The 57,157-nt window shown below is 49.4% G+C and overlaps 2 protein-coding genes across 9 annotated transcripts; both read right to left on the bottom strand.

Moving 5' to 3' along the window:
• Window positions 1-1,698: 1,698 nt before the first annotated feature.
• Window positions 1,699-22,674, bottom strand: DEF6 (DEF6 guanine nucleotide exchange factor). Its single transcript, XM_081140582.1, has 11 exons — window positions 22,435-22,674; window positions 10,764-10,904; window positions 9,950-10,135; window positions 8,096-8,332; window positions 7,864-8,010; window positions 5,879-5,987; window positions 5,379-5,677; window positions 4,203-4,369; window positions 3,893-4,091; window positions 2,491-2,581; window positions 1,699-2,291 (listed from the first exon to the last, which is right to left on the bottom strand). The coding sequence occupies exons 1-11, from the start codon at window positions 22,528-22,530 to the stop codon at window positions 2,068-2,070; spliced, it is 1,896 nt and encodes a 631-aa protein (XP_080996708.1). The 5' UTR covers window positions 22,531-22,674; the 3' UTR covers window positions 1,699-2,067.
• Window positions 22,675-24,000: 1,326 nt separating this feature from the next.
• Window positions 24,001-56,530, bottom strand: ZNF76 (zinc finger protein 76). 8 transcript variants are annotated; one of them, XM_081139972.1, is made up of 15 exons: window positions 56,210-56,313; window positions 55,715-55,882; window positions 37,749-37,916; window positions 33,939-34,019; window positions 33,748-33,825; window positions 32,178-32,377; window positions 29,821-29,937; window positions 29,410-29,485; window positions 28,689-28,814; window positions 28,384-28,563; window positions 27,382-27,615; window positions 27,115-27,287; window positions 26,275-26,439; window positions 25,636-25,749; window positions 24,009-24,867 (listed from the first exon to the last, which is right to left on the bottom strand). In XM_081139972.1, the coding sequence occupies exons 3-15, from the start codon at window positions 37,819-37,821 to the stop codon at window positions 24,763-24,765; spliced, it is 1,722 nt and encodes a 573-aa protein (XP_080996098.1). In that variant the 5' UTR covers window positions 37,822-37,916; window positions 55,715-55,882; window positions 56,210-56,313; the 3' UTR covers window positions 24,009-24,762. The 8 variants fall into 8 exon arrangements, with proteins under 8 accessions (XP_080996096.1, XP_080996102.1, XP_080996098.1 ...); XM_081139970.1 differs by lacking the exon at window positions 55,715-55,882 and having other exon boundaries at window positions 24,001-24,867; window positions 56,210-56,524; XM_081139974.1 differs by lacking the exons at window positions 55,715-55,882; window positions 56,210-56,313 and adding an exon at window positions 56,324-56,530 and having other exon boundaries at window positions 27,418-27,615.
• Between the last annotated feature and the right edge of the window lie 627 nt (window positions 56,531-57,157).

The following is a 57,157-nucleotide window of genomic DNA, read 5'->3' as shown; positions in this document are numbered from 1 at the left end:
AGAGTTTGAACCCCACTTCTCACCCCTAAAACATGCATCGTGTTATACTGGCAGCTTTGTTTCATGATACTTTAGATTATAATCTTTGTAATAGACTTTGGTGTACTGGCAAAAGACATGAACTGTGATATCAGATAGCACACAAGTCCCAGGAGGGCAGGGGCTCTATCTGTTTTGTTCTGTGCAGATAGCCAGCATCTAGCACAGTATCTGGCATATGATAAGAGCTTAATTGTTAAATAAATGAATGGACTTGAGTTTGAATCTTACTTCATCCCTTTTAAGCTGTGTGATACCCAGTCATTACTTTTAGATTGAATTTATTCATGAATTCATTTAAAAAACATCTGTTGCATGCTTCCTAAGAGCCAAGCAGCAAGCTAGGCACCAGGGGCCTACGGGGAAGAAGATTCATCCCTGCCCTCAGGGAAGTCAAGCATCTAGTTATGGGGGCTGTTATGTGAAGGTGGAAAGAACAGCCCATGGGCCAGCCCAGAGGGAGAAAAACAGGGAGCTGCTAGTAGGTCTATAAAGCAGAGGCATAGGATGTCCTCCTGGGCCAGGTGTTCACAGGCCCCAAATGCCCATGGAATATGTGGGAATGTGAACTTGACTGTCCAGGTTACCACCGAGACTGGAAAGTGGGGCAAGTCGAGGAGAGATGTGCATTTTAGAGACCCCTTCAGGCAGCCATGGGGAGAAAAGAAGACCCAGTGACTGCTCTTACCCACTTGAGAGGTGATGAGGGGCAGAGTAAGGCAGTGGCCATGAGACAGGGCCCCAAAAGGGTGGATTTGAGAGTGACCAAGAAAATCCAATCAAGTGGACTTGGGCACCAATTCGATATGGGCAAGATGGAGGAGCCAAAGGTGAGCATGCGGGCAGGAGATACAAAGGCCTTAGCCATGGCAGCAGCCATGGGGATAGAGGAGGGATAGATACGAGAGTATGAAGGAGAGAGAATTTACTGGGTTTGACCATGGCTTTTGCATGAGGTGGGTGACAGCGAGGCAGCAAGTCATCCTAGATTCCCAAATCTCTGTCAGGGTCACTGAATCAAATATGGGAAGACCCTGGGGGGTAGCTAAGGTGGTTAGAGCATCACCCTGATACACCAAGGTTGCGGGTTCCACCCCTGGTCAGGGCACATACAAGAATCAACCAGTGATGCAGAAATAAGTGGAACAACAAATCCATGTTTCTCTCTTTCTCTTTCTTGCTAAAAAATCAATCAATCAATCAATCAATCAATCAGTAAACATAATATGAGAAGAGAAGCTAGTTTGGAAGGCTTTGGACAAGTTCCCTGACCTTTCTGAGCCTGAATGTCTTCCCATGGAAAACAAGAATATTAATATCTGCCTCTCAGAGTTGACATGAGAATTAAATAACCTGGGAAACTGCAGGGCATAGAATAGATGGATGCTCAATAAACACTTCTGGGTGATACTAGCAACAGTGCTGGCTTATGTACCAAGCACTTAATCCTCACAACCACCCGATAAGGTAGGTACTATTATTACTCGTTTTACTAACGTGGGAACTGAAGTGCAGAGTGGTAAGAAACTTGAGCATAGTCACCCGTCAGCAAGTGGCAGGGTGTACTCTCCTAGCCCTGTCCTTTAGTCTTTCTTGGACCTGTAACTGGACTTGAGGGAGGAGAAAGGAAATGGCAGGAAAAATAGACAGCAGACCTGATCAATAATGCACTCCAAGAACAGTTTTTATTTGGAAATGGGCCTCCACAACGTGGGTGGCCATCTAGGGGCAGATGGCCCCTGGCTTGCTTGTTTACTCTTTTCCGGCCCAGGGCATAGGATCCTTGGGGTTAAGGCACAGGATCAAGTTCTCAAGGATCAACATCCCAGACAGCCTTAGTGGTCTGGGGCCTGAGGCTGATGCAAAAAATAAACTAGGTTCCATTCTGGACCGTTTCATGGTTGGAGGGCCTCGGCCCCTGACACCAGGTCCTCAGCTCCCTCGTTCGCAGGGGCCAGTGTCACCCACAGGCCAGCTGTGGCCAGGTCCTGGTGGGCATAAGGTTGGGGGGAAAGAGGCTAGCAGAGGCTAATTTTCTGGTTCTGGGTCCAGTTTATCTTCCTGAGGGGTGGAAGCCGAGATGGGAGCCTCATCCCCGCCATTGAGGGACTTCTGCTGCTCACTGGTGCTGGGGGAGAGGGTCCGGTTACCCTGGGATCCCCAGCGGGTCAGGCGCTTTAGGGAGGAGTCGCGGCGGGCAAGCAGAGGGGGCTGGAAGCCTGTGAAGGAGCTGCTGGTGGCAGGACGCTTGTCTGGCAGAGAAAAGGCAGGCATGAGTAGGAGAAAGGTACGTGCAGGGGGAGAGGTTGACGGGCCTTGCCTCAGCCCTGAGGGAGGAGGAGAGCCTTCTGACCTTCATCCTGCAGGCGGTACAGATCTGGAGGGATCCCTTTTGCCCTCCCTTCTCCCTCCTCACTCCAGGGAGAGCTCCAGGGCCAACCCTTCTCTCACCTCCAGGCTCAATGGGATGCATGAGCCTGTTCATCTGGACATTCCAGTGTTTCACGTTGGTGCTGGCCTGACGCAACTTCCGCTGGGCAGCCTGTGGGGCAGAGCCAGTGGGGAGTGGGTCAGGGCCACTATCTAAGACAGGGTGAATGTGACAAAGGCTACTGATCACCTCCTCAGAAAGACTCATGTGTATTCACGGAGTTACGTATATGTACAGTTGGTACCCAATTTCAGGGGACTCATAAGACCTCCCCTCCCAAAGGGTCGAAAATAATCATAATTATAGTTTCCATTTATTAAGCAGCTAAGATGTGCTAAGTACACTTATGATTTTATTCAACCTCCAGAGCAGAAGTTAACAACAAACAAGGGCAAAAGAGGTTAAACGATTTGCCTGGGGACACACACTGACTTCTACACCACGGCACACACCACCTCTCCAGGAACCAACGCAAAACCTCTGCTCCGGTGTCCACCCAGCCGTTCGCAGCGGGTGGTGGGGTCATAGAGGACCTTTCCCTTTCTATGTTACATATTTTGTGTTTGAATTTTTTACAATGACTGTGTAAGCCAATAAAGCAAAATAAAATAAACAATATTGCCCTGGCCAGTGTAGCTCAGTGGTTAGAACATCGGACCACGCACCGAAGGGTTGTGGGTTTGATTCCCAGCCACGGGCATGTACCCTTGGTTGCAGGTTTGACCCTCAGCCCCAGTCGGGGGCGCGTGCGGGAAGCAACCAATCCACGTGTCTCTCTCCCATCGATGCCCCCCCCTTCCTTCGTCCCTCCTTTCCACTATCTTTAAAAATCAATGGAAAAACATCCTTGAAGATTAAAAATAACAACAAAAACAAAACAAACCAAGCAAACAAAACTCCCAGTATTAATAAAAAGAAAACATCAAAATAGAAAACCCCTCTTCTATGGAGATTTGGGCTCCGAGGAGTGGATGTAAAAAAACAGGGAGAGCAAAACATCGTCTTGGAAGAGTAGGAGGAAAAATTTTGCCCAGATTAATAATGATAAAAATAGCAGCTAATGGTGGCCCTGGCTGGTTTGGCTCAGTGGTTAAAGCGTCAGCCCACGGACTGAAGGGTTCCGGGTTCAATCCTGACCAAGGGCATGTACCTCTGTTGCAGGCTCGATCCCTGGCCTGGTCAGGGTGCATGTGGGAGGCAACCAATCTGTGCGTCTCACACATTGATGTTCTCATTTATCTCGTTCAGTCTTCAAAACAATGCTATTAGCAGTCCCCCTTCCCCAGTAAGGGACTTGCACCCAGAGAGGTCAGGAAATTCACGGAGGTCACACAGCCAGAGGAGGGTGCATCCCAGGCTTGAGGAAAGGCCCAGCACCTGATCGTTAGCGCTCTCGCCCCGCCAGGCTCAGCCCCGGCTCACCTCCACGTCCTCATCGGCCCTCTGCCGGTTCTGCCGCACCTCCTCCAGCTGCTGCTGGGCCTGCTGCAGGGAGCGGCTCTGCAGTGCCATCTCCTGCTGCAGCTCCTGCTTCTCCTGCTGCGCCCGCTCGATGTAGCGCTCCTGGTCCTCCTTCAGCTGCATCAGCTGCTTCAGCTTCTCCTCCTCCTCCTCCAGCAGCCTGCCAGGCATGCACTGTGTTGTCTCCAGAGCCAAGGCACCTGGCAGGTGCTCAGCGAGTGGGGCGGCGGGGGAGTCACCGAGGTGAACCCGAGCGGCCCCTCCGTCCTACCTGGTCTGGGCGAGGCGCACGGCCTCTTCGTCCTGCCGAGCTTTCACCTCCAGCTGCAGAGCCTCCTGAAGCCTCTGCTGCATCTCCTCCAGCTCCTCGATGCGCTGCCGCTGCCGGGCAGCCTCCTCCTCCTTCAGCTCCATCTCAGCCTGCATGGATGCCCGGGCCTGCAGGGACGCAGGGCCAGGTCAACGGGGGCACAGGGAGGGGCGCAGCAAGTGTGCTGCCCTTTCCCCAGGGTTCTGCTAGGCTGGCCCAACTAGTTATCTCCAGGTTAGAGTCTGGGGAGTTCCTCCATGTCAGGGTTTCCTGATCTGATTCCTTTATGAGAGCTTGACTAGTCAGATAATGATCGGCGAACAGATGCTACACGGGGGGAAAGGGTCTCAAGTCACCCCCTTCCTAGCACCAGCCTTAATAATAATAATTATCTATGATAACATAATGTGTTATCATTATAATTAAGGCTGGTGCTAGGAAGGGAGTGACTATAATTATAATAATTGTTAGAACAACTGTTTCCTCATTTGTTCCTCACTGTACCTCTACAAGCAAAATTCTACTGGCATCGACATGTCACTGATAAGTAACAGGTACAGAGAGGCTGAGTGACGTGCCTGAGATCACAGGGCTCCTAAAGGGCAGAGCTGGCAATGAACCCACGTGTTCCTGGCTCCAGCTCTAGATCTCTTAAATCTTAAACCTCGCGGCCTCTACATGCCCAGCGCGCCTCCACTTTCGGGCCGCCTCCTCCCATCCCGCATTCCCCAAACTGGTGTCACTGTAAACTACGAGCAAGTCTAGTCCAACCGATTCCCACCTTAATCCAAATTCATCGGGAATGACGTGGTCTTCAGGGCCCCCGCAGCCCAAGCCCCGCCCCCAGACGGGCCCCGCCCCCACCGAGCGCTCAGCCCCGCCCCTTCCCTCGGGCCCGCCCTCCGCCGGTTTCCCGCACCCTCCACCCTTCCTCCTCCCGCGGGTCTCCCCCAGGCACAGGCCCCGCCCCACGCCCATCTTTCAAGCCTACCGGCTCGTCCCAACAACCCCTCCTTTCGAATCCGCCACCATGCGTCGTCCCCGGGGCTCCGCCCTCGGCCCGGCCCGCCCCGCGTCCTCAGCTCCCGGCCCGGCCCCGCCGCGCCCCTCCCCGAGCCCCGGGCCCCGGCGCCCCACCTGCTCCGCCTCGCGCAGCTGGCCCTCGAGCGCCTGCTGCAGCTCGCGGTGCTGGCTGCGGCGCCGCTCCTCCTCCTCCTGCAGCAGGCGCTCCGCCTGCCGCTGCGCCTCCTGCAGCAGCTCCAGCTCCTGCAGCTTCCTCTCCTTCTCCTCCTGCAGCTGCTGCAACCGCAGCAGCTCCTCCTCCTTGGCTGCCCGGCGCCGCTCCCGCTGCTCCCGCTGCTCGCGCCGCTTCTGCTTCAGGTCCTTGTGCAGCGACGTCTTCCCCTCGGCCTGCAGCCGGATCGCCATCTGAATGGCTGCGGAGGGGGCGAGAGGGGGTCAGCGGGGGGCTAGCCCGGGGCGGGGCGGCTCGAGGTGCCCCCTCCCCCGCAGGAAGGGGGCCTTAGGAGTCGCTCCAGGCGTCTCCAGCCTCCCACTGGGCAAAGCGTCATCGCCCCCTTTACACCGAGGAGGCGACTGAGGCCCAGCCACAGCCAGGCCACCGCCGAGCGACTCACCAGCGGTCCACTCCTGGCGCTGGCGCGTGTCCGAGGCGCTCATCTCGTACGTGCGGGAGGCCGTCTTCACACAGAACATGCAGCGCTTTCCCTCGCGGTCCGGCAGCACCTGGGAGGGGGCAGGGGGCCCAGACAGCCTGGCTTCGCTGGGGTCATGGGCACAACGGTCCTGCCCCAGGGTGCTCCAGCTCCAGCCCCTACCCCTCCTGGCTGACCATCTTCCCTGAGCACCCCCCCACTCTGTCTGCCAGGAGCCCCAGTTAAGGGGGGGCTTTGCTCTTTGAAGGTGGGGTGGGCTGTTTTCATCTTGGTATCTCCCCATGGGGCCTAGCATCTAGTTGCCGGCCACTGGGTGTTTATGCAGATCATGCTTGAACACCTCCAGTGACAGGGTCCTCACTACCCAGACCATTCATTTTCACATGACCCTTGCCTGTTGAGAACGTTCCCCATTCATTCATTTCACAGATGTTTTGGAGTGCCCACTGAGTGCCACTCATTGCTCTAGGCATTTGGGACACTGAGGTGTGCCTAACAGACCTAATCCCTGCTTTCCCTAAGCTACATTCTAGTGGAAACCATGTTTTGAGCTTCTTATGTTCTAGGGTCTGTACTAGTGTTTCGTATGCATCATTTTGTTCACTCCTCCCAGACAACCTTGCCAGGCAGGCATCATTATCTCCACTCTACAGAGAAAGAAACTGAGGCTCTAAGAGGTCCAGGAACTTGCCCAATTCACACAGCTTCTTACTAGTGGAGTTGGGATCTCTGCCTGCCTAGATCTGTGTTCTTTCTACAGTGACACCTATTTCCTCATTTGACAAAAAATGGACAGAGCCTAGGGTGGCTATAATAATTTTTAAAAATGTAAAATGACAAGTGTCGGTGAGGATGTGGAGAAATAGGAACCCTCATATACTGCTGGTAAGAATGTAAGATGGTGCAGCCAATATAGAAAACAGTTTGGCTGTTCCTCTAAAAGTTAAACAGAGTAACCCTGTGATCCAGCAATTCTACTCCTAGGTATGCACCCAGATAAATGAAAACACATCTCCACCCAGAAATCTGTACGTGGCTATTCACAACAGCATTATTCACAAGAGGAAACAGATGGCAACAAGCCAGTGTCTATCAGGGAATAAGTGGATGAGCAAAATGGCATATATCTGCAATGGAATATTATTCAGCCATGAAAAGGCATGAAGTCCTGATCCATGCCACAACTTGGATGAACCTTGAAAACATTATATTAAAAGAAATAAGCAAGACACAGAAAACACACAAATATTGTATGATTTCACTTATATGAGGTACTTAGATACTCAAATTCATGGAGACAGAAAGTGGGGCTGGGTGAGGATGAGTTATTACCCAATGGGTACAGAGTTTCTATTTGGGACAATGGAAAAGTTTTGGAAACAGGCTATGGTGATGGTTCTACAACACCGTAAATGTATTTAATGCTTGAGAATTGTACACTTAAAGTGGCAAATTTCATGTTATACATATATTTTTACTACAATTTAAAAAATTTTGTTTTAAGCCTCAAAAATAATAATAGAGCCAAGGGAGAAAAGGGGAGGGGAAGGGGGAAAAGGAGAGGAGTGTATAGCATTGTCAAAGGGAATGGCCTTTGGGTGAAGGGGAAGGACCTTTAAAGAGGATTTTGAGGAAGTTTTGCTGTGTAGCGTGAGATGTAAGCCATCTCCTCTAAAATCTTTAACGAAATCCACATTACTCAACAATGATTTTAGTATTTCATTTGCAGTTTGCTTTAAAAAACAAACACACACACACACACACAAAAACCTCACCCTGACATGAATGAGAATGGCCTTGAGATACTCAGGTATATTTAGGTTCCACTCATCTAAGCAGAAATTTGTCACCGGCTTTTCTCCACTGACCCTCCTCCTGAGCGCCTGCCCTCATGCCACACTGAGGCCCTGGGCCCTGAGCGTGCCCACCCTCGCCTGCCCCCTTACCTCCACGCAGCACTGCGCATCCAGGGGGATAGTTCCCCTTTTCTCTTTGCACTCCTCGCTTGTAAAATAGCAGAGGCAGCTGGGCTGCAGCTGGAACCAGCGTTCTGCCCAGTTCCTCCTCAGGTGCCCTCGCTTCCACAGGTAGCCCTGCCAGCCAGAGCAAAGTCAGAGGCTTCACTGGCCCCCTTCGCTCCTCCTCGGGGTCCTCCCCTAGTTCCCAGCTTGGCCTGACCTGCTTCAGGACATCTTTGATGAGCTCCTGGTAGACCTCGTTGATGGCCATGCTGAGGGTGTCCCGCCCCACGCCTCGCAGACAGCGGCCAGAGTTGAAGAGCTCCAGGAACTGCCAGACGCTGAGCCCCCCGGTGGTCTGGGCTGCCTGGGCCTCCTGGGCCAGCAGCTCCTCCAGCTCTGCCAAGCCCACCTCCAAGCCCATGCTGCTGAGCACCTTCTTGAGCAGGTACTCCACCTGCAGGGGGAGAAGGAAGGCCTGGTGACTGCAGCAGGCTGTGTTGTTGGTACCAACACTAGGGGGCGCTCCCATCTGGCTCCCAGAGCCTGAGCAGAGGTGACCAGGAACAGGGGGTTTGGGATGGGGGCGGAGAGCTAAACTGGTGGACCGGGGTAGAGATTTGGGAGGGGATCCTGGAGCCCCAACCCCAGCTCAGGCATCTTCTCCCTTTCCCCAGTCTATGGTCCCACTCCTTCCTGCCTTAAGCTGAGGGCAGGTGAAGGTAGGAGCTGCAGGCTAGGGGCCAGGCAGACGCAGCACATCACAGAAAATATCAGAGGGGGTGCAAGAGCCCTCTCATCCAACACTCTCACTTAGCGGATGACAAAACTGGGGCCCAAAGGGGGAAGTGACTTATTCTAAATCACACAGCAAGTTGCTGGCAGCCAGAATTTGATTCGGATCTCCTGAATCCCACGTGGGTCCTATTCCAAGCCCCAACCCTGTGGATCCTCCCTATGGGAGGTCGAGGGGACTGGGTGTGGGGGTAAGCAAGGCAGGGACAGGAAACCTGCTGCAGAGGAACAGGAAGTGGTGGTTGGGGTACATCCTGCTGCAGTTAGTTCACACTGCACGCTGATCACAGCAGCAAGCGGCCTTCTGAGAGGCCGCCTTACCCTGGCTGGCAGGGGTCTGGCAAGGGTGCCAACTAGGTGCCTGTGTAGATGGACATGCGTCCCTCTCCCGCCCCAGCAGCTTCTTGGGAAACCCTCTCCAGGACTTTTACTCTGGGGGCGACTGGGTCTCAGCTGGGAGTGGGGTGCGCCAGTTGAGGGCTGTGGCTCCCCTCAATCTTCCCACAAGCAGAAGCGAGGATACAAATCTGAGTGAAGTTAGACATGCACATACTTCTGTGAACACAGTGGACCCCTCCCTGTACACCCTAATCTAAAGGCCTAAATTCACCCAGAGGGCTAGGGTCGGGAGAAGGCTGTGCGGATGGGAGGGGGGTGGAGAACAGAGGGAGGGGGCAGGTTGACTGGAAAAGGGGGCACATGCCCTGGCTTCACTGACGAGTTGAGGAAGGGGTGGGACTCCAGGCCTCTGCTCCCAGGAAACCTCTCTGGGGTCTGCGCTGAGTCTGCCCTGGCTCCCTTATACTGCAGAAGACAGGATGGCAAAATCTAGAGCCAGGGTCAGACTCAGTTGTCCACCTGGAGTAACTGGAGAGATGTCCCAGAGAGGTCTCCCTTTCCCTCATAGAGCACCCTTCTCCCACTGCCACAGAGCCTAAAATCCTGCCATTTGATCTTAAATGTTTTTGTTCTTAAATGCGCAGTAATGCATCAGGCATTTACACCTCTCTATAAACAGAACTGGCAGGTCACTTTCCTACTGTGAGGGCCAGCAGAGCCCGAGGAGAGTGTAGCTTTGGCTCTCCTGGGAGAGGGCACAGGTGCCCTGATGGGGGCAGTTCTAGGCACCTGGAGATGGCTGGGCGCAGACAGGTATCAACATGGGAAGAGAAAGCAGAAAGGGGGTGTGGGAAAGCACAAAGGTGATTTGGCTGCCTTCGCGGTTCTGCTGAGGCCTGGCCCCAAGTGGTTCGGTCCCCGGGGCTGCCATCACCCTCACCTCATCGGGAACCATGATCAGAGGGTACTTGTCCTCAGACAGGAAGTTGAAGAGGCACCAGAGGCGGAAGGCATCCTGGTTGGAGAGCATGCTGTTCCCGTTGCTATCCACCCGGTAGTTCTTCTTGGCCGTCAGGGTCCAGCACAGCTCATCAAAGTGCTCCTTAACAAAAGCCCCCTCCTCCACCTGCCACCAGGCCTGCAGGTCAGCCAGGAAGGCTGTCCCGGCCCGGCTCTACCCCACACCAGGCTCCAGCTGGTTTCTCGGATCATCTACTCTCCTGCTGTCCACCCAGCCAAGTCCAGCTCTAACTGAGCTGATTACCAGGTAACCAGCTGGTTCCAACCACCCTGCGCCCCCTCACCCCTGACACACACATCCATACCCACCCAAGTTCCCTGCCAACAGAGAAACTCTAGTCCCTTAGCCCCAAGGAGAAAGAAGGGGAGGCCCGGGGGGAATGGACAGTCAAGAAGAACCTGAGAAGACAGTGACAGCTGGCAGGAGCGGGGGGACAGCACTAGGGGGAAGCTGGAGAACTCTTTTTACAGGTTACAGCTGGAAGCTGGAGGTGGGCGTAGGGAAGGATGGATGGGAAGTTACGGGCAGGGTGGAGGCTAGGAGAGATGAGGGAGACTGAAGGGAGTTAAGGGGGGCAAGGAAGGGGCGAGTGGCTGGGAAGTGAAGGGTGGAAATGGGAGAGCAGTTGTACAGAGGGGACCGAAGTGGGAGTTTATAGGGGAAGGAAATGTATTGGGATGCTGGCTGGGAGATGGGGAGAGGTTAGAGGTGCTTCCCCCAGGCTGGGCCCCACCTTGTCCAGGATGTACTTGTTGAGGTAGGGCATGTATCCCTGGCTGGAAACGGGACCATCGTCATCATCTCGGAAGTGCTCCTCCAGAGCCACAGGGTCATGGGGGATGTGCAGGACCGTGTACAGGTTATGGGACAGCACCTGAGACAGAGTGGCAGTTAGCTTTCCTGCACCCCAACCAAAACTGGGCCAAGAGACAGCTCCCACCTCTCTGCCCCATCCCCATCCTGGCCAGGTCCTCTGCACACATTACTCAGTTCAATCCTAACTAAGGCATATATATATATGGATTATTATTCAGCCATAAAAAAGAATGATCTTATACAGATCTTGTAACATAGAAACACACACCTGAAACCTATATGTTCCTATTAACCATTGTCACCCCAATAAATTTAATAAAAAAAGAAAAAAAATGATCTTGTCATTTGCATCAATGGGGACGGAACTTGAAGACAGTACGCTAAGTGAAAAATGTCAGACAGAGAAAGACAAATATGTATAATCTTGCTTATATGTGGAATCTAAAAAACAAAGCAAAACAAAAAACCCTCCCAGATTTAGAGAATAGACTGGTGGTTGCCAGAGGTAGGGGGTGGGGGTGGGGGAAATGAGAGAAGCGGGTCAACGTTATAAACTTCCAGGTATAAAACAAGTCATGGGGATGTCCACCATGACGATTATGGTTACTAGTATTGCATTGCATATTTGGAAGTTGCCGAGAGTCCATTTCTCCATCAGGAAGGACAGTGTTGAGGAGAAAAAACTACCATGCCTTCCAGGGCTTTGCCGAAACCTCAGATGCGTGGCCTTCTGGCCGAGCGTCTGCGGTTTCACATTGTTGGAGCGATCCCTGTATCCCTGGGGGTTGCAGCTTTCTGTGTTTGCTGTGGCTGACCCGAGAAAGAAGGCACATGCAGATTTCTACTGTAATTCCATGAAAGATTTGGGGGGGATGAAGAAGGCTGGCATCTTTCGAGGGCAAAGCGATCTTGGAATGTAAAGAATTTCTTTGGGTTGAATTCCGTGGAAGTTAGTCACTGACCTGTGTTCCTGAATTATGAAACATGAACATTTGAGCAAAGGAATAGTTCTCTTTATAAATAAACAATTAAAAAATAAAAAAGAGAGTAAATCTTTTTTTATATATTAATCCTCACCTGAGGATATTTTTTCCATTAATTTTTAGAGAGAGTGGAAGGGAGGAAGGGAGGGGGGATAGAGAGAGAGAGAAACATTGATGTGAAAGACACATCCATGGGTTGCCTCTCACATGCCCCCCGACCGGGGCCGGGGATCGAACTTGCAACCCAGGTATGTGCCCTTGACCGACAATAGAACCCGGGACTCTTCTGTGCCGGGGGTGGGAGGGCAACACTCCAACCACTGAGCAACAATGTGGGGTTAGGAGCACCAATACCCCCACCCCCGCAAAGTCCAAAATCCAAGTATAACTTTTGACTCCTCATAAACTTAACTACAGCCCTGGCTGGTGTGGCTCAGGTGGCTGGAGTGTCTTCCCGTACACTGAAGGGTCCTGGGTTCAATTTTCAGTCAGGGCACATACCCAGGTTGTGGGTTGGATCCCTGATTGTGGGGGTGCCTATGGGAGGCAACCGATCAATGTTTCTCTCTCACAACAGTGTTTGTCTCTTTCTCTTTCTCCCTCTCCCTTCTGTTCTCTAAAAGCAATAAAAAACATTAAAAAACATTTTTTTTAACTTAACTACAGTTGTCCCTCAGAATCTGTGGGGGATTGGTTCCAGGATCCCCGTGGATACCAAAATCCACAGATGCTAAAGTCCCTTACATAAAATGGCGCAGAGCAATGCATACAGTTGGCCCTCCGCATCCATGGATTCCCAGCCATAGACGGAAAATACTATTTTTGATCCATGATTGGTTGAATCTGCAGATGTAAAACCAGCAGATAGGGAGGGCTGAATGTGTATTTATTGAAAAATATCTGCATATAAATGGACTCATGCAGTTCAAACCCATGGTCAAGGGTCTACTGTATGTACAAATATTGAATCATATTGTACACCTGAAATAATATGTTAAATGTTGATTATACCTCAAAAAAAAACCTCACAAGAAAATGAAAACACTTACTATGCACCAAGAACTGAGCTAAGCACTTTACATATAATTCACTGAGTCCCCATAATAACTGTTAATATCCCCATTTTAGAGATAAAAAACCAAACAACCCTAGGTCCTGAGACATTAAGTAACTCGCCCAAGGTCAGAGAGCTGGCAGAGCTGGCATCAAACCCAGGCAGCCATGCTCTTAGCCACTTTATTAGGTAGGGGGATGGGTCCTCTTTCTGCAGACAAGGACCCTGAGGCTCAAGGATCCACCGCGAGAGCCTGGGATTCAAATGCAGCTCCGCAGATCCCAGATCCCAAGAGCTTCCTGAGACGCCGGGCCGTCCACAGGGAGGCTGCGGACATCCCAGGGCCGACCCCCGGGCTGATCGCTTCCCACCAGACTCCCGCTCGGGCTGCTGGGTGCCCAGCACGCAGGTGTGTCCACTGCCCACGGCCCTGTGCCATCCCAGTCACTGGCCTTCCGAAGATGGAAGGGGCTGGAGAGGGCTCAGGACAGGGCCCTGAATATGGTCTGTAGGGGACAGATGTGGGGGACAAGGCCTCGAAGGGATGGAGGCCGCGGCGGAACGCAGGGGAAGCACGGGTTGGTTAACAAACCCATGATATTAGGAGCAACAGGATGAAGTTTGAACAAAGAAATCAGGAAAAACCCACCTTGGGTGATTCTATTATAGTACTTATTGCAGACAGTGCCAACCGTTAGCCACTGTTGCACACACATTATGTGCCAGCTGCTGCACGGGGTGCTTTCTACACCCCGTGTGGACCCCCACAACTGTCATACACAGACATTAATGGCCCTGTTTTCTAGATAAAGATCCCGAGACTTGGAGAGGTTAAGAGTAATAAGTGGCAGGACTGAGGTGGAACTAGGCGTGCCTGGCTCTGAAGGCTGCCTCCCTATTAGAATATCGATCCCGGGCCTCTTTTCAGCTAGACTGTGAACTCTAGAGACTGCTCATTTTTATGTCCCACTGCGCCTATGTCACCTCCTGCATACCAAAGGCCATCAGTAAATGCCGATCTCGCTGATTCCACCAGCATCAGTAACCTTGGAATCAGCTCCTCTGAGGCAGGAGCTGGCAACACCTAGGGAGGGCCTATGTGCCAAGCCTTCATTTTTCTATTCCCTTCTGGGGCAGGAGGGGGAGGGATGATTGAGACTTCTCCCCAGTGTTCTCGGGCCTCAGGTTCAACTTGGCAAAGTGGGCTGTTGGGGGGCTCAGCAGAGCGTCAGTGTTTTTCTTTTCCCTAACTTCCCTCCAGGCAGCCATCCCTGATCCCCACCCCACGCTCCCTCTTTCCCACGCTCTTCGCGTAATCTCATATGCGATCTTTGGTCTTGCCTTCTCTTGTTCTAGAGAACGGCTGAAGTTTCTTCCTCATGAACTCTGCCCCCCTCCCTTATTTTGGTAGCAGAGACGGGATTTCCCTTTGAGAAGTACCTTCTCTCCATTCTCAGTATCTGTGGTATTGACCATTTGCACCCCAACCCCACCTGTCTGCAAGGGTGGGCACATCAAAGTCATAGTGATTGGGTCAAGGAAGGGCACATGACCAAGTCTGGGCCAATGAGAAGTAGCCCTATGATTTTTGCTTCCTCTAGTGAAAAACAGGTATGCTCTATGGAATTGTTAAGTTGCTGGAAGAGAGATGCAGCTGACATCTTTGTCCCATTGTCAGAAGTGCCTGCTTAAGAATAAAGTCATCAGAGAAAAAAGCAGAGTCAAGGGATAAAGAGAGTCATCTTTTGAGAAACTGGATCCAGCCATGCCTGAAGACAATGCTATGTTTAGCTTTGGTTATGTGAGCAAATAAAAAACATCTCCCTTTAGTTATTTTGAGTTGGGTTTCCATCATTTTTATCCAGAAAAGACCTGACTAATACATCTGTGATCACAGGATACCAATCCCCATCTAAGAGGTGCCACTGGCCCCATGCCACTTACTGTCCATGGCGACTAACACAAGAGAACTTCTGAAGGGACAAGTATTATTCTGAGTTTTACAGAGTTCCACCTGTTGCCTCCTGGCCTCTTTTCAATTTATCCAGGTCCTTATCTCCCTTTGTCTCTAAAAGCACCTCTTTAAGAAGCTTCCTGCATAGCCTGGCCAAAGTGCTACACTCCAGTGGTGGGGACGGAAGTCCAGGGACCTTCCCTTTCCAGTTGTGGGGCCTTGGACAAACTCCTTCACCCTTTGGGCCTCAGTTTTATTGTCAGTAAAGCAAGATAATACCTGCCATGGGCTGTGAGGTTGGAGTGCCAGACTTAGGTCTGCACAGAGCAAAGGTAGTCCCTTCCTGTGTCAAAAGTGTGATTTTTCACCTAACAAATGGACACAGATGCAGAGACTATTTGTATCAAGTCCTGAGGAGGTTGTGGAGAAAAGGAGACTTGAGTGTCCTGCTGGTGGGGTGTGAATTGGTAGTCTCTCTGGGGGCAAGAATTTATCAAACTTGAAAAGGAGCATGAGTCCAGTATTTGTAGTCATCCAACCCACAGATGCTCAAGGGGACATAGCTACATGTACAGGAGTACTCACTGAAGCCTTGTTTATAGTAGGAAGAATTGGAGACGGTGCGAGGCTTCTTCGGTAGGGGCAGGTATGGCGTGTTTTAGACCTGTGTGTGTCGGAAAGATTTTACTTCTGCCACATGTGTGCTCTTGGGCCAGTAATTTAACTTCTCCAAGACCTTAGTCTTCTCTGTGAGGATGCTAAGGGGGTCTGCTCCACAGAGATTTTTATTTCTATTTTTATTTATTTATTTTTTAATCCTCACACGAGGATATTTTTTTCCCTTGCTTTTCAGAGAGAGTGGAAGGAAGAGAGAGTGAGAGAAACATCGATGTGAGAGAGACACATTGATTGGTTGCCTCCCCCATGCACCCTGATTGGGGCCAGGGAATAAGCCTGCAACCAAGGTACATGCCCTTGGCTGGAATCAAACCCTGGACCCTTCAGTCCATGGCTGACACTCTAACCACTGAGCCAAACTGGCCAGGGCACCATCCACAGGGAGTTTCAGAACAAAGAGCCTAGCACAGTGCCTGGTGCATATTCCTGAACTGGAGTTGTTCTTAATCCCTCCACCACCACCCCCGGAATTTGCATAGTGCAGTGCTTAACAAAAGTTGTGAGCTATTATTATTATATTTGTATAAACAGACATGGAAAGCTATGCATAATATACTGGCAGGTGAAAAAAGTACGCTGTAGATAAAATGTTTGTAAAACAAATGTGTGTGCAAAGATTAGGTTGAACCATATCAAACTGCTATTTTAGAAGGTCAAAACAGATGTCAGCAGTTTCATATGGTTCAGCCTAGTATGTTTATTTGTACATAGAAATAAAAATCTAGCCAGGCCGGGCGTGGCTCAGCGGTTGAGCGTCAACCTAGGATCCAGGCAGTTGGGTTCGATTCCCGGTCAGGGCTCATGCCCGGGTTGCGGGCTCGATCTCCAGTCTGGGGCGTGCAGGAGGCAGCCGATCAAAGACTCTCATCATTGATGTTTCTCTCTCCCTCTCTCCCTCTCCTCTCCTCTCTCTGAAACCAATAAAGACATATTTAAAAAAAATAAAAACCTAGCCCTGGTTGGTGTGGCTCCGTGGTTAGAGTGTGGCCTGTGCACTGAAGGGCCTTGGGTTCAAATCCTGGTCAAGGGCGCGTACCTCAGTTCCAAGTTCTATTCTAGCCCTGGTCAGGGTGAGTGCGGGAGGCAACCAATTGATCTCTCGCTCTCTCTCCCTCCTCCCTCCTTCTCTTCCAGTCTCTCTAAAACTGTTAATGGAAAAAATATATTCTGGGGAGGATTAACAAACAAAAAAACTTAGCGGACTCAGTAAACTATTAACAGCTCTCACCTCACCACACCGCAGGGAGGCAAGGAGCTTTCATCTTCTTTAACATGACATTTGTCTTTATCAACCAGTAACATGCTTTACTTTTATAATAAATTTCATCTTTTAAAAAATTATATTCTTCTGCACTGATTTTTTTTAAACCAGGAGCATATATTGTTTTTATGACAAAAATTTAATACTACAGATAAAAAACAAAGGGTGCCATTAACCAGTTACTAATATACCGTGTTATAAAGTTGCCCTGTAATAACATTCTGCTGCTGCGCCCTGTTGGTGCGCGCCCTGCCGGGGGTTCTACATTCCTTGAGGGTAACAAGGACTCTAGTCTCAGCCCGACTCCAAGCTCAGTACAACGACCCCCACAAGCTGAGTGTTTTTGACTGATCCCAAAGTCTAACTTAAATGCTCCAATGGTTCTCCATTGTTTTCCGAGGAAAGTCTCGAGTCCTTCCAGAGGCCTCAGGCCCCATGTGACCTGGCCTGCTGCACTTTCTCTGACTCGATCCCTCTTGCTCACTTCTCTGCAGACACTCTGGCTCCCTTGGCATTTATTAGACAAGCCAGGCACTCTTGCCTCAGGGTCTTTGCTCAGGTGCTCCTTTTGGCCTGAAACCTTCTTCTCCCAGGTCACGGGGTGGCTCACACTGTCTCCTCCTTCCAGGCTTTCCTTAGATGTCAACTTCTCAGGTAGGGCCTCTCTGATCACCTTATTTGAATCTCTAAGCCCATCCTCTCTACCTCCCCCCCCCCCCCCACTCCTATCCCTATTTCTGCTCTAGTTTCCTCCATGTCATGTACCAGCTTCTATCACGATACCTTTTTACTTATTTTATCATATGTGTTCTCTGCCTGCAATGTTAGACTGCAAGGGCCAGATTTAGTTCTGTCTGTCTTACTCTCTGCAGTGCCACTGGTCTGTCACATAATGGATACAATAAATCTGTTGAACGAACTGAAATGCTTCATGGGGAGGAGTAGGAAAAATACAAAACTCAGACAGATATGGACTGAATCTCTCTGAGCAAGTTAACCTCACTGGGCCTATTTTCATCTCTCTAAAAGGGCGCTCAATGAAATAACAGACAAAGACTTCCCAGCCCAGGAGAGAACCTGCCACACGGCAGCACGCACTTCTCTCCTTGGTTTCGTCACCCACAGGGCCCTCATCTGAGACCTACCTTCCTGAGGGGGGGTAGGTCTCAGATGGAATCTGAGGGGCCCAGGGCTGAGGAGCCCGTCCCTATGAGCTGTCAGGTGTCACGACAAGGAGGAAATAAAGGCTCCAGACGCTCAGAGCCTCTCAGAGTTTAGCAGACCTCAGGCTGCCAGGCTTCCGGTGCCTGGGTGCGGTGGGGGCTGGGGGGGGGAGTGGGTGTGACCAGAAGAGGGTCATGCTGGAGAGGAAATGGCTGGGATAGAGGCCAGCATGAGCAGATCAATCCTCAGCCCCAAGGCAGGGACCCTCATTGTGCTCATTTTTACAGATGAGGACATCGAGGCTCAGAGAGGTGAGTGTCTTGCTGAAGGAAGGACACTAAAGGCCTGCTCTTGAATTCTATGCTACATTGGCTCTGGCTGAGCATCAGAATCATCTGGGGAGCTGGTGAAACTGAAATATGCTGGGGCCCGCCCGGATCTACTGACTCAGAGTTTCCTGGGGTGGGGTCCAGGTGTCTGCAGTTCACTAGCTGCCATTCGGCCTCCCTCAGAGAGAACTCCCACAGCCCCCCCGCCCCCCTCCAGGTAGCCCTGACCTCTGGGTTGGCAGCCATTGACCTTGGAGAGGCTTCATTTGTTCACTGTTTCCTCTGGAGGCACATTGGGGAGTGGCTATCATCTGGGGTCTGGAGTTCCCTAAAAGCTCAAGTGCAGGGATTGGGGCTACAGCCATGCCCACGGTTCTGTAGTTTCTGGCCTTCGGGAGTAGATGCAGATACAGGGGTTTGAGGATCCATAAAAGCACCAAGTAATGACTGCAGAAAGAATGAGCGATCAATCTCCCCTCTCCCTCCTCCATGGCCAAGTCTTTACATGTATCAAGGTACTAAGTGATTCTTCTAAAATATGCAGATCCTTTCTAAGAGCTACTGAATGTATTTTTCTCAACCAGTGGGTAGTAAAGCTTAGCTGCTATCATGAGGGAAGAGCACTGGGAATTTTAAAAGGTGCGGGCTGTGTGCCTGCTGAGAGCAAGAAGGGGTTGGAAGGGTTGGGTGCAGGCATCAAAGGCAAGAGAGGCTCCGAAAACGAAGGAGAGCCAGTGTAATGTCAAGGCTCAGTTTCTCCTACTTAATTTTTTTTTTTTTTTAAATATAGCTTTATTGATTTCAGAGAGAGGAAAGGAGAGGGAGAGAGAGAGATAGAAACAACAATGATGAGAGAGTCATTGATCAAGCCCGCAACCGGGCATGTGCCCTGACCTGGAATCGAACCCCGATCGCCTAGGATCCTAGGTCAACGCTCAACCGCTGAGCCACGCCCGGCCGGGCTCTCCTACTTAATGTTCTTGGTTAACATTTATTTTCGTAGGTTGTTAACTGGATAGCTTAGTGATCCCCAGTTCAACCCTAGGGCTTTACAGATAAGGAACTAGAGGTTCAGAAATGGTAGTCACTTGCCCATGGTGACCCAGCTGGGGAGTAATACAGGTCTAAACCTGTGTGACTTGGAGCCAAGTGGTTTGCACATCATGAAGCAACCCTCCTCCTCCCCATCCCAGCCTGAGGACACCAGCACAGGCAGGGGTCAGGGCAAAGTTGATGACTCCAGCCAGCAGATTCCTGGAGTTGCTCTTAACTTCCCTCCACCAAGGTGTTGTCCCTGGGGCCCAAGGAGGCAAGCAGCCCTACTTGGGCCCCAGGACTGCCCTGAGTGCCCACTGGAGGCTCAGGAGCCTCCCCAGGCCAAGCAGGGAAGGCCTCGGTTCACCCTCTCTGCCCTCCCCGGCTCCTGCCAGTCAAGGGGAAGTGGTGGGTCTGCTACCTCCTAAGATCCTTATCCAGCCAAAGACACGACGTTCCAACCACATCCCCAATCCTAGGCCCCTCGCTGCGGGCCTGGCTGTCCCGGAGGGAGGAAGCCAAATTCTCAGCTCATCCCCCATTAGGCCTAAAACCAAAGCTGCTCCCCTAGAGAGGAGGGTGTGGCCATTAGGAAGCCCAGCTCCCCTAAGACTCCCCTCACTGCAGCCCTGCCAGGACTACTTGCTCCTAAAGTTTTTTAGAGGTGGAGGTTCTGGGGGCCCTACAAAAATTCAGTCCACAACTCCTAAGAAATTTTGTGTTCAACCCCAATCCAGAAATGTCACTCCTATTGCTCTATTTTTAGTGTTCTCAACCCAACTGGACAAAGACCACTGTACTTTTCACAAGAATTCAAAGAAAGGAAAACTCATCTAATCCTGTTCCAGGGCCTTCTCTTCTCCAGAGAACACACTCCTGACTCCTTGGGCTACTGCTCAGAGGAGCTGCAGTTCTTCCTCTCCCCTCTGGCCTCATCACGGCTTTGCCCAGGACAGACGGTGGCAGCCCTTCTACCCACACATCAGGGCAGAAGTGGTGACTGTCACAGACACATAAAGCTTGCTCTGGCTGGTACAGTTCTGCTTGATCCCAACCAAGGACTCGGCGCCCAGGGAGAGTTCTAGTGAGCAGAGGCTAACCCCAACCTTATCCCTTCTCCCCAAGTTTTTTCAGGGGAGAGGGTGGTTCCTGCTGGTATATTTCTTATCTGCTTCTTTCTCTGCCTTCTGACCACTTCTCTATTGCTCCCTTGCCTTTCCGGCATCCCCACCCCCAACACCATCACTACTTCCTCCCATCCCAGTGTCCACCTCCGATGACATGGGCTTGACATTTCTGCTCTACCCACCACCTGCCAGAGAATCTCACAGCTCAGATTCCCAGAGTGAACCAGTTTTCTGTCAAGTGGAGAGAGAAATCTACCACTGACCTTGTGTGACCAAACAGGCTGCTGGCAGTGGGCTCAGTTTGAGCTGTGATGTGGTACATACAGCAAACAGTTCAAGTATGCAAGCTCCCCATGACTCTTCCCTGCAAATACTCAACCTGTGGGGGTGGGGAGCAGGCACTGGCCCAGTTAGAGGCCAAGACAGAGGCTCAAGCAGAGATGGATTTTCTTCTGTCTAAACTGAAGACCCCACTAGATGATATGATCTGCAATAAAATAATTTGACTATAAGGAAGAGCCTGCCTGTGGGGACATTCTCCCAGATGATTAAAGGTGGTAGTGTACTCTCCTTCCTGGGGGAGTCAAGAATCACTTATTGGATGCTCACAAGTCTGGCTAAGGAATAGATTACGGGACAGGACGGTTTGGGACATTCAATTACAGTGCCTCCAAGTTCAGCAAGGTAGGGGGTCGTAACGGGGACAGGAATAACACCTATCCATTTCCATTCATCTCTCTTAGGTTTCTAGGCACCTCCTACCTTGGTCATTAAGTATGGAGGTTTCCTTGAGACTGTACCCCTACTTGGGGGATCCCAGAGGAGACATAAGGAATCTAGGGCCTTAGCCTCATATCAGGTACATAGTTGGTGGTCAATAAATATTTGTGGAGTGAACCAACGCACCACTAAGGCAGGTCCCAGAGAGCTGAGGCCTACCCTGCTCCCGTCTCCCACTGCTCACTGGTTCCAACAGTTTAGGGCAGCGATTTTCAACCCTTTCATCTCATGACACACATCAACTAACTACTAAAATCCTGCGGCACACCAAAATATTTTTTTTGGCCAATCTGACAAAAACACACACAAAACCAGGCATAACTTTGATTCATTCACAATGGACAGCTGTTGTGTTGGCTGCTGCCATTTTTTTATTGGAAATCTAAGGGAAAAGAGGTCCGTGCCCCTAAGTAGTCAGGTACTGCATGTTTTAAACATTCTTGAGGCTCACGGTTGAAAACCGCTGGTTCAGAGTCTTACTTCTTTCCCACTAACAGGTGGAGGAGACAGCCTTAACCCAGGACTGGAGGAAGGGAGACTGACTTTTGGCCTGCCAGGAACTGCCTAGGGCCAATGAACTTTAGGACAATCACTGATGGGGCTCTTCCTGGGCTGATGCCACCCCATCCCTACTTGAGGTCTCAAGGCCTAAGGTAGAAATGTCCTAACCTGTTCTGTGGGGGGAGGGGGGAAGCTGGGCATCAGCATAATGCCCCTTCCCAGCTCTGGCCCACCTGGGAGGCAGGCTTCAGAGGAAGGTCCTGCCAAAGGTGACTGAGCCAGCCTGGTCTGCCCTGGGCAAGGCTCTTTAAGCCTCTCGGCTCCGGCCCTGGGAGGAAGTGACTGACAAGGACTAGCTAACTGTCTCTCTTCAAAGCCAGGAGGCAGCAGCAGGAAGGAGTAGGGTACGTGCCCAAGCTTGACTCTGGGGAGATGTGTGCTCATCACATGCAGTCTGGGACATCGCCTGGCCCTGGCCCTCAGAACACCATGATGCCGCCTCCACCCTCCCGCCAGCCGAGGGGCAGGGCTCTGGGCAATGGCTCTGCACCTACCCCCTGCTCTCTGGACAGTGGGCAGCAGTCACCCAGGACCGGCCCCACTCCCGGTCCCGGGCCTCTCGATGGCTGGGCGCCCGAGAGCACCAGTGTTCAGGCCGGGCGCAGGCGGGAGGGGCTGGTGAGGTGTGTCTGCCAGCCTCCCCCGGGCCCGGTGCCCCTCACCTTGAGCTGGGACTTGGACACCTTGCCGCTCTTCTCCACGTCCAGCGCGGTGAAAGCGTACCAGATGGACTTGAGCAGCTCCTTGCGCAGGGCCATGGCTGAGGCGCCCGCCCGCCGGCCGGGGGCGGCTCTGACACGGAGATCCGGTTTCAGGAAATGCAAACGGCTGCGGAGACCGCAGAGGCGCGGCGCAGAGCAGGAGCAAGAGCTCCACCTGCCTGCCCGCTGGCTGCCCGCGCCGGGCCCGCGGCCCCGCTCCGGGCCGGGCAGCTGCGGGCCAAGCCCCGAGCCCGAGCCCCGCGTGTGCTGAGGGCAAACAGCTCATCCTGACTTTGGAGTCAGGTGTGGCGTGAGGGGGTGTCCTGTCTCAGTTCCACACTTACCAGCTCCTAGATAAGTTACTGAACCTCCTTGAGCAGTCTCCTCATTGGTGAAGCAGGAAAGAGACCCACCTCAGAGGGTTGTAAGGCCTGAGAATGGGTGTAAAGCAGAGTAGGCGCTGGACAAAGCATTCCTTTCAGTGCCATCTAACATTACTGTGGTGGTGGGGCTCCTCCCAAGCAGGAGGAAACAAAGGCAACAGCACAAAGCTGGAGGAGGAATGGGGCCAGGGCACCTCTCCAGGTCAGCGGACTTGGCACATGATTTGCTGCCTCCCCTTCCTCCGGGCTTTGGCCCTAAAAGGCGCTCAGAGCATTGCCCACTCTGGGGCCCACTGGCTCTGAAGACCAGACTGTTTCCGAAGCACAGGGGTGAGCCTTGTCTGTGTGGGTGGGGTGGCAGAGACTTGAGATTCAGGGCTCCACAGCAGCGATTTTTTTTAGATCCAGTGCTCATCAGGGGTGGGACACCCTCCTGCCAGGAACAGGGGTCATGGATGTTGAAGGTGCCTTCTTAGGCCACTGAGACCCCTCTGCCTCCAAGGCACAGGAGAGTAAATGGGAGCTTGCTAGGCATCCCAGGAGAGGACGCCTGGGCTAGGGGAGAGGGTTCCTGGGTGGTAGGAAGGGGCTTGGGGCACCTCCGATCCCTGCAACATTCCCAGGCAGGAGGAGTCAAACCTAGAGTCTTTCCATCAAGTCCCTTCTCCTGCATCCCTTCTTTCCCATTGGGGCTGTTTTCAGTAGGGTCTGACTGTGGCTTTGGAGTTCCATAGCATGGCTCCAGACACCTAGGTGGGCACCCCCAGAGCTGGGTACCAGAGCCAGGACTTCAGCACCAGAGACCCTCAGTAACCTGGGCAAAGGCACCCCAATCCCCTCCAATGTGGGGCTTTGACTATGTAACACAGGTAAGGTGGGAAAAACCATCCTGAGATCCAACCAGAGCCTGTAAGCAGTGGTCACACTGGTCCTGCTCCACCACCTTGAAGCCCACCCAATTAGCTGTGGGCAGGAAGCCACTGGCAGTTCCTCAGGGCTTATCTCCCACCTGCGTCCCTGGTAGGCCAGTCTCATCTGTCCAGCACCAAGGCTCAGAGGAGTGTGTGCCAAGGAGACAGAGCTAAGTGCCTGATCTGACCAGCCCTCCCACCAGGGCCCAAAGCTGCAAGGAGAAAGGGAGGGAACCAGGAAGAAACTTGAAACTTTTTATTAAATACTCATTCACCCGTTTGCCACCACTGCTCACAGCAGGAAAAAAATTATCAAAATGCAATTTAAAAAAATTAAACCCAATCCCCAGTATATACAAGGCTGTTCCTTGCCTCTCTACCACAGAGGTTGAGGGGCAGCTGGGGGTAGGGTAGGAGGGATGGGCACCTTTTCTCCAGCCACAGGCCCCTGAGCAATTCTGACTGTGGTGGCAGGAAGTACCCTGCTGCCAAGTGACCAGGCATCTCAGCTGGCCTCTGGGGAGGTGCTTATTGCTGGGAGGGCAGGGCTGGGATTGTTCTGCCTCTCCTGGGCTGAAGACCTGTCTGCCCTCTCCCCTGGTGGACAGTGACCAGTTGGAGTGGATGACCAATCCTCACAGTAGCTCCAACTGCCACTTGAGAAGGGGAGTGGACTGAGGCAGGGTGTTCTCCAGAGAGAAGGGAGTGAGTGCCCAGCTGATTTTGAGGGGAGGACGCCCCAGTGCAGCCTGATGACCAAGCTTGTCCTTCTTAGCTCCTGAGGATGACACACTCCCCCGATTCCAGCTGTCCAGCACTTCTCTTGGGCAGGGCCTCCATCCCCTTCAGTTAGGCCATTTTCCTGCTGCCTTCATGCGCTGGAGAGCTACATGGCCACCTTCCACGTGTCAGCCACAGCCTGGGCCTTTGAAGGCAGGGATGGCTATGCAGCATGGCACCTCCTCCAACATGTATGGGACTCAGCCCTCTAGGACTCAGCAGCCACTCTCTGACTCTGTGGTCTCCAAGGTCACGGCACCTTGCTGCATGGCAGCCGTGGCCACGCTGATGGCCTCCTCTAAGGTCTGCTGCTCCTCCAGCTGTGGAGAAGAGGGTGGAGAAAGGAGGAGAGTGAGACCCCTCTCCCAGATTCTAGGGGTAGTGGTATATGGCCTAGCTTTTGAATCCCCTCTATCCACCCACTGAGCACTTAGTAAGGCCCCCATACATAGGAAGTTCTCTGATAGAGTCCTATTAGCCCGGCCAGCGTGGCTCAGAGGCTGAGCATCAACCTACGATCCAGGAGATTGAGGTTTCATTCCTAGTCAGGGCACATGCCCAGGTTGTGGGCTCAATCCTCAGCAGGGGGCATGTAGGAGGCAGCCTGTCAATGACTCTCTCTCATCACTGATGTTTCTCTCTCTCCCTCCCTCTCTCTGAAATCAGTAAAGACATACTAAATGAAACAAAACAAAACAACAGTCCTATTAAGATAGGTATGGCCAGGAAGCCACAGAATGGTCCAGGGTCAGAGAGCCGGGCTTGCTCAGAGAAGGCAATGACTGGTTGGAGAGGACCTTAGTAATCATCTACTTCAGCCTGAAGAAATACAAGTATGAAGAGACGAAGGGCTTATACCACCAGGCAGACTGCCACTTAAGTTATTCTGAAGGCTGAAAGGGGCTTCTCACTCTGCCTAAGTCAAGAGTGAGCCTGAGACAGGTATGTGGATGTAGTAAGAATGGGATTTATCCTCTGAAGTGAGCTTTTTTTGAGCCAAATGCCCTTCTCTTCAAGATCTCCATCTAATTCCTCTCCTCTCTCAGTTCCTTCCTCTGGCCCTGGGATCCTCCCAGACCTCTACTCACCTGCACAGCAATGTGCGTCCCATTGGCTGTGGCCAATAGTGCCACCTGTTGATGATGGAGGGATGCTACACTTGAGTCATCAGCCACCACAGCCCCAGAGGTAATGATTGTGACCTTAAATATAGATGAAAAAGGTTTTCCAACTCACCTACATTGCTCTCCCTCTCCCCAATCCAAACAAAATCCCTCCAAGCAAGATGGCTGGAAACAACCCAGAAGAGAATGGGTAAAACATTATGGATCATATTAATTAGCTTGGGGTTCAGAGTTCAGTGATGATGTGTTTTTAACTTACAGCCAACTTAATTTAGGCATTTTGGATCATAGGACAGAGCTGTAAAAGGCCCCAGAGATAATTCCCATATTTGAAAATGGACCGAAATCCATAAAAAGTGACTTGCCTGTGGTAGCAAAACAAATGAGGGGTAGACTGAGATTTCAAAACTGTCTCTTGACCCCCCAGTGAAATGCCTCGCAACAGGAGTGGCTGATGGCCCAGAGGAACTGGGGGAAATGCCCTTTTTGTGGGGGAATCTTGGTCCTTGTAAGAAAGCTTGACTAGTTGAGCCCGCACGTTAATGTATACCCAATGGAAAGGACAACAGAACAAGAAACCCCAAGCAAACCGCCTGGTCATACGGGCTGCGTCTGGGTGCCATCGGCGCTGACCATGGTGACTGTATGTGTGCCTGATGTGGCAAGGTTATCGTCGTGACTGGGGATGGTGAGGGTGGTGCTGCTGTGCTGGGTCACCATACTGATGGCACTTCCCAGGGCCTGCAGGTCTTCCGGGGACAGGTTGACCTGTCGAGGGGAAGGAAGATGATGAGCTGGGAGTGCAGTGCTGGGTTGTCTGAAAGCCCCTAGGAGGATGTATCCTGCTCTCCCAGACCAGGTTAACTTACTGGTAAGCTAGAAGACTGGCTTCATGTCACAGGGGTGGAGGGGTCAGGGACAAGCAATGAAAAGGCCCTAGGTTGTACAGAAGCTACACTGGCCACTTCTATTTACCACCACTTTGCCACAGGGCTCTGTTCCATGCGACTCAGGGTCTCCACCTAATTTCATCCTCATGCCAACTCCAAAAGGCACCGTGCACTCGACAGCGAGGGTGCTGACAAACGTCAGGTTATACCACTGGCTAGAAACCCCAGGCTTCCAGACCTCACACCACACTCTGGCTTCTCCACCAGCATGCCTCTTAAGAAGGACACCCAAGTGTCTCATTTAAGTGATCAGGACCTGTCAGCCTCCAAGTTAAGTAAACTACTAACTGTGCTCCAGAGTTCTAGAGACCTGCGGGATGCTTGCGGAGGGGCTGTTACAAGATTGGCATGCAGCTACAGCTCAATGATATCCATAAGGCTAAACAGAGACATTGGGTGGAGGTGGGGCTGTCAGAACTTCTGGGCTCTCCAGAGAGAGGGAGAGGGTGCCAGTGAGGGTAGACCACCTCATCTCTACCCCCAGGGCCTGTACCTGCTGGGCACCATCCTGAGTGATCAATGCCACCTGGGGGGCCCCATCCTCCTCAGTCACCATGGCAACTTGGGCTGGGACGTCATCACCCTCTTCTTCACCCTCTTCTTTCTCCGAAAGGTAAGCAATGCGAGGCTGTTTGGGTGGCGGGCTCTCCTCGGCTGCAGAGGCGGCTGGGAGGGGAGAGCCCAGGCTGACGCCTGACACCAGATGGCCAAGGGGAGGCCTGTCCTGTCCCCACTCTCACCTCCTGCCCATGCCCCTCACCCTCGAGCTGCTGCTGCTCATAAAGGGCCTGCTCACTCTCCTCTGTGGCCTCCAGCTCGCCGTGGGCGCTGCGCTTGTGCATGGCCAGGGTGGAGGTCTGCCGGTAGGTCTTGCCACAGGTGCTGCAGGTGTAGGGCTTGCAGTGTGTGTGCACCACGTGGTGCTTATACAGGCTTGAGTACTCGGTGAAGCGCTTCCCGCAGCCTGGCACCGTGCAAACGTATGGCTTCTCCCCTGGGGACACTGGGCTGTGAGGGGGTGGGTGGGAACTGGGGCTGGCAAGGGGGAAACTAAGGGGACCAGGGTGGGGGGTAGGGTTGGTGAAGGGCGAGCCAGAGGGAGGGAGAGGGACTAAGACATGGAACTCTAAATGGACAGACTTGGGGAAGATGGCCAGTAGAACACAGAGGGGACATGAGTGTGGGACACTGAGCCCAGAAACAGGTGGAGAGAAAAAATGAGGGGATGGGCAAAGCTGGGGCTAATGAAGGGGCTAGAGGGAGCACTGGGAGCTTGTAAGGTTGAAGATCATGAACAAAAGAGGCAGGGTTGGAGAGGGACGACTATCATGTCAGGTGCAATGCAGAGTGAGGGGGCGGAAGGCTGGATGAAGAACGTAACACTGGGGAGGGTGAGGAGTCATATGCACAGTGGATGAGGTGTGGAGCTGAAGGTGACATTTCCTTCTGCTTTTTTCCCCATCATGCTGACCCTGGCCTTTTACTGGGAGCTAGGCGGGAGAGAATTCAGAGTGAGTGTAGAGAGGTGGCAGGGAGCTGAGAGGGCAGGCAACACCTGTCACATTGCACACTGCAAGTGGAAGAGTGGTTCCGAGGACATGGCCGGAACCGCAGAAGCCCCTCGCCCCGCCCACGGACCAGCCTGGAATGGTCAGCAAAGAAGGGCTCAGGGCTGGGAGTCAAGAATGTGTCTCAGGTCAGAAGCCTACAGTAAAGGGGCTGGGGCCGCAGAGGGGCGGTCTTCGCATGCCAGCTGGCCCACCTGTGTGGATGCGCACGTGATTCTTGTAGTTGGTGGCGCTGGTGAAGCCGCGGCCACAGTGGGGCTCGGGGCAGGTGTAGGGCCGCTCGCCCGTGTGGGTACGCACATGTACCTTGCGGATATTGGACGTGGTGAAGGAGCGGCCACAGCCCTCGAAGGGGCACCGGAACGGGCGTTCACCTGTGGAGATGGGGTGTGAGGGTGGGGTGTGGTTCGGGAGGCGGGTTGTGCTGGAGCAAGTGGCAAGGACAGCACCAGGCTCCAGACCCAAAACTAAATGGATAGGGGGGCAGGGCCCAGCATACCAGTGTGGGTCCGGACATGCTTTTGCAGGTCTCCTGAGGTCTTGAAGGCCTTGCTGCACAGCTCCTCTGGGCACTTGTATGGCTTCTCACCAGTGTGGGTTCGCACGTGACTCTTCAGCCCATAGCCTGCCGGCCATGTGGGAGGGAGGGGTGAGGACACTCAGTGGGGCCTTATCCTCCACTATCTCTCTTCCCAATTCACAGGCTCTCCACCTTAAGGTGCACTCGGTGAGGCTCGACCTCCTTTGGCACATGAAGCCTGTGTCTGCCTCTCTATACCACCTGTGCCTGGGCAGGTGAGAAAGACTGGGGAAGCCCACTCTGCCCTCCTTCCCTCTGCCACTCTAGAACATGAGTGAGAGGGAGCCTAAAGAACCCATGGCTAAAGGTCCTTGATTCAGAGGAAAAGTGAAGCCCAGAGATGCAATGGCCGACCCAACACCCCACGGCTGGACAGTGTCAGAGCTGACACAAAAGGCTGAGTCTCTCTGTCAACCAACCCTCCAGGCTCCTCCTGCTGGCCTGCACCATGCTGCCACTTGCTTCTGTAACAGGGCTTCCTCCAGGGCTGGCACCTTGCAAGTCAGAGAGCTCTGACAGTAGTTTCTCCAGGAAGGCAGCCTGATGTTGGGCTCCCTAGAGGGAATTCCCAAAGCTAATCTAGAACCCTCTGCCTTCAACTAGAAGCAGTCCACCTTCAGTCTCCATCCACGTAGATCACCTGTGGCGAAGGCCTTTCCGCAGCTTTGGAAGTCACACCTATATGGACGGTCACCTGTATGAGCTCTTTCATGCACCTGTAAGGACAAGCAATCAATTCAGAGGGACAAGGATATGAATGGGCTCTTCAGTTCTTTTTAGGGCCCAGAGTATCAGTATCGGTCACCAACTTTATTTTGTCTCCTTTTCAGCTGAGAGGCTACCTCCTCCTGGGAGCCTCCCCTGGTTCTCTTTCTTCCTGTGCTCTTCATGTGTGTCACTGGCCCCTGTGCTGACATTTCTGTATACTCATGTCTTCCTCCAGGAGGCAATGAGCAACTTGAGGGCAGGGGCCCCCAGTCAAAGTGGGCAGGTAGAATTATGGGCTGGTGGGAAAGAGGGAAAGGCTGAAAGCTGTCTGTGGTAACCTTACCTTTAAGTGGTGAGCGGTGGTGTACAGACGCCCACAGCCCTTGTAGCCACAACGGAATGCTCTGTCCCCAACCTGCTGCCCTTTGCCGTTATGAGGAGCCTGGTTGTCATGCAGAACCTGAGGAAAAATCATTGCGTCCCTATATGCATTCTCCTCAATGATGGAAGGAAAAAGGTGGGACACAGGGCCCACCTGTGGCAGTTTAAGACCCAATAAACAGGGTTAAACTGCCAGGGGGAGAAGGGCAACCTGGGGTGACAGATCCAGACAGAGAGGGAACAGACATTGGGAACAGACGCACTGCAGAATAGGCTGGCATGTGGAGTCACCACCCATCTTTAATAGACAGAGGGAGGACTATCAAGGGCTGTGATAGGTACGGAAGAAAGGGCATCCTAGACAGCCAGGTAAGGTGGGGAGGGGTGGTCTGAATGGCTACACCTGAGCTAGGCTGGAAGCCAGTAACCCCTTTTATGACCATGCACACCTAGGAGGCCACAACTCTGGACACCTCTCCCCTCTGATGGGAGGAGCCCTCATCCTCCCCGTGGGACACCTGTGCTCAGAAGGGGCATTAACAGGGGGCTTGTTGTGGGGATGAGCTCACCTAGGTTCACCAGAGTGAGGGGGCCACAACAGCAAACTGCAGGAGCCCTGAGGACAGGGGCCTACAGGTCCCCACCAGCAGCATCAGCTCCAAGCACAGCGCCCAGCTAACTGAAAAATCCTTCCCCTTCATCTTTCCTGGGAACAGTGCCAGAGCCACCCATTCACCTGGCTTCTGGCTTCAGGGAGCTTACTCTTCTGCTTTCCTGGGGAGGGTTCTGAGGAAACTGTCCCTAGTCTTTGTTTCTGGGACACTTTGGCCTTCCTAGGAGCTCCTGAAACAGAACTTGGGAAGTCATGGTGGGTAGGGAATCAAGGGCTGAGGCCAAATTCATGGCAAGGACTGTCTAGTCAGCTCCAGGTCAGGGGGTCAAGCTGCTGACAAAGTTCCATGGACACTTAAGAAGCTGGTGGTTGCCAAGGAAGGGTCACAGGTGGCCAGGCCTGCTCAGCCAGCTAACCCACTCAGGCTCGAATTTCATTCCCATGTCTCACTAGCTCTCGGAGTGATCCAGGGAATTAAGGAACTTCCGGGCTGGAAGTGACCTGAGATCATCTGGTCCCATCTCATTGAGTTAGAGAGGAATAAGCTGAGGCCTGGGAAGGAGGGGAGTGGCTACCCAAGGTCTGACTGGGTAGAGGCAGAGCCAGTCATGACTGAAAGCCCCGCTGTCTTTCCAAAAGCATCAAGTCTCAAATTTGGCTTCTAAAATGCACCCAAGGAACAGGGGTGGGAGTGGGGATAGCTCAAAGTGGCCTGCTGTAAAGTTTTGTGCTTCATTTTGAAAAGACACAGGGTTTCCTCTTCTCTTCTATGATACAGCCACCCTAGTTTTATTATAAAAACAATCCCCATCTATGGGTAAAACTAGTTCATCCTGAGGAGGGAGAACCTGGCTTGGAAAGCTTACAGTTTGTCTGGCCAGGCGTGGCTCAGTGGTTCAGCGTCGACCTAGGATCCAGGAGATTGACGTTCGATTCCCGGTCAGGGCACATGCCCGGCTTGTGGGCTCAATCCCCAATAGGGGACGTGCAGGAGGCAGCCGATTAATGACTCTCTTATCATTGATGTTTCTCTCTCTCTCTCCCTCTCCCTTCCTCTCTGAAATCAACAAAGATATGTTTTTTTAAAAAAAGCTTACAGGTCTCTGTACCCGCAGGTCCTCTGTGGGCAGGACCATGGCTCTAGCACAGGCAGCTTGGACTGATGTTTGAAGAGCAAGGATCCTTTGAGGCTGAGCTACTGTGCCGGCCTGTGTTCCAAGAATCCCAGCTGCTCTGTCGCATCTGCCCTCGTCACTGCCTACTGAGGTTATTTCCCCAAATGACTAAATGAATAACAGAGAAGACATAAATATAAGAACATCTGACCTCAGTGGACTGGAAAACTAATAAAAGACACTGGCAAGGGCTTCCTGGACAGCACAGAGGATTATTACAACAGCCAAAGTGAAACAAGGCTTAAATCCCCCAATTCCCACTGTGCGGCTGTTGCTCTTGCTCACAGCTGCCTCTCCTCTGCAGTCGCGGCCTAAGCAAGGGTGAGAGGAAACAGCTGTCGGCAGCGCGGCCAGGCTGCAATGCACGCCCCGGCCGAGGATGTGTGAGATGAGCTGGGGAGCTGGAGAGCTGGGGTACAGGGCAAGGCAGTAGCCCAGGCCATGTCCAAGCACCAGACATCTTTAGAGTCTTGTCCTCTAAAGAGGTAGCAGTTCTGGTAGGCCAAGGAGTGCCAGGCTCTGCGAGCTCACCTTGCTGGCGTACTGCTCCAGGGCGACCACTGTGTCTGCGCTGAAGCCCTCGTCATCCTCTGTGGCCAGGTCCTCTAAGCCCACTTCCGTCTGCACGGCCAGGATGGTACTCTCTGCCGGCACAGCCACAGGGTGGTGAATGTAGGCAGTGGAGCCATCCTCCAGCTGGACGGCTTCCAGGGCGCTGGGGTCATAGCCCTCTGCGGGAACATGTGGTTATGGTTAGCCCAAATGCTGCATGAGGGCAGGAGGTAGGGCTTGGACCCTGACTTTAAGGCAGAGGTGGGGAACATCTGGCCGTTGGTCTGGCCCTGCCAAGGCAACTGCAGGCAGGACTCAAAATTCAATAAATCTAGGAGCTTTTTTCATAGCTAATTTTTAAGTTGATAATTTTGTATGGCCTGTGAATGACGTTATAAATATCCAAATGGCCCTTGGCAGAAAAAAAGTTGCCCACCCCTGCTTTAAGGTAATGAGAGGTACATAGACCAAGGAGGGTCTCAGTGCCAGGTTTCTCCTGGTCCGTTACCATGGTGATTCATTCTGGCTGGCCCTCCTTCTGGGGCTCCTTTTCCTAAGGACAAGGTCTATGGAGCACTCACTAGGAATTCACAAGCTCCTTGAGAACCTGAGGGGACAGTCATCATCCTGACCTATATGACCACAAGAACCTCCTAACTGGTGGTCCCTTAGCCCCTCTACTTCCCTCCAAGCAGCACAGTATCTGCTGTGCTGAGGGATCTTTGTAGGACACAAATGTGATCATGTGACCTGAGGGCCTAAACAATTCAACTGCTTCCGACTGGTCTCAGAATAAAGACCAAAACCTTTCTCCTGACACTCACGCCCCAAGCACTCTGGGCCGTGACTCTCTGTTTGGCTTCATCTTACCTGTTCTGCCTTCACCCACAGTACTCTAGTTTCTAGCAGTTTCTGGAATGTGCCATCCTTTCTCACTGTCTCTGGGCCCATGCATGGTGTTCCTTCTGTCTGGAGTACTGACTTTCCCTGTCACCCCTCTTTCCCTGCCAAGTCCACTTCACTCTTCAGTTCTCAGCTCAAGTGCCACTTCCTCAGAGATACCCTCCTGAGCCTGGTCCCTATGTGTGATGACCAGCTCATCAGTGATGATTCACATCACTGCTATTCCCCACCAGACCCCAGGGCGGCTGGGACTGTCAGGTTGTTCTCTCTTGTGTATTCCACGTGTAGCCAATGCTAGGCACATGAGTAGTCACTCAAGAAACTACTTATAGGATGAATAAACTGTTCTTCTTCAGTACTTTAGGGGCTTTAGTCTTATAAGTTATTTGCTCCTGGTCTTGGATGGCATCCTTAGGTCCTCTTTAAAGCCCTAAGACTTTGTAATTGTGCTAGAGCCAAAGCCACCATCAAGGCCCAGCTTTCTGGGGATAGGAACAGCTGCTCCTGTGGTACGCACAAGGGAAGGTGGGTGAGAATGCTAATCCAGGTGAGCTTGGGGACTGCAGCTCCCACAACTGTGCCCCAACTCCCAGGAAACGCCACCCCATGCCACAACCTCCGCCAGTCATGATGACCAGGACCCCACCTTTGGGTGTGCGGTGTATGTAGGCCATGCTGCCATCTTCCAGCTGCACAGGCTGTCCATCCTCAAAGGAAAGAGGTTCTGCAATGAGAGCAATGCCTGCTTTTCTCTGGAGCTTGGTGCCAGGAAGGGGTTCCTTGGTGGGGACTGCCTGCCACCCCTCCATGAAATGGGGTGCCTTGGGGTGCCCTCACCTTTCTGCACCGTCACTTGGTGAATGTATGCAGTGGTCCCATCCTCGAGCTGAATCACTTGCCCTTCAAGCAGCTTCTCTCCTATGGAGGCAGATATGGAGAGAAGTGGGCCAGGCCCAGAAGGGACTGCAAACACCTGCCTGTGTTTAGTGGAGGCCTTTCTGAGACACAGGTGTCACATCTGTGTTCCTAAGCACAGGTGACATTTCCAGGTTACCTTGCTCTCTGCCTCCATAGGCCTGGGCCTCCAAGGTACAAAGGGTAAAGACATCCTGCCATGAGGAACCACATAGATCCCAATAGATTCCCTTCCTGTCACTCACAGGACGAGCACCCTCATTTATTATTCTATACATGCTCAACACAGTGGGGACTTCCAACCTGCCGAGACTGAACTAAATGGAGCATAAAGGATGCCCCGAAACCTACAAAGGACCCAATGGTCAAGAGTCAGACAGGGCTCAAACTAATACATCAAAACACTGACCCATCTCCGCTGTGGCAGCATGCCAAGGCCGACACCCTCTGATAGGGCAGTATAGCTACTGCTTAGAAGCAGTGGGCTCTGGGACCAGTCCAGGCTTCCTGGGTCTGAACTGTAGTTCTACCTCTTACTAGTTGTGGGATCTTGGACAGCTCATTTAACTACTCTGTGCTTCAGCTTCCTCTTCTTAAGATGATTAAAAATTGTGTTTTCTTCACTGGGTTGCTCTAAGGGTTAAATGAGTTAATGAATATATAACACTCAGAACAGTGCCTGTTGTGGTCACTAAACCTTAGCTTTTCTTACAATAAGCCCAATGGGCATATTTGAAGAAACAGAAAGTAAAGCAATTAGGAGCAATGTGATGTGACGACTGTGCTACCATGTGCCCATCAGGTCTTGCTCCACTGCCAGTGGTGGGTCAGATCTCCTTCAATGATCTCTGCCATTTTCATTTCAGTTGTCTATTAAAAAACTGACTCACCTAAAGCAACAAAATAGCACTATAAAATTAACAAGACTCCAGAGTTCCTAAGGTATTATCCTTCCTTTATCTCAGATTCTTACTGGAAAGCCCTTCTAAGAGCAAAAGGCTCTTAAATTTTTGTGTCCAGTGAGTTTGAGAGGAGGGAATAGGGAAAGGAAGTGAGACAGGGAAGAAGGGGATTGAAGAGGTAACAACAGGTGGTTTGTTCATTCCTTTCCTTTCAGGTTTCAGGTTTGGGAAGCTGAGCTCTTCCAATATGGGTAAAGGACCAGGCAACTACGTCTGGCCCAGCTCTCTGCTGATGTCTCTCCCTCAGAGGAATTCCTAAACTTGTTCCCAAACTGAGTCTTCTTGGGTCAGTAATGAACAGTTCTACAACCTCGTTGAAGGCAGGTAAAGTGGAGATGAAGGTAAGCAGCAGAGGGAGAGGGACCCACTACCCAACCCTTCCTGAGACCAGTAGGCCACTCTGCCTTTTAACACTTTATCTGTCCTCGCAGGGGCACCAGTATTGGGGGTCCTGACAGCCTCAGGAGAGCTGCTACCAGTAGAGTGGGCATTGCTTCACGGCAGAAAACACAATGTTGAGAAGAGTTATTTGAGAGAAAAAAATTTTTAATGTAGAGCTATCAATATTTTATTTACACTTCTATGTTCTAAATACAATCCTTGATTTTTTAAAAATATGTCTTTCTTGATTTCAGAGAGAGGAAGGGAGAAGGAGAGAGATAGAAACATCAGTGATGAGAGTCATTGATTGGCTGCCTCCTGCACACCCCCCACTGGGGATTGAGCCCACAACCCAGGCATGTGCCCTGACTGGGAACTGAATTGTGATCTCCTGGATTCTAAGTCGATGCTCAACCACTGAGTGACGCCACCTGGGCGCCATCCTTGATCTTAAAGTAAATTTATATTGAACACACTATATATATATTTTACTAATATACATTTAACCTGTGTCATACATTTTAATTTAAAATATATTTTGAAATGTGTCATATTCGCTGAAAAAGAATTTTAACCTAGAATTTCCTCTAACAACCAGAGACTACAATGGGGAGAGGGAGTCGGGAGAAGAACTGGCTGACGGGACCTCACGTCCCATTAGACAGTGACCGTACACTTCTGTCAGTCGGAACAGTCCAGTGCATTTATTCATAGCACATTCTTCCCCTCTCAGAAGTCAGGTGTGAATTACATGCTTTATGCTCACCCTAACTTCAGGTAAACCTCATGAGATGAAGGGGCCCCATCAAGGGCTTCAGAGGAGCTCACCAGAGAGAGATGCCTTCCGAGACAGTGAGGCTCTGCACCCGGAAGGCCAGCTCTACCCTTGACGGTGTGAAATCTGTTGTGTGTGAGTGTGCGCACACATGCAAGCACACACTGCGGCACCCTGGAGGTAGCAGAGAACAGAGCCAGGAAGAGTGAAGAGAGAAAGATATAAACGAGATGTAGGGGAGACAAAGAGACCCAGATACAAGAAGGAAAGAGATAAGGAGAGTGTGGCTTTCTCTGGCCAAATGTGGCCACTTGCATTCACTTATTCATTCAACCATTACAAATTCATAGCAGGAGACTGAGGCCTGGGAAATAACTGGGTCTGTGGAGTAAACACAGTCCAGTCTACAGTTCCTAGTTTCTTCCACCCCAACGAGACTGCAGCAGCTCAGCAACTCCTGTGATGGGAAGTCTGCAAACAGAGGGTTTCAGGCTTCAAAAGTATTCTAGGGAAGTTCCATGTTCAAGAAAACTAAGCCAGGCAGACCCATACATCCTAGGTCTTCATAAGAAACCTTTCCAGAAGGCACCCCTCTCGCTGTCATATGGAAAGAGCTTACTGATGAGATTAAGGGGTCTCTTTGTCATCATCAGGAAGCAAATAATTAAAATGAAATCAACAAAAATTATCTGTAAACTTGGAAATTTTGACAATGTATTGAAGTGAGGGAGGGCAATGTTGCAGTGACAATGCAATTGTGAGGATGGCAGTGCTCACGGAGACCAGAAAGGCAAGACAAGGCCTAGGAATGAGGCAGTGCTTGCCCAGTGCTGTCCAAGGCAGGCATGCATGCCACCTGGCGTGCCTGAGACACTGGGGAGAAACAAGGAGCCTGTGGTGAAGGCCCTGCCCTTCAACAACACTCTGATCTGATGCCACCCTCACCTTGATCTTAAGTTCCCAAAGAATCCAAATTTCAGGTAGAAAATGAATTTTTTTAGTATTTAGTGTTATTACTTTAGTATTTTTAGCATTTAATCCTATGTTTATACATGTGTACCCCATGCAGTATTTGGGACATACTTTTACTACAAAATTATCTGTTTATCTGAAATTCAAATTTAACTGTGTGCCACGTATTTTTATTTCTGGCAACCCTAGTGGGGCCTAAGGCACGAGGTCCATTCTTGGGTGTCCCTCTCTGGACCTAGAAGAGTATCTTGTACATGGTATGCTCAGGAGATAGTTTGAGTGCTTAAACTTGCTTGGAAGCTCTGAGAAACTGGACAGGGAGTATTTGAAAAGCAGGAAGTCAAAACCAGAGCTGTGGGCCTCTACTCCAGAAATATTTGCGAGCTACTTACTACATGTAAGGAGTTCTGCTTTCAGAGTTCTTGGCTTCCATGGCTGGGCTGGGCTGAATTTCCAGCTGCCTAGATGTCTTTTTATTTTAAAGAGTTCCCTTTTTAATAAATTTCCTCAAGAGGTTCTCATGTAGAGCAAGCTGTGGCAAGCGGGTGGGAAGGTAGGGTGGGGGTGAGACTCTTGGAAAGGGACACTGCTCTCCAGAAGCTGGGGGATGGGGGGGATCCTGAGGTCTCCAAAAGTACTCACCTTTGACAGCTTGCTGGACATAGGCTGTTGTCCCATCACTGAGGGTGACCGTCTGCAGCCCCAAGCTCTCCATGGCAAACTGCTGCTTGTGCACTCAGACATGAAGTTGGCTTCTGCCAGCACCGTGAGCCACAGCTGACATCAGGGATTTCCTCCTGGGTCACAAATCTGAGGAGAAAGACAGTTTCACATTATGAGTTGCACAGCTTCCTAATGCTGCAAGGACACATAAGGAGAATGAACGAGGGCAGCCAAGAAGAAAAAGAGATGAATTCCCCAAAGTAGATAACTATGTTGGTTTTTATGAAGTGGGTTCAAAATATACACATCTAAGAATTCTAAAATTTGAGCATAAAAGCAGCATGCCAGCCAAACTGGCTGTAAATTAAGATTTCATTGATCAAAAGCTACTTTTAGAAGGGAGCCCCATTGGAGGCAGGCAACCAATCTCACTGCTGCTGGTTGTCTCTACCCATTCTGACACCTCCTGTGCTCAGATCCATTCATGCACTGGCCCTGCTGACCCTCCTTAGTGAACATCCCACAGGCACCACACATGGAATGAGTTCCCAAAAGAACTCACAACCTCCCCACCCCCAGAACTGTTCTACTTCCAGCTACCCAGAATCAGTGGGGTCATCCTTAAAATCTAGGTGCATCCCTATCTAACAGCACACGCAAAAATGAACTCAAAATGGATTAAAGACTCGAATGTAAGACCTGAAACCATTAAACTCCTAGAAGAAAGCATAGGGGGTAAACTCCTTGACATCATTGGTGATGATTTTTTAAATGTGACACCAAAATCAAAGGCAACAAAAGCAAAACAAGTGGGACTACATTATACTAAAAAGCTTCTGCATATTAAATGAAACCATCAACAAAAGAAAAGGCAACTTAGGAAGTGGGAGAAAAAATTTGCAAATCATATATCTTATAAAGGGTTAATTTCCAGAATATATAAAGAACGCATACAATTCAATAGCAAGGAACCAAACAATATGATTAAAAGTGGACAGAGGATCTGTATAGACATTTTTCCAAAGAAGACATACAGATGGCCAACATGTACATGAAAAGATGCTCAACATCCCTAATCAGTAGAGCAATGCAAATCAAAACCACAATGAGATATCACCAAATACCTGTTAGAATGGCTATTATAAAAAAAGACAGGAAATAAGTGTTGGTAAGGAAGTAGAGAAAAGAGAACCATTGTATGCTATTGGTGGGAATGTAAGTTGGTACAGCCATTATGGAAAATAATATGAAGATTCCTCAAAAATTAAAATAGAACTACCATATGATCCAGCAATTCCAATTCTGGGTATTTATCCAAAGAAAATGAAAACACTAACTCAAAAAGATATATGCTCCCCCATGTTCATTGCAGTGTTACTTACAATAGCCAAGATATGAAAACAATCTAAGTGTCTATCGATGGATGAATGAATGGATAAAGAGTGTGGTATGTATAGGGTGTCCCAAAAAAACGTAAACACACACTTTGAATAATTATAAAGGCAGTGTTTATTAAAATACATTCATTTTCATAACTGAGCTATCAGCTATATACCTTTTTTTGGGACACCCTATATATTGCAATAGAATATTATTCAGCCATAAAAAGAATGCTAAGTGAAATAGTTAGAGAAAGACAAATACCATATGATCTCACTAATACGTAGACTCTAAAAAAACCCACCAAAAACAATAAATCAAAACCAAGGTCCTAGATACAGAGAACAGATTGGTGACTGCTAGAGGATGGGGGCTGGGTGTGGGCAAAATGGGTAAAGGGAGCCAAAAGGTACAAACTCCAGTTATAAAATGAATAAGCTTTGGGGATATAATGTACAGCATAGCGACGAAAGTTAATAAACTATACTGCATATATGACAGTTGCTAAGAGGGTAAATCTTAGAAGTTCTCATCATAAGAAAAAATTCTGTAACTATGCATATTAACGAATGTTCATTAGACTTACCATGATGATCATTTTGCAAAATATACAAATATTAGATCATTGTTGTTGCACACCTGAAACTACTGTGTAATACTGTATGTCAATTATACCTCAATTTAAAATAAAGCCTAGGTACCTGTTTCAGGAGAGTATCCCCTCTCCCCTCTTGACTACTTACTATAAGTGTTTCCTAATGTAGGTCCTCAAACTCTTGCCTGTTTCCTATTCATTTTGTAATATTTTGTTGGGATGACTTAAAAAAAAGGCACAAAAGTAAATTTACCACTGCCTTGATTAAAACTTGCCCTGGCTGGTGTGGCTCTGTGGTTGGAGTGTTGTCCAGCGCACCAAAGGGTGTCGGGTTTGATTCCTGGTCAGGGCACATACCTCGGCTGCGGGTTCAATCCTTGGTTGGGGCACGTGCCTGAGGCAGCCAATGTTTCTCTTTCACATCAATGTGTCATGTCGAGCGTGTGTGTGTGTCCCCATGGAATCAATGAAACGTGTCCTTGGGTGAAGATGAGAAAAAACAACAACTGTTCCATGGCTTTCTATCACCCTTAGAGTCTACCCTGCAGGCAAGGCTGGGTCCCCTTATAAGTCCCTGCAGCCCTGGGCACCACCTCTTCCTAGCCCTCGCACTCCTGGAGTCACCTACTTCAGTGCTTGTCACTACCTCTTTAGCATTTGTTGCCTACACAGGACTCTGGGCTGCAGCCTGGTTTCTGGTTCACTGTGGGCTCTCCACAAATCCTTGCGGAGTGACTCACAGGGTCCTCATGTGCGAGGCAGGAAAACTGGAGCGTCCAGCTGGCAGGACTTCCTCTGCATCTGCTGTGGCGTGGAGCCCACTGCAGTTGGAGAGCCCACACTTGTGAAGCCTCTGCTCATGGTTGAGTAGTTAAGATTCTCTTTACCACATGTCCAAAGAATTCCCCTGGACTTGGAATCTAGACTGGCTACCTGATCCTCACTACCCACCAGCTAATCTTCTCGATCAATGCCACTCAAACTATGTTCATGTCAGGGCGCCCAGAGAGGATATTTACATGTCACACTGTGGATGCTGCTGCCTGAAGCCAGAAGCAACACCAGCTGGAGCTTTGGCAGCCCCGAGGGATGAGTGGATCAATTTCTTAACGTAACTATAGCGACACACTGGTTGGGATGCTCTCCCCTAGACTTGGCAGCCCCACTAGGATAATTCATTCATTCTGTCCGTAAACATTTACTGACTGGGCTGCTCCAGGGACAGCAACACTTACCACCATGACTAGTGAACAGTGCTGCACTAGGTGTCTTACATGGAGCTCACTCCACCCTCCCACGATCCTATGATCTTCCTCATTTTACAACTGAGGAAACTGAAGCCCAAGACATGAAGTAACTTGTTTAAGGTTACAGAGTTAGTAAGTGGGAGGGGAGGATTTGAACCCAGGCCACCTGGCTCTTAAGTACTCTACTATGCTGCCTAGTACAAAGGTTTTTAGCTGGGTATTTATGAACCCTGCAGCCACCTAAAAATAGTGTGTGAGCATGAGCATTTTTCTGAAGTGGGGGGAGTCCAAGACTGTCATCAGCGTCTTACAGGGATTAAAGGTAAAGAACCACTGGTCTAGATGGGAATCCTACATCTGACCCATCTTCTCTGGTTTGCTAGGACCCCAGCAGGGACTCCAACCTGGCCTAGAGCTCTGATAACTCCCACATGGTCCCATTCTCATGAAAGCTCTGGTCCTGGCCTGTCTGCTCCACAATCCTTGACTTTCACTGTCTTTATTAGGGAGAGAAATTGTTCTGGTAGCCTGTTTTTGTGTAATGGTATTGTGTCAGAAATAAGGAAACACGTGAAACCTAAATCGGAAAACAAAGCAGACTATATGTTGAAAGGGATTACAAAACGGCCTCAAATCTTTCTGGCTGGGCCCTGCGGCTGCTGCAGCAATGGTGGTTTAATTGGGAATTTCTGAGGAAAATCTGTGGTGTAGTTAAGAACATAAGCTCTGCAGTGAGACAACCTGGATTCTAATCCAGTCTCTACCTCTTCAAAGCTGTGTGCCCTTGGGCAAGTAACTGAACCTCTCTGAGCCTCAGATGGCACTTCTCAAAAAGGGGCAAAATAGTGAAACCTTCTTCACAGGCTGCTGTAAGAATTAAATGAGGTCACGTATGTCGGCATTTAGCACAGTGCTGGCACACAGGACATACTCCAGAAACATGGGCCCCAAAGAGAGGGGGATGGAAGAGGAGCCTGCAGGGAAATGCTTTTGAAGCAATGGGTATTTCTGAAACATAGCCAAAAGTAGTGGCACCAGCCCTGAACTGGTCTGCAGAAATGGCTTCTAATCTTGATTCTACCTCCCATGACAGCCACCTAATGTGTAAAATGAAGCACTGGCCCAGATGACCGTAAAATCCTTTCTACTGCTCAGCTAATTATATTTATTACATATATAGCCCTTAATATGCGCCAGCCACTGTTCAAAGCACTTTACCTACATTAACTCTTTTAATCTTTTTTTTTTTTTTAATGTTTTTACTGACTTGAGAGAGGAAGAAAGAGGGAGGGAGAGAGGGAGGGAAAGAGAAAGAGAGAAACATCGATCAGCTGCCTTCTGTACTCCCCCTACTGGGAACAGAGCCACAACCTGGTATATGGCCTGACCAGGAATCGAACAGGTGACCTTTTGGTGCACGGGACAACGCTCAACGAACTAAGCAACACTGACCAGGACAACTCTTTTAATCTTAAAAATAATCATACTGGGACGCAGGTACATTATCCCTACTTTACAGATGAGGTGGTTGAGGCTTAGAGGTGGAGTAATTTGTTCAAGGTCCCATAACTAGTAAGTGCTGAAGCCAGGATTCAAAGCCAGGCAGGCTAGCCCCATACCTCTCAATATCTGGTGCATTTCTTCCCCCTGCTAATCCACTGTGACACAATGTCAGCACTCAAAACACTCAAATATTGACCGGTTGTTTTAACTTTCATCTCACCCAATGCAACTGAAATCCAGTTCTTAACCTGACCACAATGGAAAGAGGGAATAGCTGGTGGCCACATTTCCCTAAATAACTCTTCTTAGCCTCAAAGCAAAGAAATCTCCACTTCTTTACATGTTCTCATGTCCAGGCTAAATATGCAATTTTCTTCCTCATAATCTAAACCTTGAAAACAGCCCACTCTTGCTCTTGAACCTTTTCTGATGTCTGAAGCTGCCTTCCAACAGAGCCTGACCGAGGTGCTTCAATGGCTGCCAGGCAGGTCCAAGTGCCATTTTTCTCCCTTCCTTTGATCAAATGGTTTCCTCTGAATCCTACTGGGTCTGCAGGAAACTAACAACAGTGAAACTGATAGTCAGAGGCTTGTCACTGCCTCAGGATGGCTGCATCTGAGCAGCTCCTGCCTGCACTTGATGTTTTAGATCCATAAATCCCGTGGCGCTCTGAGAAAGGACGGAGGGATGCAGGGCAGCTGCCTGTTTTCTCTGAGGGTTAGGGTTTACCAGCCCCCCATTACCTGAACTGAGAAGGGAGAGACAGACTGAGGGGGTGGGGCAGGGCAGGTAAGAGCCATGACGAAAGGTAGGGATGAAAAGCGGGCGCTCTGACTCTCCCAGAACTAGCAGCAAGTCTAGTTTCTGTTGCATTTTAAAATGAACTTAACCTATTGTTGGCTCTGATGCAGGAAATAGCCCTATGGCTTCACAATTCAGGGTGGGGCAAAAGTAGGTTTACAGTTATGAGTACACAAAACACGGAGTTTATCCTTGTATTATTAATTATTGTATTATTTTCCATACGAATGGTAAACCCACCTCATATATAAATGTTTTCCAATGTAAAAATATAAATTATAATTATTGGGGAGAAGTGATATTTAGAAAAACTTTTTAGGTACTTCAGATCTTTAGGTCTCTCTATGAAACAAGGTATGCTTAAACTGCATCCTCAAGGCAGAAAAACTAGGGACATGAAAGAAGGGAAACTAAAGAGGAGCCATGTATTTGATTCTCCACTCAGTCACAGTTCAGAGCTAACCTGACCCACACACAAGCTGGGCTACTCCTCGATTACAACCTGTTCACTCTTCCAATGTCCAGGGAGTTCTGCCAACCAGAACTCCCTGGACATTTAAAACAAGGCTTTCTGTACTCTGTCTCAGCCGCCTGGAGGGAAACTGTATTTAGAAGCCAAAAAGAAAAAAAAAGAAACTTAGGGGGAAAAAATGACTTAATTTTCACTCAGAAAATTCCTCATTTGGGAATACAGAAAACTTCTCAGAGAGGACAGAGTGGCATTAGGTTGGAGGGATAGAGGCTGAGAGAATCAAGTAGCAAATCAGAACCAGATTTGGAAGAGCTGTAGTAAAACTGTTCAGTATTTGTTATTATAGAAAAAGACTTCAATGCACACACAAACCCCTAGTGAAACAGGCGTGGTTCTGTGGGTTTACAAACTCTTAAAGAGAAAACAGGAAATTAAATAACAGAAACTTGCATTAACATAACACACATACATTTAAAACATCAGCTAAATGCCTCTTTCCAAAAGGCATCCTGATGTTAAAAGCCCAAATCACTGTTTAGTATGTTTCCTATTTAGCTACTACAGTTTTATAAATGTGAATTAGTCACAGCAAAAGGAGTACTTAGGCAAAGTGGGTTATTTTCAATTTCAAAAGGGCAGTAAAAATGCAGACCCCTTAACTGCAGAACAGAATCCATCTAAACTAAAACAGATAACTTAAAAATCTAATTTTGAGCCATATGTTTAAGTGAATTTTAACACCTTAGTTTGTAAACACCCAATCATGGCTGAGTTTCAAATCCACCCTGGTCCATGAAAAGAAAAGCCCAGAATAAAGGTATTTTGGAAGGATTATCCTAAGGATGTGCTTTACACCAATAAGCAAATTAGTGCAGATCTGATGAACTTACACCTGGACTGTTTCTGGAATTCAGCTTGGGGTCACCACTGGCTTCAGAAGGGCTATTTGAGCCTGGCTGGTGTGGCTCAGCTGAGCATCGTCCCATGAACCAGGAGGGCACAGTCTGATTTCGGTCAGGGCTCATGCCTGGGTTTTGGGCTTGATTCCCAGGAGGGGGTGTGTGCAGGAGGCCGCTGATCAACGATGACTCATTGATGTTTCTATCTCTCTCTCCCTCTCCCTTCCTTTCTCTCTTAAAAAAAACACCAAAACAATAAAAACATATTTTTAACAAATGGTTAAGATAATACATTTTATGTTAAATGTATTTTACCACAATTTTTAAAAATTGGGTGAAAAATATACATGAAGACACGTATAAACTCTAAGAACAATACCAAATTCCCACTGGACAAATAAGGCTACAATATGAATTCAAAAGCAAAAAATACTTATTAAAAAGGCTCATTCTCAGTAATTAAAGAACAAGAAAGAATAATCATGAAAATATTTTACTTATTAAATTACCAAAAATCAAAGGAAAAGTATTAACATCCAATAGACGATGAGATACCACTATGCACCTATCAGAATGACCACAATCCATAACACTGACAACACCAAATGCTGGCAAGTATGTGGGGGTATAGAAACTCTTATTTATAGCTGGTGGGAATGCAAAATGGTACTTTGGAAGACAGTTTGGCAGTTTCTTACAAATCTAGACCTACTCTTACCAAATGATCCAACAATACTACTCCTAATTTACCCAGAGGAGTTGAAAACTTATGTTTATAGCAGTTTTATTCAGAGCTGCGAAAAACAGGAAGCAACCAAATGTCCTTCAATAAATAAAGTGTTGTACAACTATACAATGGAATATTATTCAGTGATAAAAAGAAATGAGCTATTAAGTAGCAAAAAGACATGGAGGAACCTTAAATACATTTTACTAGGTGAAAGAAGCCAATCTGGAAAGGTTACATACAATATGAGTTCAACTACATGACATTCTGGAAAAGGCAAAACTATAAAGACAGTAAAAATATCAGTGGTTGCCAAGGGTACAAAGGGAGGAGAGGGGGTGAACAGGTGGAGCACAGGGAATTTTTAGGGCAATGAAATTATTCTGCATGATACTGTAATGCTGGGTACCTGACATTATGCATTTGTCACAATCCACAGAATGTACAACACAAAGAGTGAATCATAATGTAAACTACGGACTTTAGTTAATACATCAACATTGGTTCATCAAGTGTAGCAAATATACTGCACCAATGCAAGATGTTAATATAGGCATATCTCGTGTTATTGTGCTTCAGTTTTTAAAAACAAACTGAAGGTTTGTGAGGCAACTTGCTGAGTGAACATTACAAGAGTTTGGAAGGTGATTCCAACCCTCCTGGATGACTTTGAGGGGTTCAAGACTTCAGTGGAGGAAGTAACAGCAGATGAGGTGGGAACAGCAAGAGGACTAGAGTTAGGAGCGGAGCCTGCAGATGTGACTGACTGGCTGCAGTCTCAGGATCAAACTTTAAAGGACAAGGAGTCTTATCAATGAACAAAGAAAGTGGTTTCTTGAGACAGGATCTACTTCTGTGAAGACACTGTGAAGACTGTTGAAATGACAACAATGGACTTAGAATAGCTTAGCTGATAAAGCAGGGTTTGGGAGGATTGATTCCAATTTTGAAAGTTCTACTGGGGGTGAAATGCTATCAAACAGCATCACAGGCTACAGAGAATCATTCATGAAAGGAAGAGTCAATCAATGCTGCAAACTTCATTGTTGTCTTATTTTAAGTATTGCCACAGCCACGCCAACCTTCAGGAACTGCCACCCTTCAGCAACCACCACCCAATCACTCAGCAGCTGTCAACGAGGCAAAACCCTCCATCTGCAAGAACACTATGACCTGCTGAAGGCTCAGATACTGGTTAGCATTCATTAGTTATGTACACTGTTTACTACTCAAAATGTTATTGCTCACTTAATAGGCTGCAGTATAGTGTAAACATAACTTATATGCACAGAGACACTAAAGAACTTCCGTGACTCGCCATATCGCCATATTTGCTTTACTGCGGTAGTCTGGGACTGAACCTGAACTATCTCTGAGGTCTGCTTATTTTGGGGGAAACTGGGAACAGAGGATGGGGGAAGTATATGGGAATACTCTGTACTTTGTTCAATTTTTCTATAAACCTAAAACTGCTCTAAGAAATAAAGTGTATTAATAAAAGATCCCCAACCATGGACGTTGGCAAAGCCAGGAGGCAGGCCCACGCGTGCATTGCTGACGGCACTAGAGACTGCTCCAGGCTCTCCAGAGAACAGTGTGTCAATGCTGAACCCCACTGGGGAAGGTTCAGCATCTGAGATCTAATAACTTCATCTTTGTAATTCACTCCACAAAAAGAATCCAGAGAACAAGAGCTATTTGCACAAAGATGCTTGTTTAGATGTGTTAGACAAGAACCACGAGACATCTGGATTAATGGAGGGGTTAACAAGTAAAAAGAGACAGAAGGTTGAACATTCCTACAGTCCTAGCTCATAGAAACCTTAACTCCAAGTGAGACAATGGTAGAAGAGACCAAAAAGAAATGAACAGTTGTGCTGGAAAGAAGGGGTATAATCTTTAAAAAAAAAATAAAGTGGCTGAAATGCAAAGAGCACAGCATCGAGCTGCGAGGTAATTCTCCAGTGGACACTAAGACCGTCTGCTCGGTGCTGGCCCCTCCCTCTCGGGGTTTTCCTTTATTCTGCCCACAGCCTTCCTATTACTACCTGTACCCCAGCCTCCTAGGTACTGCATGCAAAGACAGACATCTACTCTTCCTCTGCTTCAGGCCAATCTAAGCATGGAGGTCGGGGACTTCTTCTTCTAGAATTTGTCTTCCTTTCTTCTCACCACCAGAGGCCCAGTTACCTCTTTTGGATATATTTTTAAATGCAATGTTCTTCAAACTGGGCTGATGTGCTTTGCGTGTCTTTTGGAACAGTGTCATGGTGAAGCTCCATGATTCAGCATCCTACCTTGATCTCTAAGTAATGTATATATTCTTTTTTTTTTCTTTTTGATTTTGAGAGTACATTTATTAAAGCTGGGGACAGTGAAACAGGAAGGGCTTAGAACAGAAAAAGCAACAGGAGAGAGCCTAGGCACTGCTTTGGCTCTCTAGAAATGTTATAGGAAAGAAATGACCCAAGGAGGGGCTGATGTTAGCTCACTGGGAAGTCAGAGAAAAGGGGGCCTTGGGGACAGGTTCAGGGAGTTAGCCTGGGATGGGCTGCTGCTGCCCACTGCTCCCTTGGTTGCAAGTGTCATGGGGACCCTTAGAGCTTAGGAGATGAATGCCTGAGAGGGAAGAAAGGTGTGGGCTTGCTCGTGGGAGGGAGAGCACGCTATGTATATTTTGTTTTAAAAATATACATATCTTTACTGATTTCAGAGAAAGGAAGGGAGAGGGGGAGAGGGGGAGAGGGGGAGAGGGGGAGAGGGGGAGGGGGGGAGGGAGAGGGAGAGGGAGAGGGAGAGGGAGAGGGAGAGGGAGAGGGAGAGGGAGAGAGAGATATTGAGAGAGTCATTGATTGGCTGCCTCCTGCACTCCCCCCCCCCCTCCCCCCCGGGATGGAGTCTGCAACCCAGGCATGTGCCCTGACCGGGAATCAAACCACAATCTCCTGGAGCTGGGCTGTATGTTCTTAAATCAATGTCCATGATGCTGTAGGGAAACAGGCACAGTCATACATTGTTCCTGGGAGTACGCACTGGTACAAGCTCTATGTAGACCAATCAAAATTATCAATGTATGTATCATCTGATCCAGCAATTCCATGTCTAGTTTACAGGTAGACATACATGTGTACAACATGACACATGTCCAAGGTTATTCATGGTATCCTTGTATCAACAATAGCAAAAAATTGGAAATAGCATAAATGTCTATCAACACAGAACTTCTTTACTATGTAGACATAAATAAATGAGAAAGCTCTTTACACATTGGCACGAAAACCTAAAATACAAAGTTAGTTCATAGTTGTGAGTACGTGAAACAATTTATTGTTGTATTTTTATTACTTATTATATTATTTTCCACACAAACAACTATAAACCTACTTTTTCTCCACCCTGTATATTAAATAAAAATGGCAAGGTATAAAACAGTGCCTTTTGTATGCTGCCATGGGCATAAAGAATATCTGTGAAAAGTTAAGAAATTATTAACCAAGGTTACCTGTGGAAGGCTAACTGGGTGACTAGGGCAAAACAATAGAAGGGTGAACTTTTCACTGTATCTTTTATACTTAAAAAAAAATTAAAGTCTTGTGAAAGTATTACCTATATAAAATAAATAAAAATAAATGAATAAAAGAAGACAGTCTAACAGCATGCTCTGCACTCTTTTGTTGGTTATGGGAGTATCTATGTCTCCATTCTGAGGCATGGCTAGTCCAGTGCTGATGGGATAGACTCCATGATGTTACAGATTTGTACCAAAACCACATCTGAAAACTCAGCTTCACAATTCATGGATGGCATTCTGGAGTATTATATGGAAAGCTGATAAAGCTGGACAAGAGGCAACAGGAAATCTATACAGGACCTGAGGATACCCTGGCTTCAACACACGTGTCCCAGCATGGTCACAAGATAGATCAGCTGGAGTAGTGGCTAAGCAGGGGCTGCTTTCCCCGCCACTATTGTTTTTCTTTCAAATCTGCATCCAAGGATATGTTTATTGATTTTTCGAGAAAGAGGAAGGGAGAGAGAGAAACATCGATCAGTTACTTCCCGTACTTGCCCTGACCAGGGACCGAATCCACAACCTAGGTATGTGCCCTGACCAGGAATGGAACTTGCAACTTTTTAGAAGATGCACAGATGCACCTTCTCTGGAGTGTATGGGATGACTCTCCAACCAACTGAGCCTCCTGGCCAAGGCCCCCCTTCACTGATTTTAAGATCTCAGGACAGTACTTCCTAGGTTAAGCAGATGACTTTAGACACAGAGAACTCTGGTCTCAGGTATCCCTGCCACACCCTACACATCCAAGCTTCAGGCCAGTTCTACAATCTCAAGGAGCCTCCCAGTTCCTTGGTTCTTATCTTAACTGCATGGGTCTCATGCTTTATCAAAATCCCAAAGCAGCAGGGCCTTCCAACAAATAGTCATGCAGTCAGAAACAGTACCAAGCTAAAAAGTTACACCTGGGCTTCTCAAAGATGAATGGTTTACTGAGGGCAAGGTTGGGTGAGTGTTAACCCAGAGGCACTGGAAGAAGCACTCTGACTTCCAGCTGTGACAGTGTGACGTGCTGTGAGGCTTTGAATGTCGCACCCAACATTGCAGCTCTTTCTGGTTCTGAACTGCACTTCTACCAGCAAAACAAAGAAACTGCACAGCATTTGTGAGCTCCTCACACGGTCACTCTCATTTCTATACCTTTATTGATAGCCGCCAGGGCAAGAGGGATCTAAGGTTTTGTCAGTAGCTTAATGCCACCAGACAACAGCGTCAGCTGTACTTGGATTTGTGTCTCTTGTTTAGCTTGTCAGAGACTCTCTTTACAACATAAATATCGACATCTAAATGACACAAGGGTAAACACTGCTTCCAGATGCAGTGAGGAGATAAACCCTGCCATGGTATGTTTTCCATAAACTTGATTCTTTTGCGGGGAAAATAACACACTCCTACTTTCTGTTATACTGCTTATAATTTAAGTTCCTGGAGAGCACGCATTTCAGCTTAATCGGCACCTAATAAAGAATGTGCCCACAGATACTAAATGAATAATACTATTAGGTCACATAGCTAACTGAGCTCTTTAGCTCAAATTTGAATCCTAAATCAGCGCCACTTATTGTGAACAAAATCTAATTGAAAGTCCTCAGACCAGATTTGAAGCCTTTCATCTACCACGGAACGATGAGCTCCCTAAGAGAAGTTCCTAGCAGAGGAGTAAATACTGAGTGAAAGAATGAAGGAGCAAAGGAACGCGTCCCACTACCCTAACTCTTCCACCAGCCCTGGCTAGAATGACCACTCTTTCCTCACTTGGAATACCCCCTTGCCTCATCTCTCACATCCACGTTCACTGTTTCCCCTACACCCAGGTCAATAACAAGGTTTCCATAGTTAATGTCACACCAGACCAACAGACTCCAGCCTGTTTCCTCTGCACTTGGCAGTGAAGCTATACCAGGTGGCTCAAAGGCACGGATGCATCTTGTGTGTTATCGTAGCCTCTGGGTCCAGCACAGCACCCAGCACACGGCAAGCACTCTACATATTACTTTAGCAAAGAAGGAAGGAATCTTACTACCAATGCCGCCACCTTGTGTAGAGCTCAGCAGTTTCCAAAATAATTTCTCAAGTATACAGATATAGTATCGTTTTTACTCTAAGCACTAATTCATCAACTCTTGCAATGGGAGGGGCTGAGATGACAGCTCTTGTCTAGTCTAAAGCAGTCATTTTGCAGATAAAGATACAGAGTCCAGAGCTGCAGAGCAGTCCCAAAGGATCACAGAGCTCCAGGTGGCAAAGCTGGGCCGCACACTGGAAACACCAGTGCTTTCCCCACCATACTCCTGTCTCTTACCCAGTAACAATGTTCTTTTAGTTCCCAGGAGAGCAAAAATTTATTCATGTCTAACATGAGTAAATCCAGCTTAGTCAATATCCCCATATCCAAAAAAATCTTAAACCTGACATATTCAAAAGTGAATTCCTTATCCCCACTCTCACAACCTGCCCCTCCTCTAGGCTCCCCAATTTTACTAAATGGGAACTCCATCCTTTAGTTGCTCAGGCCAAAAATGAGGGAGCCTTCCTCAACTTCTCTATTTCTTTCACATGCTGCATCTAATCCATCAGCAAATCCTGTTGGCTCCTCTTTCAAAATATATATCCAGAATCCAACCACTTCTCACTCTTTATTGCTTTATTTTGGGTCCAAGCCACCAACTTCTTCTGCCTGGACTATTGCAGTAGACTTCTAACTAGTTTTCCTTGTCCCACTCTCAGCCCCTACAATTTTCAACATAGCAGCAATTATGATCCTTTATGTCAGTTCATGTCACTTATCTGCCTAGAACCCTCCAATGGTTCTCATCTCATTCACAATTCACAATACAGTGCCTGTGATGCCCAATGTGATCTGCCACTAATCCACTTCATTCCTGCTTCTGCTGTTTCCTCTCTTACCCTACTGCAGCCATACTGGTTGGCGTCCTTGTGTTTCTCAAATATACGAGGCACACTCCTGCCTAAGGACCTTTGTACTTGCTGTTCCTGCTGGCTGGAATACATTTCCTCCACATATGTGCTCGGCTGACGCCTTAACTTCATTCAGATCTTTGCTCAAATGTGACCTTTTTAGTGAGAACTTCTTTGACCACCGTACTTAAAATATAATACCCCGACCCCTGGTATTCTCTATTTCCCTTCTCTGATTAATTTTCTCAATATATACTTTCCTTACTTGTTTACTGTAAACAAATTGAGGGAGCCTTCCTCAACTTCCCCAAAAGGTGAGCTCCTTAAGTCTTGGAACTTTTTTTATTCATTGCTCTACCCCCAGGTACTAGAAAAGTACCTGGCCTCTAGCAGATATTCACCAGACATTTTTGGAATGGATCAGTGAATGAATGAACATCGTTACCTTTAGGATCTTCCAGTAATCTAAAGACATTAGGCCAGAAGAAGAGCCTAGTTGAGTTCTGATCCCTCCCTCATGTCCCCACTGCCTCAGCTTCTTCTCAGGTACAGTCAATTCCTTTACCACCAGAAACTACACCTGGGCTGGGGAGCAGGGAAGGACCAGAGCCACAGGTGCTTGTTGCCAGGGTGTTACAATTCCCAGGCCACCAGGTACAAAATTCTGCAGGGTGCTAATTTTGTATCTAGCATCCTGGTATCTCACAAACAGAAGAGGTCAAAGATAGGCCAGGACTAAATATATTACTAACGGAGATAATGCTATTGACTCAGCAACAGCAGCTCATTTACTCTGAGGTGTTTTCCAAGGAACTGTGTTAAACTCTCACTTGTTCATCTAGTGGTCCATTTTTATTTTACAATTTTATTATGGATTTCAAACATATACAACAATAGAAAGAATAATATAATGAACCCATTACCCAATTTCAACAATTACCAACATCTTGCTAATTTGGTTTCCTTTATTCTGTCTGCAACTCCCACTAAATATTTCATCTAGCTGTTTGTTTGTTTGTTTGTTTGTTTGTTTGTTTTTGAGAACTGGTCTATATATGTCAGACCCAGGCCTTGTAACCATGGAATTTTAGCAACTATGTCAATCGCTAATCTTAGCAGAATACAGTAAAAACAAGCACTTACACCATTCCCCCACCAGAGTAACCACTAAAAAAAAGAGATGTCTAAATTCCAGACTGCTAAACTCCAGACTTGCCCACTGTCACCTTTGGAAGGACTTGGGGAGAGGACTGTTGTGGCTAAAAAATGAATGTAGATGTAAGTTGTTTTCGCTTGTTTGTACTGATGTAAAATTTCTGAATGTGTTAATTCAATCCAGTATTTACTGACTACCTGAAAATATGAGGGACAGGATTAAGATGACAGAAGGTAAAGAAAACCCAATCTCTGTTCCCAAAGAAATCACATTGGGGGTGGGAGAGTGCGTGAAAAGAGTATACATATACACAAAGCAGAATATGTACCCGGCCCTAAGAAAGATTAAATAAGCCTAAGGCAAAACCTCCTTTTAAAAAATAAAACCCACAGAATTTGTAGACCCCAGGGTTTACCCCTTCCTTAACTCCAGCTTAGCCCTCTGCTGTATTTATTGCTGTAGGGTCAATAAGTACATTATAAGAGGCCTGGGAATTTGGTGACCCACAGAATAGACTTTGGATGTGGATCTTTAATGTCACATTTTGCTACTACCCATCTAGTCCTCCAGTGGGAGGGGACAGAAAAATCTTCCCAGGGCTTGGAAAACAATGGAGCTAATTCAATGCCGGCAGAAGCTGACACTCAAAGCATTCTACCCTTAGGGCCTATACAGCAAGAAGTTTCATAAACAGGATAGGATCATGGGAGTGGGTCAAGGAGACAAGGCTAGATTGATTCAGAAGAATTTCCAAGATCTCTCTTTCTTGCTACCTAAAGGGCTGTGATCTTCGTGATTATCAGAACTTTCCAGAGAAGAGTGTAGTTCTTTGAACAAGTCAAAGAGGCCAATGGTTTGGACAGTGCTGTGCATGAAGGAAGGAGAGCTGAGCAGTAGGGTCATTCATGTGGTCCTGGAGTTAAATGCATAGGACAGTGGGAAAAAAGGGCAGAGTTGGGATGGGAGAGAGCTTTGCATTAAACCAATGTTATTGACACTGGTGAGGTGAGGATGGTTGGGAGAAAAATAAGGGAAGGCAGGAAGAAGGCACTGAGAAACGACAGACATGGAGAGGGAAAGGGTAAAAGATGATTCTGGTTTGAAGAATCATCACTGATAAAAATGAGAATGCCATGAGATCTGGGAATCTGAGGGGCAGGAACACACAGCTCACTGGACAGAGTGTAAAAAGGAGGGTCTCAGGATGGGAGGGCATAGAGGTTATAAACTGGGTGAAGGAGGTCACTCTAGATGAAGAGCTGATTAGATGGTTTTGGGTAAAGGATGTGGCTGAGGTTGGTAGAAGGCAGCTAGAACACTGAGAAGAGACTGAAAGTAGAAAGAGATCATATGAGGAAAGACTGAATTCCTGCCTGTAAGGAACTTAACAGGATGAGAGGATTTGGGGTAAAGTGCCAATGAGGTGGGAAATACCTTAGGGTGAGTGAGGTAATGGAGTGAGGCCCAGGGGCTCCAGGGGCTCTTAAGGTGAGGTGACATCTGGACAGTCAATGAAGAGCGGTATTGAGGTACAGGGGTCTCAGGGCATGTGGGGTCAAAAGTCATGAACAATGAAGTCACTAAGCCATGGGGCAAAGGGTAACAGAAACCTTGAGATTTGTGGAATGAGTTGACATTCAGTTTAGGAATTATTAGAAAATAAGAAACAAGGGGCTGATGGTGACCTAGAAAACTAGGTAGGTTTGAGGACAAGAGAGGTAATGGAGAAAACGGGTTTTGAAGACTGGGTTCAAATCCCAGCTCTGCTACTTATCTGAGTTTCAGGTTCTTCATTTACTTAAATTCAACCCAAAACAAAGAAACAAAAATGGGAAGTGGTGGTGGATATATATCCACCACCTCTTGGGGTTGTTGCAAGGTAAACAGAGGACCAGGTATGGTGTCAAGTGCTTTGCATGCATTATCTCAGGCACTACTATTATACTCACTTAGCAAAAGTAGAGACTGAGGGTTCAGAGGGGCTAAAGGGTATGCCTGACGTGCCATAGCTGAAGGGCTACCGTCACACCAGAACCCAGGTCTCTTATCACAGCAATGCTGGGAGCTGACGCACGCTGCAATCCAGCTCAAGGGAAATAGGTTTGGACTATTTCGAGTGTAGGGGGTCATGGGAGCGAGAGAATAAGGATTATGAAGAAAGTGGACCCTGGGGTGAGGTCACAAGAGTAACCTCCTAGGGAAGGGGATCGAAATAATTGCAAAAGAGGATTATCTTGACTGAGAACTGCAGAATCTCACAGCTGGAAGTAAATGGAGATCCTTTAAACCAACCTTATCACAGTACAGATGAGAAACTGAGGTCCAGAGTGAGGAAGGGGCTTCTCCCAGGTTCCCAAAGCACAAGCCTGACATAGCTAGGAACTTGAATCTGGGCCCACACTACATCCAGAATTCTTTGATGCCTCCAACTACTACTACTTCACATTCGTCTCCTTATCTTCCTGGGCACCAGCATGGTGCCAGAGCATTTCTGTCATGTGCTGATTGACACTGGAGGGCTGGAGTGCGGAGGGATGTCAGTGGGGGTGACTTTAGGATGAAGGGGGAACATGGAATGAGGATCATGAGGTAACGGGGGAAAGAAGGGATGATCACATATTGAGAATTTGTAGATGACCGGGTGGGAAATTATTGGAGTAGGGCTTAAAACTCACCAAGTTTGTGGGGGAACACGGTAGAAGTGGAGGGGTTACTGGACCAGTGGGGTCACTGAAAAGGTGTGCGATCATCAGGGAGGGGGGCGGGGATCTGAGGTCGGGAGTCACTGTTAGAACTGAGGGAGTCACCGAGTCGGCGGGTCCTGCGCAGTGCCGGGGAAGTTCCTAGGTTGTCAGAGCCGTGACTAAGAATTGAGGGTTACCTGGGGAGGTCTCAGGGTCAGTTGGTGGGGTGTGGGGCCAAGGAGGTGGAGGCGGGCGCAGTCACGGGGTGGGAGTGGTGGGGGAGGAGCCGCGGGGCGGAACGGAGGGGAAGGCCGGGGCCCGGACCCGGGGTGGGGGAAGGGTCAGCCGCCGTCCAGCCAGCCGCCCGGCCGCCGGGCTAGGGCCGCAGGAAGGTGGGCACGACGGGCTCGGGACCTTCCCCGGGCCCTGCGCCCGCCCGTCCTCCCACCTGGGCACGGTGGACCCACTCTTCCCACAGCCACCAACCTGACAGCCCCCGAGGGCGACTCCGCCGACAGACCGCCATGCACCGGGCCCCGCCACCAGCGCCGGCCCCGCAACCCGCCTGCGCCATAGCCCGCCCGCCCGCGCGCAGCTTGCCTCGCGCGATATCCAGGTTCCAGGGCCGCCGCACTTTCCCCTCCTCTCGGCGCGCCGCTACCGGCCCCGGAAGCCGTATGCAAAATACAGGGCACGCTCCACCTCGAACCCCAGTCGCCGCGGCCGTCGTACTTATCCTGGTTCCCGGGGCCCTGGAGCCCGGGCGGCCGCGCCTGAACGATGCCCCTCGCAGCCCCGCCCCCGGCCGGGCTGACGCACGGCCCGCGAGGCCGAGCGCCTGGGGAGGGCGTGATGACGTCACGACGCCCCGGTCAGCGCCCGGGCCGGCCTGCCGGTCGGGTCGTCGCTATAGCGCTGAGAAGCCGCCACCTGTCCCGAGGAAAAACTCTGTCCACCTGAGACTGGAGGCGGGAGTGGGGAGGAGCCCGAGGCCCGAGGAGGAGCGTGCGCGGCCCGCGGGCTGGAAGGTGCGCTGCGGCTCGCGGCGGGCTGAGGGCAGCGGTTTCCGGGGTCCCCCTGCCCGCTCGGGGGCACAGGCCCTCCGTCGGGCTCGGAGCCCCAGGCTTCGGCGTGCGCCTCACCGCCCCGAGGCGCTTCCCGTGCGCGGTCCGCGGGCACAGCCTACGGCCCTCGAGCCGCCCCCCGAAGGAAGCAGTGGCGGGTGTTATTGGCGCCGCGCAGAAAAGGCCGACCCTGAGGCGCCGGGAGGGACTGGCCTCCAGGGAGGGCGCCCGGCGGTCCTCCGGGGCGCTCGCCCCCTCGGTCCCTCAGCCCCACCCCATCCTCAGAACCAGCCCCGGCCCCCTGTCGGCTAGTTGGGGTATCCTCAGAAATCCTAGGAGAAATGCAAAGGGAGTGAGCTTTTGGTAAAAA

The sequence above is a fragment of the Miniopterus schreibersii genome (assembly GCF_964146895.1).
Source record: "Miniopterus schreibersii genome assembly, chromosome: 6".
NCBI classification, from domain to species: Eukaryota; Metazoa; Chordata; class Mammalia; order Chiroptera; family Miniopteridae; genus Miniopterus; species Miniopterus schreibersii.
The sequence above is the reverse complement of the archived record's forward strand: the minus strand, read 5'-3'. Positions and strand labels throughout refer to the sequence as shown.

Bases quoted from the DNA above. Each gene is read 5' to 3' on its own strand.
- ZNF76 (XM_081139970.1), bottom strand. From the start codon at position 37,821: ATGGAGAGCTTGGGGCTGCAGACGGTCACCCTCAGTGATGGGACAACA. The intron at 32,378-33,747 runs GTGGGGTCCTGG...ATGTTCCCGCAG, and splicing joins CATACACCGCACACCCAAAG to AGGGCTATGACCCCAGCGCC. The intron at 28,815-29,409 runs GTGATCTACGTG...CATGGCCGGCAG, and splicing joins CGGAAAGGCCTTCGCCACAG to GCTATGGGCTGAAGAGTCAC.
- DEF6 (XM_081140582.1), bottom strand. From the start codon at position 22,530: ATGGCCCTGCGCAAGGAGCTGCTCAAGTCCATCTGGTACGCTTTCACC. The intron at 8,011-8,095 runs GTCAGGCCAAGC...TCTGGCTGGCAG, and splicing joins TCAAAGATGTCCTGAAGCAG to GGCTACCTGTGGAAGCGAGG. The intron at 2,582-3,892 runs GTGAGCCGGGGC...TCTGCCCCACAG, and splicing joins GGGCCGATGAGGACGTGGAG to GCTGCCCAGCGGAAGTTGCG.